Source organism: Phaseolus vulgaris, chromosome 8 (assembly GCF_000499845.2).
Source record: "Phaseolus vulgaris cultivar G19833 chromosome 8, P. vulgaris v2.0, whole genome shotgun sequence".
Classification (NCBI taxonomy): Eukaryota; Viridiplantae; Streptophyta; class Magnoliopsida; order Fabales; family Fabaceae; genus Phaseolus; species Phaseolus vulgaris.
The window spans coordinates 38,371,785-38,442,758 of record NC_023752.2 but is presented as its reverse complement, the minus strand read 5'-3'; the positions used below and the strand labels follow the sequence as shown (position 1 = coordinate 38,442,758).

The window sequence follows — 70,974 nt, the reverse complement described above, 5'->3', positions numbered from 1 at the left end:
AGTTCCAGGTAACAAATAAACTATCAACCATCTTAAAAAAAATACATAAACCAAATACGGGCAAATTGAAATAATAATAAATGAATAATTAAACAAAAATGTTTTTATTTTTATTTTATTTTTTATTTATTTTTTAAATGTTTTTATTTACATTCTTCGTCTTTTTTTGTTTTATAATATTTTTTATTTTTATCAATCTTATTTAACTTTTTTTTCTCTCTGCAGAATATTTTTGTTTGACTTGGTAATTTAATCTTATTCATTTTGTCATTTGATTACCATATTTTCATTTTTCTTGAAAAATATAAGAATCTAAAATGAGACAATTTCCCCCATCATATATTTTTTTTATATGCATAAACTTTTAAATCCAACTTTAACTTGAGACATATTTGCTTACGGATGTCAATATCTAAAAGTCATATTTGTCTATGGATATTAATATTTGGAAGTGTCCGCTCTTTGTCTATGGATATTGTATATGGAAATGTCATGTTTGCCTACGGATATTGTCATCCGAAATTATACTCTTTGACTACAAATATCTTTATCTGGAAGGCATCATCATGCTTCTAGATATACATATCCGTAAGCCAAACATCCTCAGCTTTTATTTTTTGACAGTTTGATGATTTTGGTACTTTTAATGGATTAAAACCCCTAAATTAAATCAATTTAAAGAATATACATAAAATCAACATTAAAAGGTATCTATAATTTCAACTTCTTCTTGTTCAATATAATCTTCAAAGTCCTCATTTGGAACCACAACGCCTTCTTCTCACAAGTGCAGTTCGTCGCACACGGTCCACATTAGAAGATCCTTCTCCTCTAATTCTCACCATGTTTCTAATCATAAAATACCATCAAATCAAAAACCAAAATCGCACATACACTGACTTCTGGATTTCACATCTGGAACGACTTGAAAACACTACCTTCCGGATTTTCTCATCCGAAACTAATACGGATATCCATATCCAGAAGCAATAAATCACAAATAACATTTCAGACATAACCATCCAGAACCCCTCTGGATATACACTTCCAAAACACAAAAAACACTTCCGGACATACATATCCAGAAGTCAAAGAATTTATGAAACTTTCATGTTCTGCACTGCGTATCCTTTACCGTTCTGCACTGCATATCCTCCTCCGTTAACGACACATCCTTCTCGCTACGCTGCCACTCTCCGTCGTTGTCGTGCCTCAAGGAACTCTAGTGTGTGTATAGACTTCCGGATGGATATGTTGAGTTATACCCTAGCCTCAATTATCCAGAAGAATGAATTTCCTACGATAGTGTGGGTGTTGGGTGCATCTTAAATTTAACCTAATTTTTACTTCATTAAGGGTAAGACTGTCATTTCACGTGAACCTATTGAGTGCCAATCTGAAATGATATGGTGCAGGGAGAATTTGCCCTAAAATGATTTCATTTGAACCATTTAACATATAGTATCACTTATGACCAAATGAATTGCTTTTGGCACCTTCAATGCTTTTTTCCGCACCTTTATGGATTTGAAAATTTTCAATCTTTTTCTATCAAATAACGATGTAGATTCATGTAAGCATTGATAGTTTGTGTTATTGTCTTGAGTCTTCATAAAGTAGCTATGGAGAACTACATTTTGACACAACATTCAGGTGGAACGAGATTGATAAATGCTTGAGTTTTACTCTTTCTGTTTTGGTTTTGTGCAATTCCAGACTTCTGGTTTGAAGTTCTTTCTAGATTATGCAAACTAGAGACTTATAAAATCCATAAGTTTTGTGTAATGTGTATTATGTAAGCAAAAAATGACTTCTTTTGAATTATGAAATCTATAACGATAATTTGGTATTCAAAATTGTATTTTAGATTGTGTAATCTAGAATACAATTTTGACTTTCAAAATGTGTAATTCATAATTTAAAATTGTTTTATAAACCGAAAGTTTATTATGGATTCCATAATCTAAAGAATTTTTTTGTATAAAAAAACCTCTCTAATTTGCGCAATGCAGAATAAACTTTTCTGAATTTGGAAGGAGTTTTTAACTAAAAGCCTTATGGATGGTAAGATTCGTAACTAATTCATGAATTGTACAATCTAAAAAATTCTTGGATCAAACAATCCAGAGTATACACCGAACAGAGAACAGAAAAGAAACTAACGATATGAACCTCACACATTCATCTTTCACAACATTAACAACGAGAATGGTGATAGGGGTGGTCGATAACGACAATAACGAGAATGGAAGAGACAATAAGCGTAGTGGTGACAATGGGTGTAGTGGCGGCACTCAAAACTAGTGTGAGAGAGTCTGGGAAAGATGAGAGAACCTCCGTGACAACGAGAATAGGAAACATGAAATGGAGTTAGGTTTTTAATTTTACTTAATGTCTTTTTTTTTTTACACACTCCACATAAGAAAATCATGGGGTGAAAAAAGGAATTCACTTTATCCAAATGCTAACTCCATTTTTTTTTTCACAAAATAGTAACTCTGGAAATCTCATTTAGGCTATTTCTTCTTTCACCTCCATACCTTCTTTTGACACCCCATAACTTATTTAATTCCATAAATACTCTTATGTAAAATAGTTAAATTTTATGGAGTTTTTTGTTGTCAAGGTGAGTGGGGTAAGTGCATGAAGAGCTTGGTAAGGCCTTGGAGGTTGCTTTCGTCGTGAGTTGTAAGGTGGTTCATGGTTGTTTGTCGTGGTGGTAATAGTCGAAGATGTACATTTATGGTAGATTTTTTCATTTTTGGTATAGGTTCTCATGTGGTTTTGATTGAAAAAAACACATTCTAGATTGGAGAATCTGGAACCTATTCCCAAATTTAGAAACGACTTTTGGATTCTTCAATTTGGGATGTAATTGTTAAAAAATGCATTCCTAATTATAGAATTCAAAAGTTATTCCTGAATCAGTAAAAGACTTTCAGATTTTAGAATCCATAATGTATATAGAATTTGGAAGTCTTTTCTGAAATGTATTTGTTAAAAACTATATTTCGAACTCTAGAATCTGAAAGCCTTTTCCAAATCTAGAAAAACTTCCAAAATATGTTTAAAAAATGAAAAAAACGATAGGAAATTGAAAAAACCAATCAAATACTAGTGAAAAATCAATCTTTTCTTACATAAAACTAACACAAATCTCCAATATATAATGATTATACAATGACCTACAAAACGCTCTCATACACTCTAAAAAAATCACCACAAAACTTCAACGAACACAAATGAGGTGATGGGGCGCCTGGGTGCTGCAGGGTGAATGAGGGGAAGAATGTGGGATTAAGGATTTTTTATTTTTTTATTTAAGGAAAAAAATGTCTTTTCATATAACCTATGGCGATGACAAAAAGAATATGAAGGTGCAGGAAGAACCTTCTCATTTAACTTCATAACCTTGGCCCAATACCTATCTATTTTGACTCTTTCTTCCTACACCTCCATACCTTCTTGTGCCACCCCCATACTAAATATGAAAATACCATTTTATCCTTTTTTCACCCCTTGGATTTGAAATAATTAGCCTATGGATTATGTAATCCGGATAAATTCTGGATTACATAATTCGGAAGTCAATTTCATATTCAGAAAAGACTTCCGGTTATGTAATCCGGAAGCTAATAACACATCTGAAAAAAAAACTTCTGGATTACATAATCCAGAAACTAATCTTATGTATAGAAAAGACTTCCGGATTATGTAATCCGGAAGCTAATCACAAAAGACTTCCGGATTACATAATCCGGAAGCTAATTTTGAATCTAAAAAAAGACTTCCGGATTATGTAATCCGGAATATTGAAAAGGGTATTTTTGGAATAAGAAAAATTTATGGGGGTGGCACAAGAAGGTATGGAGGTGCAGGAAGAAGCAGCCTCTATTTTTAGTGAATAATATTTGGATTTAACAAAAATTAATACCCAACCGATTTTAAAACAGGTTTGTATCATATTTTGAGTCGTCATCTAAACCCATTATAATGTTATACACTTTCTTAAAATGTATATTTTTGAAAAATTATGCATCATATTAATAATGAAAGTTCTTGGCATAATAAATAATATTTACGCAACATAATGTTATGTTTATGTTTAATTATAGTTGTATATTTTAAATTTTATAATATACTTATTTACCATGTTATAATTAATATATTAAACCAAAAGGTTGAATTAATTTGGCTTTATCTCAAATATTATTGGATTTTAATTGATTTGATTTTAAACTTATATAATTGACGTATCAAAATTTGACGTAAATAATCCAAATAGGAATGCTCAATAAAAAATGAGGATAGTGTGTAAAAAGCTAAGGATCATATTGAAACAGTCTCACAATATTGTAATAAAAGCTGGTGGTTGAAATGAATAAAAGAGAGAAAAAAACATGTGATCGACTCAATTAATTGGTGGTTGAGTGATGTTGCTTCTAATTATGTCAAAACATTATAATTGATGTAACTACAAAGGAAAAGAGAAATAAAAAAAACTTAAAGTAAATATAAAATTGAAAGTACATTTTATTTATAAATAACCCAGCTTTAATTTTTATTTTTTTTAAATATGGTATAAAAAACCAGGTTTGACAAAAAATATTGAATTTGTCAATTGAAGTAGGGAGTGAGTTTTGCTTTTAAATAAATGGCTATTATACTCTCTTTTTTTTTATTAAATTTAGTTTTCATGAATTTAGTATTTAGTTTTGGTTTGCGTCTAAAGGGGTGGTAAAATTTTGTTCATATTATTTTACCAATAAATGCAAAATATAAAATGTTATATTATTCATAAATATAATTTATGAAAAATAAAAAATTGAACAAATAAACCCAAACTATGCATTAAATTTTATTAAAATAATTTAAATATCTCCTTAACAATCTCAATAAATACCTTTCTTTTCCTTCTTTTTGGTATAGTCATGTAATAGTTGATATATTGTTTTTTGACATGAAAGGAGACTATTGGACCTGGTCATCTACCCGAAGGGGAGATAGATGAACTAAATAGAAAGTGTTTATAATAATGTATTTTTCTGGAATAATTTTTTTAAAAAAAAAATTTAAAAAAGTTTTCCAAAATAAGAACAAATTAGTTGAGATATTTTGATTGTTTTCTCTATTTGATGGAGTGTGAAAAAAAAACACCCTACAAAGAGTTGATTTATTCTAATAGTTTTTAGTACACTCAATACAGTTAGTATATATCATCAATTTCTGTCAAAAACAAAATTCCACTCGGTTCACATTTTACTAAATAAACTAATTTATCAGGTTAAAACTATGAAATTTTGTATCATTTCTTTTACTTATCAATTTCAGTTAAAAACTTACCTTAAGCCCAAAAAGAAATTAACAATTAACAAGTCAGGAACTTTCTTCTTTATCTCCATAGTATCTCCTCTCACTCTCATAATAAACAAAAATGACTAATAAGTCCTTAACATAATTATCTTAAATACATTTTGAATTATACCATCTTATTTGAAATATAATTTTGAATCACGTAATTTAAAATAAAATTCTAAATTAAATAATTAAAAATAAGATTATATAATCCATAATATATTTCTAGATTACATAATTTAAAATAATTTAGAATGTAATTAATCTGAAACAAATTAACCTTATATAATTTCAAATTACATAATCTGGAAATATTTTAAATTATAAATTTCAGAATATATTTTGTAAATGATTAAGGTGTTATAACAATAGTATGTGATCCGATCGGTCATCGGTAGTCGATGACGTCAGCATCAGAGAACCACGTGGACCACTCGCGGGTGACACGTGGACCAGGTGGCAGAGAGGTCGGGGGACGATCGCCAAGAGAGGTGATCGGTGGTCAGTAACCAAGTGACCACCAGCAGATCAGTTCCTATACTCGCGCCTGGAGGCAGAGCGCGATAAGCGAATAAACACTGATCAGTCATCGGGTGTATGTCTCGGGGTCTCGTGTTACACGCAGTTAAACGGGACTAAGGTTCCCAGCGAGAGCGTTACGCATGGACTCGCATGAGCACACCTCAAGGAATCTGCACGAGAGTGGCCTGAGGGAACTAGTAAGCCAGTCGGTGATTGGTGATTCCCTCAACCCATTACGTGCGTGCATCGTGAAGGGTAAGTCGCTACGCAGAGAGTAAGTTTGGTGAGTGTGCCTAGACCAGCCACACCCGACGTTCTCCTAAGAGTATGCAATTTACCCAGATAAGAGAAGCATCCTAAGTTATTCCGCAAGGGCGTAACTTAGGGAGACAAAGAGAGGCGCTAGAGCCCTTCCAGTAAGTGACACGTGTGTGGTTAGATGTGAGTTGCAGGCCTCCACGTGTCATCATCTGAGAGGGGTGCGGTCCAGACAAAAGAGCACTCCGTACCGCTAAAGGTACAGACAGGAGCAGACATGCGCAGACTCTCACGCTCCCCATTGCTGATTCTGAAGGTCGCTTTCTCTGAAAAGCATAACAGGGTTCTGACACATGCCAGAAAAGCATAACAGAATTCTGTTATGCCCTGAAGCAGGGAAAGAGAGATAAAAGGAGAATCAGAGTGAGAGTGTGGGGAGAAAAAAGATAGACGAAAAACAGAGTGCAAGTTTTTTCCACACACATTACTAGTTTCCAGTTTCTGGTGGTTCTGTTGGACTAACTTGATCGTCGGAGTGCAAACGGCCGCTAGAGGCGCCGTCTGTGTGTTTTGCAGGTCACATTTGAAGACATCTGAGAGAAAGTTCGGGGAGTGATTCCGCAGAAGACGCAGTCGCGTAGACGGGGCAGAGAGTACCACGAAGCGATTCCTCCACGTTCGAGTTGCCGGCAGGATCAGTTGGCGCCCACCGTGGGGCACGAGTGAATCGTTGTCCCATATATACCACAGTTTTAAAGCTCACCAGAGTTTTATCAGTTTCTTTGATAGAGAAGATGCCTAGAAACAGACAACCATCACCTGCGCCATCCGCTGACGAAGGAGCTGTGACAATGGCGCAGGTCCTGGATATGGTACGCACGCTGCAGGATAACGCTGCAGCGTCGAAAGTTGAACAAGAAAGGATGCAGACGGAGTTGGCTGCGTCGCAAAGTAGGAACGACGAGCTGAATCGTGTCAACGAAGAGTTGAGGAGGACGCTGCAGGCGCAGAGGGAGCACGTTGTTGACGAAAGGGTGTCTAGGCAGCCCTCACCTCCAAGGGCATTTCCCATGCCATTCTCCCCTGAGATCATGGGAACCATGGTGCCTCCCAACCTGGTGGGGGTAAAAGCGTCGTTCAAGGGGGTAGAAGACCCGGAGGCGCATCTGACGGCATTCCACACCCAGATGATGTTGTCTGGGGGCTCAGACGCTGTGTACTGCAAGATGTTCATGAGCACATTGAGCGGAATCGCCATGGAGTGGTTCGTGAGTTTACCAGAAGGGCATATCACGTCTTTCTCTCAGTTCTCGAAGCTCTTCACTGAACAATACATCGTCAACAAGGCACCTGCAGTGGTGTCCTACGACCTGTTCGACGTGCGCCAATACCAGGGGGAGTCGCTGAAGGACTACCTCAACCGCTTTGGGGCACAAGTGGTTAGACTACCCAGCAAAGATGAAGATATGCTTGTGCACGCGTTTAAGAAGGGAGTGCTGCCTGGCCCTTTCAGCGAGTCTCTCATCAGGAGCCATCCCAGCACCTTTGCAGAGATCCGACGACGTGCGGTGGCGCACATAGTGGCAGAAACAGAGGTTTCTGAGAAGAGGGGAAGTGCTGCACCACCCAGACCGCGTGGAGGGCAAGGAAAACCACAGCAAGCAAGGGTGCATGAGGCCAAAGAGGGGAAGAAGGTGCGGGAAAAACCTCGTCCCTATGCACCAGGCAAAGACCAGAGCAAGGGGCGTGCAAGGGAGAATAACGCACCCCCGAGATACAACTTCATGGTGGGATTGGCGGATCTCATCGCCCTTCCTGCCGTAGCAGCAAGACTACGAGTACCAGAGAAGACAGATAAGGTACTCGGAAGGAAGAATAATGAATGGTGTGAGTTTCATCAGGCCTTTGGCCATACACTTCATTCCTGTTTGGCGCTAGGACACCAACTGGCAGAGTTGGTGAAGTCTGGTTTTCTAGCAGATTACCTGCGTGAGCCGCAGGGTGATCGCGCGTCAGGATCCCAAACTGGAGAGCAACAGCATGAAGTCCCTGTGCATGGGGAAGTGCAGACGATCGCTGGAGGCTTCTCTGGTGGGGGATGCACAGCTTCACAAAGAAGGAGATACACTCGATCGGTGATGGCGGTAGATGCAGTCAATGAGAGTCATTACCCTGAGGTGGACATTATCTTCAGGAAAGCTGACCTACGGGACGTTGTCCCGCACGACAACGACCCTGTGGTCATTTCTCTCATCACAGCAGGAAGACGGGTGCATAGAGTACTCGTAGATCAAGGAAGCTCGGCGGATGTCATGTTCTGGCCAACATTCAACAAGCTACAGTTGTCCCCTGATCAGTTAAGACCGTATACTGGTTGTCTCTACGGTTTTGCAGGGGATCAGGTAGAAGTGCGGGGATACATCGAGCTGAGGACAACGTTCACTGACGGAACGACAGCCCGCACTGAAAAGATAAAGTACCTGGTGGTGAACGCCCCTTCTGCGCACAATGTCCTGTTGGGGAGGCCAACGCTCAATAGACTGGGCGCAATACTATCGACAAGGCATATGAAGTTGAAGCTGTCGTCGATGGAAGGGACCGTGATAACCATCAAGTCGGATCAGGCTGAGGCAAGACGCTGTTATGAGAACAGCTTGAAGCAAAAAAGAAGTGTGTGCCATGTCACCACAAAACCACCAGCAGGCGTGCGCGAAGAGCGATTGGCGGTCAGGGAGACACAAGGCGCTCAGAGGATGGAGAACGCTGCGGTGGGGGGCTCCCAGGTAGCCCAAGTTGAAGAAGAAGAGGAAGGCACGATCACTCCTCGCGGGTCAGGGATCGCGAGAGCGGTCATTGCCAGTGAGAGAAGGCCCCACCCAGCTGAAGGATGGGTCGAAGTGGACATCAGGGGAAGAAAATTCAAGTTGGGGGGATCCCTCATTGAAGAAGAGCGAAGGCTGATCATGGGTGTGATTGAGAAGCACATGCTTTGCATGGTCAGCATCCGACATGCCAGGAATCGACCCCGATTTCCTCTGCCATCGTCTATCGATGGACCCCATGGTTCGGCCGGTGCGACAGAGAAGAAGGAAATTCAACGAGGAGAAGAGGAAGGTGATCCACGACGAAGCGCAGAAGCTCCTTGTCGCAGGGCATATCAGAGAAATCCAGTACCCCGAGTGGCTAGCGAATGTGGTACTGGTGCAGAAGGCAAGCGGCAAGTGGAGAATGTGCGTGGACTTCACTGACCTCAACAAGGCGTGCCCCAAGGATTCTTACCCCCTACCCAGTATAGATGCTCTAGTTGATAGCGCCTCGGGGGGAAAGCTACTCAGCTTCTTGGACGCTTTCTCAGGGTATAACCAGATAAGGATGCACCCAATGGACGAATGCAAGACCGCGTTTATGACGGAATGGTCTTGCTATTGCTACAAGGTCATGCCATTTGGGTTGAAGAATGCGGGGGCTACCTACCAGCGGCTCATGGATAGGGTGCTCTCGCCCATGCTGGGAAGGAACGTACACGCCTATGTAGATGACATGGTGGTTACGTCCCAAGAGAAGAAGCATCATGCAGCTGATCTGGAAGAGCTATTCACCACCATTGCCAAGTATAGGCTGAAGCTCAACCCTGAGAAATGCATATTCGGTGTGGAGGCTGGGAAGTTCTTGGGTTTCCTCTTGACAGAGCGAGGAATCGAAGCTAACCCGGAGAAGTGTGCGGCGATCGTGGCAATGAGGAGCCCAACGACGGTGAAGGAGGTGCAGCAGCTCACCGGTCGCTTGGCAGCACTGTCCCGATTTATGTCTGCTGGTGGGGAGAAAGGTCACCCATACTTCCAGTGTCTCAAACGCAACAGCAGATTTCTCTGGACACAGGAGTGCGAGGAGGCTTTCGTCAAGCTAAAGGGGTACCTGGCGAGCCCACCAGTCCTACGAAAGCCCCAGGTAGGCATCCCTCTTCGTCTATACTTTGCTGTTACGGAGAGGGCAGTCAGTTCAGTCCTGGTGCAAGAGTAGGACCAGGCCCAGAGGCCTGTTTACTTCGTGAGTAAGGTGCTGCAAGGCCCTGAAACAAGGTACCAGGCCCTCGAGAAGGCTGCTCTGGCGGTGGTGTTTTCAGCCAGAAGACTCAGGCATTACTTCCACAGCTTCACAGTGGTCGTGATGACTGACCTGCCTATCCAAAACGTATTGAGGAAACCTGATGTAGCAGGCAGGATGGTCAAATGGGCAGTAGAATTGTCGGAATTCGATATTCAGTACGAGCCCCGAGGACCGATCAAGGGGCAGGTGTTCGCGGACTTCGTAGTCGAGCTATCATCCATCGCGACACCTGCAGAAGGGCTAAATTTCCGATGGGTGTTATCGGTGGATGGCTCCTCTAATCAGCAGGGAAGCGGCGCGGGAGTCATCCTGGAAGGACCAAATGGGGTACTGATCGAGCAGTCCCTCCGCTTCGCCTTCAAAGCTAGCAACAATCAGGCGGAGTATGAGGCCCTGATCGTAGGAATGTTGTTAGCAAGAGAAATGGGAGCAAGAAATCTGCTGGCCAAGAGCAATTCGTTACTGGTCACCGGGCAGGTTACCGGGGAGTTCCAAGCAAAGGACCCCCAGATGGCAGCCTACCTGAAGTATGTGCAGCTCCTGAAGACGTCCTTCGCCGAGTTTGAGTTAGTGCACGTGCCAAGAGAGCAGAATGCCCGAGCAGACCTGCTTGCCAAGCTGGCCAGCTCAGGCAAGGGGGGGAAGCAGAGAACCGTCATTCAGGAGACCCTGAAGGTGCCGCGCGCGTTCGTATCAGACAACCAGGTGCTTCACGTATGCAAGTCAATGGAGCGTCTAACGATCGGTCATCGGTCGTTGACCCAAGAAACGCTAAGAGCACCGAGGGTGAGATCGCGACCCTCAAAGACCGATGAGTCGATGGAGGTTCATGCGGAGAAGGAACCCGACACCTGGATGACGCCATACCAGCTATACTTAGAAGATGGTGTACTCCCGCTCGATCTGGCAGAGGCAAAAAGAATAAAGAGGGGTTCAAGTAAGTTTACTCTCATAGATGGAAGCCTATTTAGATTTGGATTTTCTCACCCTGTGCAGATCTGTGTACACGGCGAGCAATGCACCAGACTCATGTCTGAGCTGCACGAGGGGGTGTGCGGAAGCCATGTAGGTGGTCGCGCTTTGGCAAGTAGAGTACTCCGCGCGGGGTACTACTGGCCAAAGCTGAAGGAAGATTGCATAAGGTTTGCTCAGCGATGCAAACAATGTCAGCTGCATGCAGATTGGCACAAGGCACCCCCTGAGGAGTTGAGGTCCATCCATAGCCCGTGGCCATTCCATACATGGGGGATTGACATCCTAGGACCTTTTCCCCTGGCGACAAGGCAGATGAAGTTCCTCATTGTGGCCATCGAATATTTCACTAAGTGGGTGGAGGCAGAGCCAGTTGCACACATCACCGCACAGAAAGTCGAACACTTCGTCTGGAAGAACATTGTCTGCCGCTTCGGAATACCCAAGAGGCTGGTTTCCGACAATGGCACCCAGTTCACAAGTCATCAGCTGAGGAAGATGTGTGAAGAGTTAAAGATACAACAGGTTTTCGCTTCAGTGGAGCACCCACAAACAAATGGGCAGGTGGAGTCAGCAAATCGAGTGCTGCTCAGGGGGCTGAAGCGAAGACTAGACAAGGCCAAAGGAGGCTGGGCAGAGGAGGTCCCCAGAATTGTATGGTCTTATCACACCACCCCACAGTCCAGCACCCATGAGACACCCTTCAGCCTTGTCTATGGGACAGACGCCATGATTCCTGTGGAAATACAGGAGAGCTCCCCCAGATTCTCGAACTTCGTTGCTGAAGAGTCCAATGAAGAGCGTAAGGTGAATCTGGATCTGCTAGACGAAGTGCGGGAAGAGGCCAGAGTCAGTGCCGAAGCTGTGAAGAGAAGAGTAGAGCGGAGGCACAACTCTAAAGTGAGGCCCAGGCGTTTCCAGGAAGGTGATCTGGTGATGAGAAAGGCGCATCAAAATGACATGCAGAACAAGTTATCCCCAAAGTGGACAGGCCCATACAGAGTGGTGGAGACATTAGAGAACGGAGCCTATCGCCTAGAGACTTTGGAAGGAGGAGCACTCCCCAGAACATGGAACGCCACCCATTTAAAATTTTATTTCAGTTAAAGTTGTACAGTAATAGGCGTTCTCGCGCTAAAAGATGCATGTTTGTATGTGGTGGAAACAGTTGAACAGACAAGGGGGCACTCTTTTCCCTAAGGAGGGTTTTTAACGAGGCCGCCCAATTAAAGAAAAAATTCCAGCATATAAAGCGTGCTCAAGTATTAAAGTTAAAATCCTCCTTGCCCCAGGTGCAAGTGCAGGTGATTGGTTAGGCCCTACTTGCCCTAGGCGCAAGTACTGGCACCGATCTAAGTCTTCCTCACCCCAGGTGTGAGCGCAAACAGTTAAAGGTTTGAAAAGCCAGGGGTGCTAGTAAGACCAAGGGGGGGAAAGGAAAGGTTTTGACAAAACGTCCTTACCCACTTGGCATACACCAATATTGGCCCAGTAAGACTCTTAGTCAGAAACCTTTCTCACCCCAGGAGTGAGACAGGGAATGAGCGACTCAACCCGCCAAAGGGTGATGACCTTGGGGAAAGTAAAAGGGGTTAGCGAGAAACACTTTTCTTTCCCCAAGACGAGGCATCACTTTGAGCGATCGATGTCAAAGTCCTTTATGCACTTAGCGCTAGAGCGACAGAGAAAGCTAAGTAAAGACTAAAGAGCGATCACTGATGAGTTGTCGGTAATTGGCTAGTAGTGCAAAGCAGCGCACGAGGACTGTTAAACACCAAGCTGAGGGAATAGCCAGTCGTGATCAAGCAGAAGCAAAAGAGTAAGAGAAGCAGATCGCGCTAAGCCTAAGCTGGTTAACACTCAGTCGCGCGCAAAGAGTAAGAGAAGCAGATCGCGCTAAGCCTAAGCTGGTTAACACTTAGTCGTGCGCAAAGTAAAAGACGAAGCTCAAGATCGCGCTAAGCCTAAGCTGGTTAACACTTAGTCGTGTGCGAAAGGAAAGGTAAAGCCCAAGATCGCGCTGAACCTAAACTAGCTAACAATTAGTCGCGCACACAAAGATAAGTGAAGTTCAAAGAAAATACAAAGAGAAATTGAGCAGTTAAAATCAAGGTATATCACCAGAGATATTCATACAATTGTCAGTTACAATGAGTTGAATGGTGCAGAAACGTAAGGTTACAGAATGAAGCTTTGTACAGAGAAGTCAAATTTACAAAAGGGAAGAGATTCAGGGAGTAGGAGGCCTAAGTTTTCCATCTACCACTGAGTGATGAATGCTGAATTGTGAAAGGTCCAGTTCTGGGAGGACGCAGCGGACTTGCTCGAGCGCCAGCTCGAATCCATCAATGAGGGAATCAGCGCCCACGTTCATCAAGTCCTCTTTCTCCGCCTCCAGACTTTGCCTCGAAGCCTCCACAGCATCCCTCTGCGTGGTGAGGGCAGCAAGGGAGGAGGCAGCTTCAGATAGCTTGCCCACTGCCTCCTCAAGCTTCCTTTCAGCAGCAGCAGTTGCCTCTTTGGCGGACTTGAGCATCTCCACCCGCTGAGAATCCTGTTGACGTAGGGAGGCGTTCTCAACCTGTAACTCCTCCACCAGCTGAGTATTCCGTTCGCGCAAGGAAGAGTTCTCAGCCTGTAGCTCTACCACCTTACAGTCCAGAGGACCAACAGTCTGCCCCATCAAGATCTCCATCTTGATGGTCTCTTGGACCTGCACCAAATACTCCTTCCTGGCCTTCTCCACCATGCCTCGCATAAGCTCAACAGACCCCTGAGCGGCTTCAAGGTCACTTTGCAGCGACTCCTTGTCGTGCTCAAGTTCCTTCACCCTTTTCTTTAGGGCTTTCTGCTTGCGATGCTGGGTGGAGAACTCCAGCGAGAGCACCACCTGCTTGGCAAGGTGTGCATCCATCTCCTCCCCGCTCCAGTCGACGAGCTCCCCGTTGCTGATGTGCTGTCGCACCATGGAGATAACTTTGCTGAAGTTCTCATGGTTGGCCCCAGAGTTGCTTGGGCGCGAGCCGAACCCACCATGTTCAGCATTTGCGGTGGAGATTGGTAGTGGAGGCGGGGCACCCTCGTTTTGAGCAGAAGCACCCCCAGCAGGGTGAGCGGATGGACCAGGTGATTGGCCTGCTGGGGGGGAAGTTGGCGGTTGAGAGATTGGGGGCAATTGTTGGCAAGGAGAAGGTGGGCATGCGGGCTCTGGGGCAGGTCGAGTAGAGGGATGGGGAGGTGGTGAACCTTCCTCTACCTCCACCACCTCGATCTCTCCAGGCTGAAGAGACGAGACCCCCTCGACCACTGGCCTCTTCCTTTGGCGGTGAATGAGGGGGGAGCCAGAGCTTTCCTCTTCCACTGAGGCAGCAGCAGCAACAGGTACAAGCGAAGAAGCCTTCACCAGTCTTTTCCTTTTCTTCCCTTGCTCGGGGCCTTCAGCTGGCGCGACCGAGAGTGGAGGGGCTTCAATTGGCTCAGTGGTGGAAGAGGAGGAGCCAATCCCTTTGGTCGCTCGACGTTTAGCAAGCTCTAACACCGCCAACCTCCTATCTTTCCCTGACATTGAATCTGCATAGGCAAGAAAGGGGAAAATTAGACAGCTAAGAGACGCAAGCAAGGTGAAACGTATAAGAGCATGCATGAGGAGGTATAAGTGTCCTAAGGGGCGGCAGAGAAAGAACTACCTATATATTTTTTCAGAGAAGCCACATCAAACTCATCCTTGATGAGGCGAGCGGAGTCAAACTTAGCCCCCAGGAGCAGCCCACACAGCTCGCGCTCGTAGGGGGCCATGGTCTCGAGGTCCTTGGGTTTTTTAAATTCAACCTGGGGAACCCAGTAGAGGGGGTACCCCTCGAGCAGATGAGGACTTTGTGGGGTGGCGGATATCATGTAAAATCTGCCCTTCCAGTCTTTGAAGGACTGCTGGTACAGGCCCAGAAGCACCCGTCCAGCAACCCCGTTCAGGCTGACCCAAAACCTATCCCCTGGTTTCTTCGCCTCAAAGAAGTAAAGGAACACCTCCACCGAGGCGTTGTGCCCAAAATGGTTACACAGGATCTGAAACGCCCGTATGAAGGCCCAGGCGTTGGGGTGGAGTTGGCAGGGCGCGACGTTCAACTCCATCATCAGCTCTTTCTCGAAGAAGGTGAAGGGGAGTCGCAGCTTCAACCTTTTGAAGATCGCGGAGTAAACAAAAACGAAGGGCACCCCATTGGTGGCCCTGTCGTCAGCGCAAATGGGCATCCCTCGGGGAGGGATGCGGACTCGGATGTGGAAGTCGTTTTCCCTGTCTATGGAACACGAGGGTTCGTCCGGGTCGTGGCTCAGGAGTGAGTTAAGATGGTCCTCAGGTAGCAAGATGGACGTTTCAGATAGCAACGCCAGAGGGGCCCAGTCATAGACCTTGGCGTTGTCATGGAATGAGGTGACAACAGGCGGTGGCGAAGCTGGTGCACTCGCGGAGGGCTGTGCACCAGAAGAAGAGGCAATGACACGAGCGGTCTGCTTCAAGCGAGCCATCGAGAGATAGCTGCAATGGAGGAAAACGAAGGGTCAGAAATAGAAAGGGAGGGAGTGATGGATGGTTCGGTGAAAAACAGGGAGAGGAAATGAGAAAGAAATGCCCAGGTAAAGGAGAAAGAAGGGGAGGCAGAAGTCAAGGCGGAAACACGAGAAAAACCCTAGTGCGGGTTGAGAAGAAGAAAAACAGGGAAGATGGATGCATGATAACTAGAATGATAAATGCAATCGGTAAAGATGACCAAAAAGGGGCCAGGGAAAAGAAAAACCATACCTCTGAATGATCGCAAGAGATTGGGAAGCAGAGAATTTGAAGAAAGATGGGTGCGCAGAAGAGAAGTTCGCAGAGAGTCTGGGAGTCGAATGAAGAAGATGAAGGAACAGTGGAAGGGCGCGCCAATTTGAATAAAAGAAGCGCTAGCGACGCACAACGCTGGCCGTTGATGGCGCCACGTGTCGCGAGATTAAGAGAGGGAGTCCAAACGTTAAAGAAGCAGCACGTGAGGTGGCACGTGAGGCGGCCCCACTTGCCACGTGGACTGAAGGCACGACCACTTAGTCTCTTCGCGGAGAACGAGTTCTCGACTCGAGACTGGGGGGCTTGTGATCCGATCGGTCATCGGTAGTCGATGACGTCAGCATCAGAGAACCACGTGGACCACTCGCAGGGTGACACGTGGACCAGGTGGCAGAGAGGTCGGGGGACGATCGCCAAGAGAGGTGATCGGTGGTCAGTAACCAAGTTACCACCGACTGATCAGGCGGCAGAGAGGTCGGGGGATAGATCACCCAGAATGGTGATCGGTGGTCAGTAGCCAAGTGACCACCAGCAGATCAGTTCCTAGACTCGCGCCTGGAGGCAGAGCGCGATAAGCGAATAAACACTGATCAGTCATCGGGTGTACTGTCGTCGGGGTCTCGTGTTACACGCAGTTAAACGGGGACTAAGGTTCCCAGCGAGAGCGCTACGCATGGACCTCGCATGAGCACACCTCAAGGAATCGTGCACGAGAGTGGCCTGAGGGAACTAGTAAGCCAGTCGGTGATTGGTGATTCCCTCAACCCATTACGTGCGTGGCATCGTGAAGGGTAAGTCGCCTACGCAGAGAGTAACGTTTGGAGAGTGTGCCTAGACCAGCCACACCCGACGTTCTCCTAAGAGTATGCAATTTACCCAGATAAGAGAAACATCCTAAGTTATTCCGCAAGGGCGTAACTTAGGCAGACAAAGAGAGGCGCTAGAGCCCTTCCAGTAAGTGACACGTGTGTGGTTAGATGTGAGTTGCAGGCCTCCACGTGTCATCATCTGAGAGGGGTGCGGTCCAGACAAAAGAGCACTCCGTACCGCTAAAGGTACAGACAGGCGCAGCCAAGCGCAGAATCTCACGCTCCCCATTGCAGATTCTGAAGGTACGCTTTCTCTGAAAAGCATAACAGGGTTCTGACACATGCCAGAAAAGCATAACAGAATTCTGTTATGCCCAGAAGCAGGGAAAGAGAGATAAAAGGGAGAATCAGAGTGAGAGTGTGGGGGAGAAAAAAGATAGACGAAAAACAGAGTGCAAGTTTTTTCTCACACACACATTACTAGTTTCCAGTTTCTGGTGGTTCTGTTGGACTAACTTGATCGTCGGAGTGCAAACGGCCGCTAGAGGCGCCGTCTGTGTGTTTTGCAGGTCACATTTGAAGACATCTGAGAGAAAGTTCGGGGAGTGATTCTGCAGAAGACGCAGTCGCGTAGACGGGGCAGAGAGTACCACGAAGCGATTCCTCCACGTTCGAGTTGCCGGCAGGATCACCAACCATTCTCTTTTCTATATGTATTGCATCTATGTTCTCCTTCCTTAAACATGTTAAAGGGTAGGAAATTATATCATTAAAGGTTAAGGTGCAATGTTAACAAAAAAATTCTTGGCCCAAAGGGGATATATAAAAAATGGAATTCTAATAAGATAAAGGTTGGCTATTTGCCCCTGGGTTCCTAATTAACACAAACAAATGCCTCAATCATCTTCATGTTCTTTTATGATGCAACAAAAATAAAAATTAACCAACCACAACTATTAATTCATTAGTAAAACTCTAAAAATTGTTTAAGGTTCAAACACTCACTTGGTTTAATTGGCCTCATTCCGTTTTGTCTTGTCATTCTATGTCCTAATCAATTATCCTGTTAAATTTTCAGGTATCATAATTTCAACTACATTTGAATGGGGATTGTACCGTCCCGTATCCGGGCGTTGACAAAGTCAAGGTCAAAGTCAACGTCGGAGGTCAAAGTCAACATATGGCGTCGCCTAAGTGAAGAGACGTCAAGTGCCAGCGTCGCCAAGAGGAAGAGTCGCCAAGGTCAAGGCGTCGCCTAGTTAAGGCATCGCCCAGTTAAGGCGTCGCCCAACCAGGGCGTCGCCAAGGTCAAATATCACCAAGGCAAGGCGATCACGGTGTGGCTCCCCGATACCTATGGGTAGGAAAGACCATGGAGGGAGCGACGCCGTGGGAAGGCCTCAAATCCCGATAATCCGGGGTAGTAATAAAGAGAAGAGAAAGGTGGCTTCAAGGCCATAGTAATAGCGCCAGTGTAGAGCAACCTGACTTGTGAAGTGCCCCTGCCGCCCCAGAGATGCCCTTGGGATAGATACGACTCCTGAGAAGGGTCACGCCCAGGGTAGCCGGGTGCAGGGCACGAGAGGAAGGTAGATACGCTCTCAAAGTGAGTGACTAGATGTTTGGGGGCCTGAGTTGGCGCCCAAAAAGTCACCCCTTGCGCATATGCACTCCCAGGTAGGAGGACTCACACGAGGAGATACCCCCAGGTGGGGTCACGCCGCTGTGAGGCCCTTCACGTGTACAGCAGCCAAGTCAGAATAGAAACGCCATTTTGTCAGGTACAAGGTGATTAAAGTTATTTAATACAGTTTCCGTTTCTAGCGTTTGAGGTACTATAAATGCTCCCAGGCGATTTAAACGTCTTAAATGCGCTACGTTTTATAATTAAATGCGCTTTAAGGCGCTTTGAATGCTGGAGTAGTTTAAATAGCGCCTCGAATGTTGGGAACGGGGTTCGAACTTTTGGCAAATTTTCCAGAAACACTCTAGTTGCTTGCTCGAGCCTTGAGGTTACGCACAAGGGACTAGGGAAATATTTTTGCCAGAACGAGAAAATATACACTAGACACAGTTCATTTAACCACCTTCAGAGTACCCTTCATGGTGCTCCGATACGGAGGTGCCGAGTTTTTGGTGTTTCTTGCTGGCTGACTTGAGAGTCGGAGTGCAAACGGCCGCTAGGGCGCCCTTTTGTCCTTCTTTGCAGGAATCCACAGGTAACCAGTGGGAAGGAGTCCCTAGCAGACGGGTGAGGTCGCGCACAAAGACGTCCCAGGTCAACCGGACGGAACATTTGACGCCCACCGTGGGGCCGATATAAAACATTGGTCCCATCGCAAGTTTGAAAAGATCCATCAAGTCATGATAACGTCTGAGAAAACAGTGAGGAATGGCCACCACTAGACGAGGTACCGCACGCGCTGCGGGTGAAGAAATGTCCATGCAGCAGGTCCTGGAGATAATGCGGGGGCTGCAGGATGATATGGCGGATTCAAAGATAGAACAAGAACGCATGCAGGCGGATCTCGACACCTCGCATGTGAGGAACGAAGAGCTCCGTCGCGTTAATGAGGAGTTGCGCCGGGGTCTGAGGAACAACCAGGGGTAACGCGAGCACGAGGAGATGGAGCATCTCACCCCACCAAGGGAGTTTTCCACTCCCTTCTCGCAGGAGATCCTAGATGCGGCGATCCCCAACACCTTCGCAGGGCCCAAGGCGATTTTCACCGGGATGGAGGACCCTGAGGCGCATCTCACGGCGTTCCACACACAAATGGTGTTAGTAGGCGGCTCTGACGCCGCAAGATGCAAGCTCTTCATGAGCACTTTGACAGGAATGGCCATGGATTGGTTTATCAGCCTTCCTAACGGCCATATCACCTCTTTTCAGCAGCTGTCACAGTTGTTCAGAGAGCAATACCCGGCGAACAGGGCCCCGCCGCCAGTCTCTTACAATCTGTTTGATGTGAAGCAATACCAAGGGGAGAGTTTGAAGGAGTATATCAACCGTTTCGGGGCCCAAGTGGTGAAAGTGGGCATGTCGGAGGAGCCTATGATTGTGTATGCCTTCAGGAAAGGCGTGTGTCCCGGCCCTTTTTGCGAATCTATTATTCGCAATCGCCCAAGAACTTTTGCTGAAATACAGCGTCGGGCAGTGGAACATATCGCCTCCGAAGGAGAGGTGTGCGAGAAGCGAACCAGCGTTGTGCCCTCACGCCCGAGGGCGCACACGCGGGCTCAGCCCGTCAGGGTCAACGAGACGACGACGGGAAGGAAGAAGTCAGAGGGGAGACGCCCCTATGAAGCCAGAAAACCCCAGCCCCGGGGCCCAGCAGGGGGCGATCGCCCGGCTAGGGAGAGGGCAAGGCCGACGAGATACAACTTTGCAGTGGAGTTGTAGGACCTGATCGCCGTGCCTAATATAGCTGAGAGGTTCAGGCGACCGGCGAAAACTGACAAGGTGTTAGGGCCACGGAAAGACTCTTGGTGCGAGTTCCACGAGGCCTTTGGTCATCACATTGACAACTACCTCTCGTTGGGTTACCAGCTTGACGAGCTGGTGAGAGGCGGGTTTCTGAAGGATTACGTCGCAGAATCCGCCGCGACCGCCGCCCTGCCGGCGCCAACAGCAGAGCAAGCGCACGAGATGCTCGTTCTCGGTGAGGTGCACACCATTGCTGGAGGTTTTTCCGTCGGAGGACCCACCGCCTCCCAGCAAAAGAAATACGCGAGGGGGGTCAACTTGATCAAAGAAAGGATCTCGGGTGAGCCGTGGGAATCGGACCTGGTGTTCACGAGAGGGGATCTCCGAGACGTGGTGCCGCATGGCAATGACCCCGTGGTCATTTCGGTTGTCACGGCTGGAAGAAAGGTGCACAGGGTTCTTGTCGACCAGGGAAGCTCAGCAGACGTCATGTTCTGGTCGACATTCAACAAGTTACGTTTGTCTCCCGACCTTTTGAGGCCCTACACAGGGTGCCTATATGGGTTTGCGGATAACCAGGTGGAAGTCCGAGGCTACCTGGAGTTGAGGACTACGTTCACGGATGGAGAGGCCTCGCGTACCGAAAGCATCCGGTACTTGGTCGTAAACGCCAACTCTGCCTACAACATTTTGTTGGGCAGACCGGCGTTGAATAGGCTGAACGCAGTAGCCTCCACGCGCCACATGAAGATGAAGCTGTCGGACCTCAGCGGCAAGGTGATAGTTATCAAATCGGACCAGGAGGAGGCGCGTAAGTGTTATGAAAACAGCCTGAAAACGAAGAAAAGCGTGTTCATGGTGTTTGAGCGTCCGCCCAGTAAGGACATATCGATGATTGAGGCGACGCCCGCCGGGACAACGCCCGACGAGGCCACACCCGTGAGGGCGACGCCCGAGGTAGATACAGTCATGGAGGAGGGACCTGACGATACGGCGCCCGTGAAAGAGGGGGCGCCCATTCAGGATAATAGCAGGGATCAACAGGCGGCTAACGCCGTGGAGAGGGAGATTGGCGGCAAAATGTTTAAGTTTGGGCGTTTGCTGAGCCAAGAGGAGCAGGAGGGGGTGGCAGAGGTGATTTCACGCCACTTGGATGCTTTCGCATGGTCTGCCTTGGATATGCCCGGCATCGACCCGGATTTCCTATGTCATCACCTCAGCATGGACGCCACGGTCCGCCCCGTGCGCCAAAGAAGGAGAAAGTTTAACGAAGAGAGGCAGCTGGTGGTAAAGGAGGAAACGCAGAAGCTGCTGAGTGCTGGCCACATCAGAGAGATTCAATACCCTGAGTGGTTAGCCAACGTTGTCCTGGTGAAGAAGGCGAATGGGAAGTGGAGGATGTGCGTGGACTTCACGGACTTAAATAAGGCGTGCCCGAAGGACTCGTACCCACTACCCAGCAACGACGCGTTGGTGGATAGTGCATCCGGTTGCAAGGTGCTAAGCTTCCTGGACGCATTCTCGGGATACAACCAGATCAAAATGCACCCGAGAGATGAGAGCAAAACTGCATTCATGACAGAGACTTGCAGTTACTGTTACAAGGTGATGCCTTTTGGGCTAAAAAACGCGGGCGCCACCTACCAAAGGCTGATGGACAAGGTCCTAGCGCCCATGTTAGGAAGGAATGTATACGCCTACGTGGATGACATGGTAGTGGCGTCGCAGGATAGGGCACAGCACGTGGCAGACCTAGAGGAGCTGTTCGTCACTATATCCAAATATCGCCTCAAACTAAACCCTGAGAAGTGTGTCTTCGGGGTAGAGGCCGGTAAGTTCCTAGGTTTCATGCTCACGGAGAGGGGAATAGAGGCGAACCCCGACAAATGCGCAGCGATTATCGCCATGCGAAGCCCGACGTCAGTAAAGGAAGTGCAGCAGCTGACGGGCGGATGGCGGCGCTCTCAAGGTTTGTTTCTGCCGGGGGAGAGAAGGGGCACCCATATTTCCAGGAGGCTCCGTCATTACTTCCACAACTTTACGGTGGTAGTGATGACGAACCTCCCTATACAAAAAGTGCTGCAGAAGCCTGACGTAGCTGGAAGGATGGTGCGCTGGGCGGTGGAGTTATCAGAATTCGACATCCAGTATGAGCCCAGAGGATCCATCAAAGGGCAAGTATACGCGGATTTTGTGGCAGAACTCTCGTCCGGAGGTGAACAAGAGGTGGAGGCGGGCTCACGGTGGTTACTCTCGGTTGATGGCTCCTCCAATCAGCAGGGAAGTGGTGCGGGAATAGTCTTGGAGGGACCCAATGGCGTGTTGATCGAGCAAGCTCTGCGCTTCGCCTCAGGGCAAGTAATAATCAGGCTGAATATGAAGCCCTGATTGCAGGAATGCTCCTAGCTAAAGAAATGGGCGCGCAGAACCTCTTGGTAAAAAGTGATTCCCAACTGATTACAGGGCAAGTGTCGGGTGAGTTTCAGGCGAAAGACCCACAGATGGCGGCATATCTGCAATATGTTCAACTGTTGAGAGGAGCATTTAGCGCTCTTGAGCTAGTACATGTCCCAAGGGAACAGAATGCCAGAGCTGACCTGCTTGCCAAGCTGGCCAGCTCAGGCAAGGGGGTAGACAGAGGACGGTGATCCAAGAGACGCTCAAAGCTCCGCGTAAGTTTGTGGAAGATAACAGGGTGGATGTCCTCCAGATTTGTACAGCAAGAGGGAGGCCAAGGAGTCATCGTTCTTTGACCCAAGATACGCTGAAGACGCCCCGCATCAGCACATACGCGGACACGCCCGGAGAAGGAAGGCAAATGCAGATATGTGCCTTAGCCGAAGGAGACACCTGGATAACGCCATACAGACGGTACCTGGCGGATGGGGCTCTCCCAGTGGAGCCTGAAGAGGGTAAGAAGGTTAAGAGAAATGCCGCAAGGTACACTCTGGTGGACGGAGTGTTGTTCAGGCACGGGTTCACTCACCCTATCTTAACGTGCGTGAGCGGCAACGAGTGTACCCGAATAATGGCGGAGCTCCACGAAGGCATTTGTGGGAGCCACGTAGGGGGAAGGTCCTTAGCCTCTAAGGTGGTACGCGCAGGTTTCTATTGGCCAACAGTAAAGGAAAATTGCGTGCGACACGCCCAGCATTGCAAGCAATGTCAAAAACACGCTGACTGGCACAAGGCGCCACCAGAAGAGCTTCGATCCATATACAGCCCGTGGCCTTTCCATACCTGGGGGATTGACATCCTAGGTCCGTTCCCACTGGCGATAAGGCAGATGAAGTACTTGATCGTTGCCATCGAGTACTTCACCAAGTGGATAGAGGTGGAGCCCGTGGCCCAGATCACTGTGCACAAGGTGCAACACTTTGTGTGGAGGAACATTGTGTATCGTTTTGGCGTACCCAGGCGGCTGATATCCGATAATGGAACCCAGTTCGCCAATCAGCAGTTGAGAAACTTGTGTGCTGATGTAGGAATCAAGCAAGTGTTCGCATCAGTCGAACACCCCCAGACTAACGGGCAAGTAGAGTCAGCAAACAGAGTTTTGCTGAGGGGGCTAAAGAGAAGGCTAGAGAAGGCCAAAGGGGAGTGGGCGGAGGAAGTACCAAGGATCGTGTGGGCATACCACACCACGCCCCAATCTTCTACCATGGAGACGCCTTTCAGCTTAGTGTATGGGTCGGATGCGATGATCCCGGTAGAAATACACAAAAGCTCGCCACGTTTCCAAAACTTTGTGGTGGAGGAATCCAATGAAGAAAGGCGGGTGAACCTGGACCTACTAGAAGAAGCCAGGGAGGAGGCCAGAATAAAGGCTGAAGCAGTAAAGAGGAGAGTGGAGCGACAATACAGCTCTAAGGTGAAGCCATGACAGTTTCAGATTGGCGACCTAGTTATGAGAAGGCTCATCCATACGAGCTGGAGAATAAGCTGTCTCCCAAGTGGACCGGGCCTTTCAAAATTACCGAGGCTAAAGGCAACGGTTCATACAACCTAGAGACCTTGGAGGGGGGTCCCATCCCGCGTAGCTGGAATGCAGCCAACTTGAAGTTTTATTTTAGTTGACTTATGTAAGCAGCCATGTAACGATCTTATTGAAGGGGACACTCTTTTTCCCTTTCGGGGGTTTTTTAATGAGGTCACCCGAATAAAAGAAAAAAGAAGATTCGAGAAAAACCTTACCTTGGTTTTTAGTCTTTATCCTTTTTCGTTCGAAGCGGCGACAGGCGTCGCCAAGAAGAAAGCGTCGCCAAGGGAAGGCGTCGCCAAGAAGAAGGCGTCGCCAAGAAGAAGGCGTCGCCAAGAGAAGGCGTCGCCAAGAAGAAGGCGTCGCCAAGAAGAAAGCGTCGCCAAGAGAAGGCGTCGCCAAGAAAGGAAGCGTCGCCAAGGTAGAAGGCGTCGCCCAAGCGCAGGCACCGCCAAGAAACGTGACGGAGGAAAAACGCGCAATATATGAGGTGTGTGCAAAAGTCAAGCGGCATTACGGAAACCAAGCATGGTATAACAGAGTTAAATTTACAAGTAGTGTTCGAGATAAATGGGAGTAATGCGAATAGGGCAAACATTACAAGCCCTGTGCTCATACAAAAGACACAAACGAACCACTCTTCAGTGGCCGCTGGAGTCGGCACGGGAGGAAGATGAAGCCCCGCTCTCAGTCCGCAGGGCCTGGGTAAGTTGTGACCTCCGCTCTTGGTTTATCTTCGAACCTGCACCAAGGGAGATGAATGTGTCAGAGACACCATGAAGCAAAACACACACAGTTAGAAAGCACCAAAGGCGGAAGTTTCTAGGGCAGTAACTCATACATATATACTTCTCTAGGGTTCCGGCGTTGAACTCCAAACTAATCAAGGTGGCGGAGTCGAAACCTCCCGCCTCAACAAGGATCCGGCAAACCACCTGGTCATTCGGGGCTAGCTTCTTGAAGGGTTTGGATTTGAGGGCCCTCGTCTCCCTCACCCAGTACAGTGGTAAACCATCTAGGGCGGAGGGAACGAGATCAGAGCAACAAATTTTGAAGAACCTGCCCTTCCACCCAGTGAAGGAGTTTTGGAAAGGGGTCAGGAGAACCCTGCCAGGAACGTTACTGAGGGTCACCCAGAGGTTATTCCTTTGCCTCTTCACCTCAAAGAAGTGAAGAAAGATATCAACCGAGGGTGCACAACCCAGAAAACCAAAAAGGATGTCAAAAGCCTTGACGAAAGCCCAGCTATTAGGATATAACTGGGCCGAAGCAGCATTGATCTCTGTCAGCAGTTCCCTCTCAAACCTGGAGAAGGGCAGGCGCACGCCGATGGTCTTGAAAACCACCTGATAGAAATAAAAGAAGGGGACCCCGTCGTTGGCCCGTTCGTCTCCGCATACTGGCTCCCTTAAAGTGCAAGGGAGCACAGCAATATCGTCGTCGTGCCTCTTCGCGAAGGCATGGTGATCATAGGAGCATGAATCCCCTTTGTGTTCCCTTATGGCTCGGGTAGAAAGCAAGCACGAGCACTCGTCAAGGAGCTCGCTCGAGGCCCAAGTATACAGGTCCTTGGGGTTAACCCTGGGGGGAGGAACACGAGAAGACATGCCTGAACAAAATCTGGGAGGTTTAGAGGAGAGTGGCCTGCTGGTAACGCAAGGGTAAAACGCTGGTTGGAACGAACACTAGAAGAACTCTTCGCGAGAAGAGAAAGGGTGCAAGTAGGTTACGAAAAGCGCAGAAATGATGAGGACAGGTTCAAGATTTTGAAGAACTAAATATTGCAGTTAGAGCGCCAAACGACGCAAATGGAAGCGTTGCAGTTATAGCGCCAAACGACGCAAATGGATGCACCGTGCGATCGAGCCACGTGGCAGAGGATGGGAGGATGACCCTGGCACCACTGGTTAACACTCAGAAAACGTCGTATCGACAGAATGCCCGAGGGTACGATACGCCGTCGAGAGTGGGTCAGAGGCACAGAAAATGTCAGGACCAAGTCAAGTGGCTGAACGTCCCATTAGCCATACGAGAAGCACCACGTGGATAGCACAGGCGAAACCTTGAGCTCTTCGCTATCCCCAGGCGTCGACCAGGGCCAAGGTTAAAGCCAATGCCAAGGTAAAGTTGACGCCCAAGGCGTGACCAGGGAAGGCGCAGAAGGCGACGCTAGCATGAGACGCCCAAGGCGTCGCCAGGGAAGGCGCAGAAGGCGATGCCAGCATAAGGCGTTGCGGGCGTCGCCAATCCAAGTATCAGCAGTGTCAACTCCCCGATACCCACAGGTAGGAAAGACTGTGGAGGGAGATGAAATTGAAGAAGTCGAAACTAATTACTAGCGGCGTCGCCTCCCTGATACCCACAGGTAGGAAAGACTGTGGAGGGAGACGAGATCGCGAAACGCCAGGGAACCCCTGGCAGGGTTGTTCCCCGACACCCATGGGAAGGAAAGACCATGGAGGGAACGACCCCCTGCAGGGCTCCGAGCTTTCCCAACACTCGGCGTTTTTAGACACCCTGAGGACGATACGGCGCTGCTGTAGCAGGCCTCTCCTTAGGCGTGGGCGCCGGGCACCAGGAATCAAGGGACAGATCGCTTTGGTGTCTGAGACACCCCATGAACGATACGGCTCCGTTAGGCAAGCCTCTCCGTGGGCGTGGGCACCGACGCGTGACCTCATCCCAAGTGTTTAGGACCCAGAGTAGGTCTCAACTTTTGCGTTGCGGCAATGGTAAAGCCACGGACGCCTTCACGAGGCAGAGACCTCATAGATACGAAGGCGGGACAGTTTCCAAGGAACACGATAGGAGCAAGGCACCGGGCATACAGGGTCGCCCAACGGAGCGAAAGAAACGGGTAGAGTACAGGCAAAGCAATCAAAGCACGTGAAGGCGAAAAATGAAGGTAAAATCATACAGGCGGAATTCGATAACTTAAAGGTGCAAAAATTGTCAGCCATGGTTGTGACGAAAGGACCGATAGTTCAAAGAAGTTACAAGTTCATCAAAGGGGGACAAAAACAAGTATAAAGCGCAAAGAGTAAGGTGGCGGTTGAGGGCGGCGGTTCAGTCATCCAGCTCCAAGGGCACGACCTTCCCGTCAACGATGTGATGGGTGGAATCGCAGTTGGAAACGTCAATTCCCGGGTTCTCACAGACGGCCTGGGCCAGAGCCTCTTTGAACCCCTCCTCGAAGGTGCCCGCCATGTCATGGATAAGGGTTTTCTTGTCCTTCTCCAACTCCTCAATGGTGGCGTCCCCAGAAGCTACCAGTTTCTCCAAAGCCTCCTTCTCCACACGGAGCCGGCTGACCTCGATTTGCAGTTTGTTGTGGTCAACCTGGAGAAGGCCCAAAGCCTTGGCCTGAGTAGTCATCTCCCCCTCCATTCGCTCCAGCTTGTCAGCCTGCTCACAGCATCTCTCCTTCAAGTCCTTTTGAACTTCTTCGTAAGCTTCGACTATGTCTTGGAGGCTTGTTACCTGAACTTGGAGGGGGACTTCCCGAGCGTAGAAGTCGGTTTGTAGCTCCATCGCCTCATCCAGCTGCTTTTCAGCCTCCTCCTTGGCCTCTTGCGCCAACTTCAGAGAGGCTTGGTGGGCCTCGTTTTGGCGTCCCAGAGTCTTATTTTCCTCCTCCAGAGCAGCCACCCTTGCTTCCAGAGCCTGGAGGGTTTGTGTCTGTAAGACAGCATTTCTAGCTTGGGCACGCCAGTCAAGGGCCACGGCCAAGAAGGCTCCCAAGTAGAAGGGCATTCCCTCCCTCCTATCGGAACCTTCTGGCATTGATCCCCCGCTGAAGCCCCTCATCAGGTGCATAATTGGAGGAGGGATGGCAATAAGATCTGGGGCGGCGGCGACGGAAGCAGGAGAAATAGAGACCTCTGCCGGTGGCGGGGGTGGAGCAGATTCGGCCCCTTCGCCTGTTTCCTCTTGGACCATTGTGGGAAGAATAAAAGTAGCACTTGGAGGGTTATCCCTGAAGGAATCCCCTCCCTGGGGCGACGCCGCAACTAGGGTGGGAACCCTCGCAGCTTCCTCCTCTTGAAGGGCGCCACGCCATCAGAGTCCTCATCATCAGATATGATCTCCAAGACCCGTTTTCCTTTGTCAAGGGGGGTTGGAGCCGGTGATGAAGCCACAGCCAGAGGGACGGCGGCGATGGGCGGAGGAGAGCTGGGTGTTTGAAGCGCCTCGGGGCTATGTGAGGATGGTGAAGATGAGCCTAGTGGGGCTTCGGTAGTGGTTGGTGGCGGTAAGGGCAAGGTTACTGAAGGGTTTGGGTCAGCAGCAGGGACGGAAGAGGCGCCAGCCTTGGCGGCACGAGCAACCTTCATCGCTTTCGCCAAAACCATCCTCTTGGAAGCGTCCATCACTGATCCTACATTCAGACAAACCCAATAGCAGAAGTTAGGGCCAAAGCAGTTATAGAAACTCACAAAGCCCGCAGATGAACGAGACGTAAGGCACTTAGCACAAGAGAAAACAGGTGGAAGGGACCAATGGAGCAAGCATGATGCACTAAAATACAGATAACAGAAAACAATACGAGAGGAGTCTCCCTACCAAAGTAGGTGGTCAGGGAATGGGCGTTGTATTCGCTCGCGATGAGTTTCAGCGTGTCGAAGATGATCCCCAGGCCAGCCAAGGCCTTGCATACCTCCCTATCAGCAGGGGATAGTTCACCCAGGGCCTTGGCCTTGAGCAGCTTGGGGTGCTCTGTCCAATACAGAGGGAAGTCGTCCAAGGCTGTGGGGTCGTGCTTGGCACAGCACACCCTGAAGAATTTTCCCTTCCAGCCTTTGTACGAGTTCTGCAAGAGAGAAAGGAGGATCCTACCCGCGATCCTGGAGAAGCTCACCCAAAAGCTTTTCCCCTGTTTCTTCACCTCGAAGAAATGCAAGAAGACACCCACAGAGGGGAGGATGCCTAGATATCCGCAAAGAATTTGGAAGGCCCGAACGAATGCCCAGCTGTTGGGGTGTAGCTGGGCCGGGGCTGTGTTGATCTCTGTAAGAAGTTCCCTCTCGAAGGGCGTGAACGGAAGGCGCACCCCGATGCGTTTAAATACCGTTTGATACATGAAGAAGAAAGGGTTCCCCTTCCTGGGTCTGTCATCCACGCAAACAGGTTCCCCAGGCCTGTCGGGACGAACGGAAATATGTGCATCATGGGTGCGGCAGAAGGCGTTAAAATTGTACAGGTGGGGATCACCGTGATGGTTCTCCAAGTCCTGCATGGTAGTCAGAGTGGTGCATTCGTTTAAAAGCTCGTCAGGAGCCCATGTGTAGAAGGCTTTATAGTTGGTCCTTGGGGGAGAACCGGACTTTGGTTCCGGGCGCACCATGATGCGGATAAATAACTGGAGAAAGAAGAAAGGAAAAGGGTTTTAACAAGCGATGCCAAGGCAGAAAAGGGGACAAAACCCTTGAAAAATGCCATCCACGCGAGGAAACCCAGAAAGGAGGGGAAGAGAACGGAGAAGAACGGAGGAGCAGAAGAACACAGAAATGCAGAAACATAAACAGTCCCAGGCAGTTCAATACGCAGCGAAGCAGTGTAGCGAAGAAGAAGAGTCATGGAGATGGAAAAATCATACCTTTGATGTTGAGGTGTGGAGGGAAGCAAAGCGCGAAGGAAAGAGCAGTGACTGCAGTGAAAGGGCTCGAAGGCGATGAACAGTGCAGAAATGCAGAGAGAATGGATGGAACAGTGGTGTGAGCGCGGGGTTTTGGGTAACTTGAACGTTACATTTGCAACCCAAGAGGCGCTAATTGGGGACCGTGTGATCGTGCCGCGTGTCAAAGGATTAAGCGCTCAAGGGGAGCGCAAGGGACTCTAGAGGCTGGCCGTGTGATGAGCCACGTGGCACGCGATCAAGCGTGGCCCCAAAAGGTGTTACTTTCCCCGCTTTAGAGGATGTCCAATCAGCCATTAAGGGCACCCCTATGGTTCAGAGAGTGTCACGTCAATAATTCGAGAAGTGTTGAGTCAGCAGGGAATGACACGTCATCAGGGGGACACGTGGACGGCGTGGGCGAGGCCTTAGTCTTTGCGCTGAAGACAAGTCTTCAGCTTAAGACTGGGGGGCTTGTGTACCGTCCCGTATCCGGGCGTTGACAAAGTCAAGGTCAAAGTCGGAGGTCAAAGTCAACATAAGGCGTCGCCTAAGTGAAGAGATGCCAAGTGACAGCGTCGCCAAGAGGAAGCGTCGCCAAGGTCAAGGCGTCGCCTAGTTAAGGCATCGCCCAGTTAAGGCGTCGCCCAACCAGGGCGTCGCCAAGGTCAAACATCACCAAGGCAAGGCGATCACGGTGTGGCTCCCCGATACCCATGGGTAGGAAAGACCATGGAGGGAGCGACGCTGTGGGAAGGCCTCAAATCCCGATAATCCGGGGTAGTAATAAAGAGAAGAGAAAGGTGGCTTCAAGGCCATAGTAATAGCGCCAGTGTAGAGCAACCTGACTTGTGAAGTGCCCCTGCCGCCCCAGAGATGCCCTTGGGATAGATACGACTCCTGAGGAGGGTCACGCCCAGGGTAGCCGGGTGCAGGGCACGAGAGGAAGGTAGATACGCTCTCAAAGTGAGTGACTAGATGTTTGGGGGCATGAGTTGGCGCCCAAAAAGTCACCCCTTGCGCAGATGCACTCCCAGGTAGGAGGACTCACACGAGGAGATACCCCCAGGTGGGGTCACGCCGCTGTGAGGCCCTCCACGTGTACAACATCCAAGTCAGAATAGAAACGCCATTTTGTCAGGTACAAGGTGATTAAAGTTATTTAATACAGTTTCCGTTTCGAGCGTTTGAGGTACTATAAATGCTCCCAGGCGACTTAAACGTCTTAAATGCGCTACGTTTTATAATTAAATGCGCTTTAAGGCGCTTTGAATGCTGGAGTAGTTTAAATAGCGCCTCGAATGTTGGGAACGGGGTTCGAACTTTTGGCAAATTTTCCAGAAACACTCTTGTTGCTTGCTTGAGCCTTGAGGTTACGCACAAGGGACTAGGGAAAGATTTTTGCCAGAACGAGAAAATATACACTAGACACAGTTCATTTAACCACCTTCAGAGTACCCTTCACGGTGCTCCGATATGGAGGTGCAGAGTTTTTGGTGTTTCTTGCTGGCTGACTTCAGCGTCGAAGTGCAAACGGCCGCTAGGGCGCCCTTTTGTCCTTCTTTGCAGGAATCCACAGGTAACCAATGGGAAGGAGTCCCTAGCAGACGGGTGAGGTCGCGCACAAAGACGTCCCAGGTCAACCGGACGGAAAAGGGATTCAATCATATTTTCTTTTCTAACCTGTGTCTAAGTCATCTCACTATGAAACATTTAAACACATTCCTTTTTTCTCTCCAATTCAAAATTAATATTCTAGTTCCTTTTATTTGCGAAAAATAAACTAGAAAACAAAAAAAAATTAAAACATAAATTTATTCAAGACATAAAACTAACAAAACAACAAATTTAGTCAAACTATAAAATAAGCAAATAAACCAAGTAACCGAAAAATAAAAAATGAAAACATAAACAGAAAAATAAAACAAAATTCAAATAACTAAAAAGAAAAGAGAATTAGAAAGATAAAACCATATTTTTGCTCAATCCTCTCTTCCTAAGAAGTCATCCAGCTTTTTGTTAAAATCTTCCTCTATAGAGTTTCTTCATTTGCTGGATCTGCCCTCTTGAATAATAGAACATGTCCCCAAGCCAAAATATATAACCTACAAAATAATTAGGAGACATATAGGAATCAGGGTGCCTTTCAATTTTTTTTTTTAATTATATATATTTAATAAAAATAAATAAATCATAAAACTAAAAATTTTGAGAAAGGAAAGGAAAAGGAAAAAAAACATATTTTTTTTAAATTTTCATTGCAAAAAATTTCTGGCTTGAGCAAGAATTCCCTCGTTTGAGCAAGAACTCCCTCGCTTAAGCAAGAATCCGTCGCCAGACTCGCTTTAGCGAGATTTGTCTCGCTTGCTTGAGAATCCCTATAGAAAAATCAAAGTTTTCGTCGAAGAACTTGCTTAAGCGCCATTTATCTCACTTGAGTGAGATTCCCTACACGAAGACTCTATTTTTCGATGTGAAACTTGCCTAAACCCTAAAGAGTTGACTCGCCTGGGCGAAAATCCCTACAAGAAAACATGATTTTTAAAAGGTAAAATCAAAACAAAAATAACAAAACAACATAAAACTAAAATGTGCACTAGGTTGCCTCCTAGTAAGCGCTCGTTTAACGTCATCTAGCTAGACGCCTGTTTATTTCAAGGTGGAAATCTCTCTTTGATCCATCCTTCTATACACATTCTTTCCCTGCATTAAAATTTTTTAGCCATAAAAAAGATTTAAAGTGACCTCCTCATTTTGAGTTATAACTTGAAATTCTCCTTTGTCAACATCAACTATGATTCTAACAGTCTTCATGAAAGGTCTTCCAAGTATCAAGGGAACCTCCTCATCTTCTTTCATGTCCATTACAAAAAAATCCACATGGAATGTGAATTTATCCACCTTGATGAGAACATCTTCAACCACACCATTTGGATACTTGGTTACTCGATCAACTAACATTAAAGTCATCTTGGTAGTTTTAATCTCCAAATTACTTATTTTCTTTAGCATTGCCAAAGGAATTATATTTACGCTTGCCCCTAAATTCAATAAAGCATTGTCCACAAATAAAGTACCTATAGACATGGGAAGGTTAAAACTCCCTAGGTCCTTGGATTTTTTAGGCAAGCCGTTTTGCATAATGGCATTGTATCTATCCTCCAGCTCTATATTTCTCTCTTCAATATAGCTTTCGTTCTTTTGAAATCTCTTAAGTGTTGAATCTTGCTTCAAATTTCCTACAAAAAAATTTAGGGAGCAAATTGTCAAAAAAAAAAAATTGTTCTTCTATTTTTTTGAAGTAGCATGAGGATATGATAAATCTTTTTCAAGAACACCTCTCTCCTTATTTTCACTTTTTTTCTTTTTTTTTCCTCCTAATTTATTTTCTTTTCTCTTTCTTTCTCATCTTTCTCCCCCTCCGTCTCATGTTTTTCTTCTTTTTCAATCACTACATTAATGCAATGCTCTTTTGGGTTGGTGATGGTGTTGGCTGAGAAATTTTCACTTAGTGTCTTTGCAATTTGTTTGGCCATTAGTCCCGTATGGATCTCTAGATTCTGAATCGTGGGCATGCTCTTTTCCTACTCGATCACAATATTTGCTAGGGCGTCTTCAGCTTTACTTATTCTCTCAAGAAGAAATGGATCCTCAGCTTCAGGTGAATTGTTCTGATAAAAATAATGACCATTAGGATGATCACCTCCACAAAAATCACACCTAATTGGTTGACTCTGGCTTTGAGATGAATGAACAACATATAATTGTTGGGGTAATTTAGCCATTTGTGCGGTTAGTTTCTCAATCTATTGTGTCAAAATTTTAATTTTAGCTAAGAGTGCATCTTCTAACAACCCTTTATTCTGAAGACCTTGTCCATCATGTTGGGCTTGATAATCATTTGATGCCAATGCATCAGTAATCCTTGTCGCTTGTTCTACATCAAGAGCCATCATTGTGCTGCCAGCTGCAGCATCTAAGAGCATCTTTGTGTCAAATCTGAGACAACTGAAAAATATGCTCAGTTGAGCAATATCCTGAAACCCATGATTTGGGCATTTTCTCAATATCATCTTAAGTCTTTCCCATGTCTCACAAAAGACTTCATCTGCCCCTTGTATGAACATAGATATTTCAGACCTTGCTTTGATGTAGCGAGAGATTGGAAAAAATCTTTGCAGAAATTTTCCCTCTACCCCTTTCCAGCTATTGAGACTCTGATTTGGAAGTGATTTGAGCCACTCTTTACCTTTACCTGCCAATGAAAAAGGAAACAAGCGCATACAAACATTATCAACATCTTCTGATTTAAAGCTCATTACTCCCACCAATTCATAAAATGTATCCAAATTTGAATATGGATCCTCATGTTCTATTGCTGTGAATTGATGGGCATTGATAAGAATGAGAAAATCAGGATCTATTTCCAAGGCCTTGGCGGTAGCAGGTATTGCAATACTAGAAAAATGCTTTGGCCCTTCGTACATGACATAATCTCCAAGTGTCCTCCTAAGAGTGGTGCTAATTTATATTTTTTTTAAATAAAATAAATTCAAAATAATTTGAAGACAAAATAAAAAAATATTCAAAAAAAATAAAAAATACAGTAAAAAATACTTGCTTAAGATAAAAAGTACTAAGAAAACTAACACAAAAATAAAACATAAACTAGTAATGGTAAAAAATAATAATTAAAAGAAATAAATAAAACTATGTAAACTCTAAAAAAACTACGTAAACTAAACCTAAAAACAAAAAAACTAAAATAAAATAAAAACATAAAAAAAGAATTCAAAATCAAAATAAATTAAAAATAAAAACAAAAACAAAATAAAATAAATACCGTAACAAAAAAACAAAAAATTTCTTTTTAAAACAACAAATCTACAAATTAAAATCAAATAAAATCTAAAGTAAAATAAAATAAACAAAAAAAAAATTGTAAATAAAACAAAATAAAAACAATAATAAATATAAACATAATAAAAACAAATCAAAACAATAAAAATATTCACAATATTTAGGAAAGGAAACTATATTCAACAATCAAGTTGTTCCCAAGCAACGGTGCTAAAAACTTTATGACTTTCTACGGCAAGTGCACCGCGTTTGTCAGAAGTAATAATTATCTCTAAGGAGGGATATCGATCCCGCAAGGAACAATGAATTATCAAGTACAATAATTGCTAAATATGAAACAAAACAATTAAAAAGAATGTTAAAGTGATTGTGTTGACAATGATTAATAAGAAAACAAACAAAGAATTAATTGCTTCAAGTTGGAAAAATAAGGATTAGGTTTCATCTCTCTCACTATCAAGTATTTTGATTAGCAACGCATACTTCTAGCACCTTCCATTCTCCCAATTTGGTTACAATTCACTCAATGGTGTTTTCCTCTCAATCTTGCACACTAAGTGATATGATTCCAATAACATGATGGAGATATGATATGAACATTTTATGGAGTCAACTTGAGTTGGAATATGAATAGGCACTTTTCTAGAATTGGATCAATGTTCTTTCATTCAAGAACTCACCAAAACTTAAGCCACCAAACCAAAACTCATGTATAAATCCATTTCTTGTCAAATGAACCGATTGAAATGAACAAGAATGTAAAAGCACCGATTAAAACTACCTAAGAATTAAAAGAACCGAACACAAGCAAGAAAGAAAGCTAATGAACCGATTAAATTGGCTAACAAATGAAATGAACCGAACAAAACAAAAAATAAAACAAATGAACCGAACAAAAGTGCAAGAAAAGCTTAAGACATGTTTCTAGAGTTTAAGTGAACATGGAAATGGATGAATAGGATGGAAGGAACAAGAGAACTTATGTGGTTGGAGTCCTTGGAGAGGAACACGCCACTTGAAGGATGCAAAGCTCCAAGATGAGTGTAGATGCCACCACTTGAGGCTCCAAGATTGCTCTCAAGATAAGACTAGGTAAGAGAAGACACAAGTCTCTCAAGCACTCACCAATTTGGGAGAATTTCGGTACTCAAAATATTAATTCTGTATTTAGAAGGACTCAAGCCTACCTTATATAGGAAGAGGACCGGTCATGAAGTACAAGAAGCTTACACAAGGAGCTATCCAAAAGGTCCCTTGCAAATCTCCCACTTTCTAGCGCCTAAAGTGAGTGACGAAGGGTCAACTACTAGAATGTTCTAAAACTAATATCTAAAGATGCTTTATATAAGAGGTATCTTTAGGTTTCCCTCTTAGCACCTTTCCTAAAGACTATATTTAAGCATTTTAAAGTTTATACAAAAGACACTACAAAAAGAGAAAACATGCACTACTTCCTAATTCTTTCAATTTGCTCCTAGTGATCCTTTGAGGTGAAAAGGATGATGAGCGAATATCCTTTTGAGCATCTTCATCTTCGGCTTCTTCTTCTTGAGCTTGATCTCCATCATACTCCCCGAGTTGGAGAGAATTCGACCACGAATTCTGGAGACCTACAGAAAAATGAGTTAGATCACTGATATTAAATGTATGACTCCCAAGGAATGTATCAGGCATATCTAACTCATAAGCATTAATATTAATCCTCTTTAGGACTTGAAAAGGTCCATCTCCACGAGGCATAAGTTTGGACTTCCTTTGAGTAGGAAAACAATCTTTCCTAGTGAAGCCAAACCCAATGACCCACATCAAACAATAATGTTTTCCTCCTTTTGTTGGCAAGTTCAACATACTTGCCAACCTTATTCTCAATTTGTAACTTGATGTCATTATGCAATTCTTTTATAAAAGAAGCCTTTTCATCCCCATCTTTGCATAATACATCATCAAGTATTGGAATAGGAAGAAGATCAAGAGGTGTTACGGGATTAAACCCATAAACAACCTCAAAAGGAGAATTTACTACACGATTATAAGCAGATTCAACATGTGGTAGTAGATCCTCCCAAACCCTTGGATTCCCGGAAATAAAGCATCTTAACATTTGATGGAGATCAAGCTCAAGACAAAATGGAGGCCAATAATCAAGGATAAGAAGAGGTAGAGGCTCAAGTGTTAGACGCTCAAGGAGTCATTAGCCCACCTCATAGGCTTACAAGGAGCAAGTTCAAAGCATTAGGAAATAGTGGGAGGTTGTTTTCTCTTTTTATATTTTCTTGTGTAATAAAAGGTGCTTAGAGGGAAACATTAGACACCTCTTTTGTAAAAGCTTCTCTAGGCCTTAGTTTAGGAAAATATAGAAGCTTGGGGGGTGTGAGCTTAGTAGGAGCGTGAGCTTGAGGAGTGAGCTTAGTAGGGGGCGTGTTTGTAGAAGTAGGCAGCTTCTAGAATAAGTGTAATGACCGGCCCTTGCTCCTATAAAAGGAGGGCTTAGGTCCTTGACAATGCAGATTGGAATTTGGCTATAGAGAAACTCTACTCAAATTGAGAGAGAATTGTGAGAACTTTGTCTTCTCCTACACCTTGTCTTATCTTGAGTGCCTTGGTTCTCTCAAGTGGCGGCATTTGCTCACTTATCTTGGAGCCTTCACAATCCAAGTGGCGTGACCACCAAACCAAGCTCTTCATCTTCATAAGTTCTTCTCTTCTTCATCTTCCATTTCATTTTCCATGCTTTACGAATCATTAAACATGTTTTGGCTTCTTTCTATTCGGTGCTTTGTTTCCTTTTCTCTTTACGTTCGGTTCATTTCTGTTCTAGCTTGATTTGTTCGGTTCAATTCTGTATTTGAAGCTTTGTATTCGGTTCATTTGTTTTTATACACTTTTTAATCGGTTCAATTGGCAATAGATGGATCTTCCATATGAGTTTGGTGTTTGGTGCAAGTTTTGGTGAGTTCTTGAAACATAGAACATTGATCCAATTCTATTAAAAGTGCCTATTCTTTCTCCAACTCAAGTTGATTCCATAAAATGTTAAAGAATCATCTCTACTTTGCTAGTGGAATCATATCAACATTTGTCCCAAGGTTCGATTGACCACTTCTGATGGCAAATTCATGAAGCTCTTCTTAGAATCATGTGAAAGATGGTGCGGAAGCCATGGATGTGTATGTGCAAGATCCTCCTAGGAGCTATGGTGATCTTGAAGGTGCATGATATGTATGGGATTAGGGAGGTTCGGCCAGCCCTATGGTAAGTGAAGGAAGATGAAGATTAGAGCCTAGAAACTAGGTAGAAGCAAAGCTTGGCACAATGTTGGCAGCATAACTTTACTCACAATAATCTTGAAAAATACAAGAGATGGCCTTCCCTTTTATAGGCTAATGGGCCGTGAAAGCTAAGCTAATTACACATGAAATTGGAGTAAAATGAAATGCAAATGACAAGGCACAGGGCACATGGCACATGGCCGGTCATGTGTGCTAAGGTTCTAGAAAGTGCACAAATCTAGGGTAAATCACATATAAGACAAACTTGTGCTTTCTAACACTACCCTAATTACTAAGCCACCCCTAATGGGCTTCCATGTAACATATACAAGGTCTTCTCTCTTCCATCCGTGGCTAGGTCCATGTGGGCGTGAATATGCTTAGCCATTGACCTTGTAATAGGGCCTAGACGGTCTAGGCCTCCTCCTAGACGCTCCATGTGTAGCCTTCCCTCATCACGTCCTAGACGCTCTCTCCTTGAGTCTAGACGCTCATCACGTTCTAGTCTTGGGTCTTGGCCTCCATGGTGAGGTGTGCTTGGCCCTCGTCCATCAACTTCGGTTTGACCAACAGTTTGGGGGTGACAAGTAGTAGAAAATAAAAGTTTAGTACCAAGTTTCCCCCACAAGGTCTTCCAAAATTGACTCAAGAACTTGTAATCTCTATCGGATACTATACTTCTAGGAAGTCCATGTAAACGAACCACTTCCTTGAAGAAGAGATTTGCAATGTGACATGCATCATCCACTTTGTGGCAAGGAATAAAGTGTGCCATTTTGGAAAAACGATCCACTACCACAAAGATGGAATCCTTACCCTTTGATGTCTTGGGTAATCCTAAGATGAAATCCATAGATATATCAACCCAAGGCATTGAAGGGATAGGAAGAGGGGCATATAATCCATGGGGTTGCACCCTAGATTTTGCCTTACGGCAAGCTATACATTTATCACACAAACTATGAACATATTTTTGCACATGAGGCCAAAAGAAATGCTCGTGTAATACATCCAAAGTTTTTGCAACCCCAAAATGTCCCATTAATCCTCCCTCGTGTGCTTCTCTAACAATAGATAGTCTAATAGAGCTTTGGGGCACACAAAGGCGTTTTCCTTTGAAAAGAAAGCCATCTTGTATAAAAAAATCTTTGTGTCCACCCTTAGCACACTCTTGATAGATAAGAGAAAAATCAAGGTCATTATTATAAAGATCCTTAATATGATCAAACCCAAGAAATTAGGAACCTAAAAGATTAAGCAAGGCATAGCGTCTAGAAAGAGCATCAACCACAACATTAATTTTGCCTTGCTTAGGTTTGATCATATAAGGAAATTGCTCAAGGAATTCCACCCACTTAGCATGCCTCTTATTGAGCTTGTTTTGGCTTTTTAAAATATTTAAGAGATTCATGATCACTATGAATCACAAATTCTTTAGGAAAAAGGTAATGTTGCCAAGTAAACAAAGCTCGAACAAGTGCATATAATTCTTTATCATAAGTGGAATAGTTGAGATGACTACCTTTCAATTTCTCACTAAAATAAGCTATGGGGTGGCCCTCTTGAAGGAGAACAGCCCCAATGCCTATACTTGAAGCATCACATTCTATCTCAAATGTTTTAGCAAAATTAGGAAGAGCTAAAATGGGAGCATTAGTCAATTTTTCTTTTAAAACATCAAAAGCGTGTTGTTGTGCTTCTCCCCATTTAAAAACCACATCCTTTTTCACTATATCATTGAGAGGTGCGGCTATTGTACCAAAGTTAGGCATAAATCTTCTATAAAAAGAAGCAAGGCCAAGAAAACTTCGGACATCATTCACATTGGTAGGTATTGGCCAATTTTGAATGGCTACCACCTTAGATTGACCTACATGCACCCCTCTAATACTAACAATAAACCCTAGGAATTCTATATGATCAAGTGCAAACATACATTTAGCAAGGTTAGCATACAAATGTTCTTTCCTAAGGGTTTCTAAAACTTGTCTAACATGCATCTTATGGTCAAACAAAGACAAGCTATAAATGAGGATATCATCAAAATAAACAACAACAAACTTGCCAATGAATGGTCTTAAAACATGATGCATGAGGCGCATGAATGTACTTAGTGCATTAGTTAAACCAAATGGCATAACTAACCACTCATATAAGCCAAAGTTGGTCTTAAAAGCGGTCTTCCATTCATCACCCGGTTTTATACGGATTTGATTATACCCACTTTTGAGATCAATTTTGGTAAAAATTTGGGAACCATGCAATTCATCCAACAAATTATCAAGCCTAGGGATGGGATGCCTATACTTAATTGTAATATTGTTTATAGCCCTACAATCGGAACACATCCTCCATGTCCCATCTTTTTTACGGACAAGTATAATAGGCATGGCACAAGGGCTCATACTATCTTGAACCCACCCTTTAGCAATCAACTCTTCTACTTGTTGGCGAATTTCAGTTTCAATTGGGTTGGTCCTATAGGCGGGACGATTTGGTAAAGAAGATCCCGGAATTAAATCAATTTGGTGCTCAATCCCTCTTAAAGGTGGAAGTCCCTTAGGAGGATCTTGAAACACATCATGAAATTCCTTTACCAAATTATCCAAACAATGGGGACTATCCTCAAGTCTTTCTAACATAAGAGGTCTAGGAAGAGCTAAAAAAATAGGAGTGTGAGAAACTATTTCCTTTTGGACCTCATGTCTAGAAATAAGAAGAGTTTTCTTAGAACTCTTTTTGGTTTCACTCTCCCTCTTTTTTTTCATAAGAATTTGGTCCTCATGGACTTCCCATGGAGAGAGAGATTTTAATATGACCTTGTGACCATGGAAATCAAAAGAAATTTTATTGGTAAAGCCATCATGAAAAACTTTTCTATCAAATTGCCATGACCTTCCCAAAAGAACATGTGTAGCTTCCATGGGCACAACATCACACAAGACCTCATCTTTGTATTTTCCTATAGAGAAATTTATGAGGACTTGTTTGTTAACTATGATTATGCCCACCTCACTTAGCCATTGTAACTTGTAAGGCTTTGTATGAGAGATAGTAGGCAAACCAAGCTTCTCTACTACTCTTGTACTAGCTACATTGGCACAACTACCTCCATCCACAATTAAAGAACAAATGTTGTTGTCAATGAGACATCTTGTATGAAAAATATTTTCCCTTTGACTTTCATCAAAGGGTTGTAAAACTTGACCAAGAAGTCGTCTCACAACCAACAAATCTCCTTCAAGGGGACTTTCGCTTTCATGCTCACTTGATGCCCTAGAATGAGAAGAATGCCTAGATGAATCGGAATCATGCTCACTAACTACAATGCCATTATGCACAAACATATTCCTTTTAGAAGGACATTTAGAAGCAATGTGACCATAACCCAAATATTTAAAGCATTTCTTTCTAGACGATTTGATTGGAGATTTAGGAGTAGAAGTGGAAGGCCTAGACTCCTTAGGTCTGAAAGAAGAATCCTTAGAAGGAAGTTTTGAAAAAGACTTTTTATTTTTCCAAGAGTTGTTGTAGTAACCATCATTGGGAGAGTTTTTAAAAGCATTTCTTTTAGCAATTTGGGCTTCCACCTTCATTGCAAGATGAACCAAAGATCCCAAAGATGAATACTATTGAAGTTCAACAACATCTTGAATATCCCTTCTTAGGCCACTTACAAACCTAGCTATCATAGCTTCCTCACTCTCTTTCAAATTAACTTGAAGTAAAAGGGTTTTGTAACTCTTTAAAATAGGCATCCACACTTAGCAAGCCTTGTTGAAACCGTTGGAGCTTCAACATGAGGTCTTTCCTAAAGTGTGGTGGCACAAATCTAAAACGCATACACTCTATCAAATCGTTCCAAGAGACCACGGGAGGTCTCTTGTTATAGCAAACGTCCGTTACAAGGCTATGCCACCATTTCATGGCATAATCTACAAATTCTAGGGTGGCTATCTTCACCTTTTGGTCCTCCTCAACCTCATAGGTGTTAAAAATTTGTTCACATTTAGCCTCCCATTCTAAATACAAATTAGGATCACTATCACCACTAAAACTAGGGACTTTTACAAAAGGAACTTGAGGCTTGGTCTCTTGGTGATGTCTTTGTTCACGGTGGTGGCTTCCCCCATTGGAATGATGACGATGCCTCCTTCTTCTAGTATCCTCTTCATGGCCGTGAGCAGTTGAAGAATCCTTGGAAGAATGCCTAGGAGAAGTTTGTCTACCATGAAAAGAATGGGAAACTCTTTCTTGCTTCAATTCAACCTTTGCCATTCGTTCTTCCAATCTTTGCAATGCCTCATCTTTTTTAGCAAGAGCCTTCTTTGCTTCTTTTAACTCATTAAGAATATAAGCCTTATGAGTTGAACGTGGTTTTGAAGATTCAGCACATGAATATGTATCCATTAGAAAAGGAAAACAGCAAACACAAGAGCAACCAATGTTAAGAAAACAATGTTAGCAAAAACAAATATAACAAAGTGCCGAAAGGTAAAAGGCACTCAAATCACTCTAAGAAAGAATACTTCCCTTAACCAATCTGCTCTTAAGGCCTTAGTAACCTCAAATGAAAGATGTCAAAGCAAAAGCACTCAATTTCAAAGCTAAGCACCACAAAACCAAAGAACAAACAAAGACAAACAAGAAAAGGTGTAAACAAGAAAGGCTGCACAAAAGGAGTACAAGAGTTATGACAAACACAAACAATAGTAAAGAAAAGACAAGCAAAAAAAATAAGGTACTCAATGAAAAGGAAGGTACACAAAAGAAACCTAGAGAAAGGCACTAGAATAGATGAAGAAAAAAAAAACAGAACTACTGAAAAAATATTTTTGTGCAAACTGTGTGTGACTTCACAAATTTATCTGGAATTATATAAAGCGAACTGGATTATGAAATTGTAACCACAGAAAGTTCAAGATCTTATCTCAACAAGGGCACTGGAATTACACAAAAACAGTAAGCCAAATAATTGCGATAAATTTTGCAAAATCACTGCCAGATTACCGTATTTTTTCGGCAGAATTACACACTGAACGTATTTCATTTATCTTTTTTTTTGTACTTGGAATTTTGATGTACTTCTTTTTTCTACTTTTTAATAACACTTTGAAGAACTCAAATCCAGAATTTCAGAAATTTCCAGTAAGCAAATTAATTGCAATAAATCGAAACAGTCAGCACGTTTTCAAGAAAACAGAGGAAACCTAACAGGAATGAAAAACAAAATGAAGAACTAGCAAAGACATAATAGAAATGATGTTTAAGAACTTGTATAGGTCTATTACACAAGTATGAACTCAATACTAAAAAGAAAAGACACCAAAGGATCAAGAAACAATCATATAAAATTGTACTTAACACCAAATCAAGAAACAAAAATTACAACAAAAGGACCACAAAGAATTGATAACATTTTTTTGGAGAAACATGACTTGGACAAAACTTATAAGGATTCAAAAATCAAAAGGACACAAACACAATGTTATAAAAACAAGAAAACAGCAAGAAATACCCAAAATAAACCTAAAACAGAAAGGTAACAACAAGAATGTAAAGTTCTTGAATTAAAAGTGCCAAAACAACTTACACACAAACAAGAACAAACCTAAGACTCATGATACCACATGATATGTGTACTGGCTTGGGCGAGGCCGAGGTCCACCTGGCTGACCGAGGCCGAACCCACTTGGCCGAGACCTTAAAAGACTTGGCCGAGACCTTAAAAGACTTCACCGAGACCTTAGAAGACCTGGCCGACCCATACCATGAAAACTTGGCCGACGCCCGACCCCGACTACAGTTAACGCTCAAACCAAGATCAGTGAAGTTAACCCATCATCAAGAATTAGGTAATATAACCTTAAGCGGTATCCACCTCGATAAACGGGCCCAACAAGGTAGGCCCACTAGAATAATATAAATAGCACGTATTCCAAGGAGCAAGGTATGCCATTTATTACTATTCACCTACCTGAGAGCTGACCACCCGCTTTACTGACTTGAGCGTCGGAGTGCCTTCGCAGGTACCCCCACCATCCGGTGTTGGCCGAGACCGAGTGCCGAAGGAGAAGGAGGAGGACGAGAAGAATCCCAGCTCATCACCCAGTCACCTGACCGACCGACCGAGGGAAGGAGAAGAAGACTTCAATAGTTCTCTAGGTCCCATCTCCCTAGTAGGAACAATTGGCGCCCACCGTGGGGCCGAGAGAAACTAGCTGAAGGAAAAAAGTAGATGGTCTCAACCAGAAGCATGGAGAGAATGACCGAAGCTGATCAGATGATGTTGCTGCTATCTCTCTAGAGAGAGATGGCCGAGATGAGAAGGAAGACCGAGGAGGCGGCTCAGAAAAACGAGCAAGAGCTGCAAGTTCTCCGTAGGGAGAACGAAGACATGAAAAAGAAGCTGGAGGAGGGAGGACCCTCCGTCATACCGACAAATGTTGTCGGCAGGTCATACACCTCTCCCCCCGACCCAGATGTGGCCGAGGGGACGAAAGGTCGACCCCCTCCCCGGGAAACCGAGATGGGCGACGAGTCGTGCCTGATGAGGTCCACCCGGACGACCTTGACGGCCGACCCGAACCGCCGACACCCCTTTACCAACACCATCATCGAAGTCCCACTGCCTGAGAAGTGGAAGGGTTTCAACCGAGACCGATACGACGGGTCGACCGACCCGGACGAGCATATGGACGCCTACACCACCCATATGAGTCTCTACACCTCAGACGACGCCGTGTTATGCCGGGTGTTGATGACATTTCATGAAGTTCTTCTTGAATCAATGTAGAGTAATGGAGCGGAAGCAATGAATGAAGGTGAGCAAGATCCTCCTAGGAGTGGTGTTGATCTTGTAGGTGCATGCTATGTGTGGTTATTGGGTGGTTCGGCCAGCCCAAGGGAAAAGATGAAGGAATTGAAGTTTAGAGCCTAGGATTCTAGGGAGAAGCAAAGTTGAGCACAAATGGGCAGCATAACTTTACTCACAATAAACTTGAAAATACAAGGTGTAGGCTCCTCCTTTTATAGGCTAAGGAGGACCATAATGCAACCCTAATGCTACCAAAATGAAATGCAAATTACATCCAAAGACTAAAGGCACATGGCAGGCTCTAGCCTAAAGATTCCTTCTAGAAAACGCACCAAATCTTAACAAATCTAGGTTAAGTCCTTATGAAACCATGTGTGCTATTTACACCACAATTAATACCATGCTACCCTTAATGGGCTGTCCATGTATCTTACACAAATCTTTCTTGGATTCACATTGGTCTAGACGCTTCCTCCATTGGCCTAGACGCTTCCTCTATTGGCTTAGACGCTCCTCCCATGGCCTAGACGCTTCCTCCATTGGCCTAGACGCTCTTGGTTTGGCTTTGGATGCTTATGTCTTGGCTCTTGTCTTTCTTGTGAGGTTGTGCTTGGCCCTCTTCCATCATCCCCTCCCTCTTGAAAAGGATTTGTCCTCAAATCCAATGCTTTTGTTGCTTAGGGAAATGGTTGTGGCTGGATGGTGTCCATCATCTCCTCCTTCTTGAGAAGATCTATCCTCAGATTTGCAGACTTGATCTCGGATAGCAGCCTCTTGCTTCATCAAGGTGTGTCCTCCCGGATCAAATATCAATCAATGGGAATCTTTAAACAAAGCAAAGGAGTTAGTGTGAACATTTGGAGAAATTTTAATTGTGTGAAGTTGCCATTTTTGTTTTTCTCTTGTTTTGGCCAACTTCTCACAATACCTCCCTTTTGATGGTTGTAGGTGCCCTCTAATCCTCTTATGTTTTCGAAAATTTCCAAAAGTAGTTACTTTTCCCTTAGGCATAATCCCTTTAAGAAATGGTAGCAACTTTAAAAAGGTAAGAGGACAATGTGCACATACAACTTTAAATGGAGAAATATGACTAATCTTGTAGACTACTCCATTGTATGCATGATTATAAGGAAAAGGATTCTTATCCCAAGAATTGTGAATGTCCCTCATGATTTCGTGAAGCATAGAAGGAAGAGCTATGTTTTCAAATTTTGGAGCTCTATCCATTATTTTTGAAAATAAATCATGGAGGCTTGTCACGTTTCTTAGGAAGAGTTTATCCACATCCATGAAGAAAGAATCAAGACCTTTTGTTGTCCTAGGAAGCTCTAATATGAAATGTGTGATGTGATTCCACTAGCCATATAGAGAAAGGTTCTTGACCTTCTTAGGAATCACCTTGAGTTGGACATTATAGAGGCACTTTTCTTAGAGTTGGATCATTGTTCTAAGACAAGAACTCAACAAAAACTTGTACCAAATCCGAAACTCATTTGGATGAACCAATTATAGTCAAATTGAACCGAAAAAATGAACAAGAAAAGCAAAGGAACAAGATGAATGGACAGAATTATAAAACTGCTGAACCAAAAACTCATAAAAACAGCAAGAACATCTAACCAAAACTCAAGAACACAAGCTAACACAAACAATAGAAAGAGGAGAAAGGAAGGAGAGAAGAAATGCTCATGAAGATGGAAGGAGGATGGATGATCTCGCCACTAGAAGTGTGGAATGCTCCTAGATGAGAGTGATGCCGCCACTTGAGGACTCCATTGATCCATCAAGATAAGACTAGAGAAGAAGGCTCAAAGCTCTCCAAAGTTCACTCAAAATTTGAGTAGAGTTTTCTTAGATTAATTCCAATCTGAATTTTACAAAGGAAGCACCTCTATTTATAGCCTAAGGTGCTGAAAAAATAGGTGGGAAATTTCAAATAAACTCATTTGAAATTCCCACAAAAAACAAGTCACATGGGAGGTGTGACCTTTTTCTACTATGACACCTCCCAAAAACTACACCCACACCTATCTACTAATACACCCCCCTCCTAAAGCTCCTAACTAAAGCCTAAAAGATGCTAAAACAAAAGAGGTTTCTAATGTTTCCCTCTAAGCACCTTCAACTAAAGAAATTACAAAAAGAGAAAATAAATGTCCTCTAGCTCCCAAAGCTTTGAACATGCTTCTTGTAATCCTTTGAGGTGGACTTTGACCTCCATGGGCGTCCTCCATTTGTGCCTCCACCTCTTCTTGATCTTCTTGATCTTGTCCTCTTGAGCTTGATCTCCATCATACTCCCCGAGTTGGAGAGAATTCGACCACGAATTTTGGAGACCTACAGAAAAGGGAGTTAGATCGCTGACATTAAAAGTATGACTACCTAAGAATGTATCAGGCATATCTAACTCATAAGCATTGTCATTAATCCTCTTGAGGACTTGGAAAGGTCCATCCCTTCGAGGCATTAGTTTGGACTTCCTTTGAGTAGGAAAACGATCCTTCCTCAAGTGAAGCCAAACCCAATCGCCCTCATCAAACAACAATGCTTTTCTCCTTTTATAGGCTAAGGAGGACCATAATGCAACCCTAATGCTACCAAAATGAAATGCAAATTACATCCAAAGACTAAAGGCACATGGCAGGCTCTAGCCTAAAGATTCCTTCTAGAAAACGCACCAAATCTTAACAAATCTAGGTTAAGTCCTTATGAAACCATGTGTGCTATTTACACCACAATTAATACCATGCTACCCTTAATGGGCCGTCCATGTATCTTACACAAATCTTTCTTGGATTCACATTGGTCTAGACGCTTCCTCCATTGGCCTAGACGCTTCCTCTATTGGCTTAGACGCTCCTCCCATGGCCTAGACGCTTCCTCCATTGGCCTAGACGCTCTTGGTTTGGCTTTGGATGCTTATGTCTTGGCTCTTGTCTTTCTTGTGAGGTTGTGCTTGGCCCTCTTCCATCAGGTGTTCCCCACATCCTTGAAGGGAGTAGCCCTTAGTTGGTTCACCAAGCTCTCACCCAACTCCATCGATAGCTTTGCCACACTCGTAGCAATGTTTGAAACCCAGTTTGCGACCAGCCGGCCGCACCATCTGACCTCCATCGCTCTGGTAGGCATCCGCTAGGAGAAGGGAGAGTCGCTGAGAACCTTTGTGGATAGGTTCAGTAAAGTAGCAATGAGCATCCGGAATCTGAGCCCGGACGTTGCCATGCACCACATGCTGACGGCCCTGCGTCCGGGGCCCTTTGCCGACAACCTGTGCATGCAGCCGGCCGACAGCCTGGAAGAGCTGAGAAAGAGAGCTGCTAAGCACATGCAGCTGGAAGAGCTAAGAGAATTCCGCAATCAGGCCCGTGTCGAGGCTGGTGGGGAGAGAAGCAAGGAAGAAAAGGACTGCCAGGCGCGACCGAATCAAAGAAATGACCGACGCCGGGACAACCGAGACCGGCCAATCCGGTTCTCAAGGTACACATCCCTGACGACCGAGAGGGGGATATTTCTGGACGAGGCCCTCAACGCAGAGTTGATCCCTCCTCCAAGGAAGGTGGCCAGCCCAAGTAATGCCGACCGGAGGAAACAGTGTCGGTACCACCAAAACGTCGGACACTCGACCGAGGAGTGTCAAGCCCTAAAGGATAAGATCGAGGAACTTATCCAAGCTGGGCACCTTCGCCGTTTCGTCAGGAATGGCCGAGACCCACCCCGCCGGGCGGATCCACCCAGGCGGACGAGGTCACCCCAACGTGGCCGAAATGACCAAGATAACAGGGGCGACCGGCAACCTGCAAGGGACGACCCCCCCTCCCCCCGTCGAAGGGACGACCCCCCCAGGGAGGCCGATAGGAGAGGTAACCGAGAGGTTATCAACACTATAGCCGGCGGCTTCGCCGGAGGAGGAAGCATGAACAACGCTCGGAAGAAACACCTCCGGGCGGTACATCAGGTGAACGCGGTGGCATTCTGGCCGAGGATGCCACCCATCACTTTCACGGACGAGGACTTCAAGGGCGTAGACTACTGCCAGCAAGACGACCCGATGGTGATAGCGGTCGACATAGACCGATTCACCATACGGAAGACCCTCGTGGACCAAGGAAGTTCGGTAGATATCCTCTACAGGAAAACTTTCAAGGCTATGAGGATGGCCGAGGCAGAGATGATGCCATACGACGACCACGTGGTAGGATTCTCGGGCGAGAGGGTGGGTACCAAGGGGTATATCGACTTGTACACCACCTTCGGAGAGGGGAAGAGCACCAGGACCATCAAAATCCGATACCTGGTCATCGACGCCAACACCTCCTACAACATCCTCTTCAGCCGACCCTCCATCAACCGGCTGATGGCCATAGTATCAACCCCTCACCTCGCAATGAAATTCCCTTCAAGATCAGGGGACATTCTCACAGTCCATGTAGACCAGAAAGAAGCACGAGAATGCTACGCCGAAATCCTCCGGGTGGAGCCTTTAAGGGCCGACATCTCTCCTCTCAAGGCGAGAAAATCCTCCCGCAAGGACTGCTCCCCAGGAAGGACCGACTGAGGAAGATCGAGCCAACCGTGGCGTTGGTGGACCTCGATCCCCGGGCGACCGAGGATAGGCTGGAGGCAAGAGAAGAGTTGAGGAGAGTCCCCCTCATTGACAAAGAACACAGCACGGTTGTAGGAACAGCCTTGGCAGCGGTCGAGGCCGAGATCATGCACGCCGCACTAAAAAAGAATATCGACATGTTCGCGTGGACGCCGACCGACATGCCGGGGTTGAGCCCGGATGTCATTACCCACCGACTGTCAATTTTCAAAGAGGCCCGTCCGATCTCCCAAAAGAAAAGAGACTTGGGCGACGAAAAGCGACTCGCGGCTAAGGAGGAGGCCGACAAGCTCCTGTCGGCCGGGTTCATAACGAAGGCCCGATACACGACATGGCTGGCCAACGTCGTCATGGTCACCAAACCGAACGGTAACTGGAGGATGTGCGTCGACTACAAAAACATCAACAGCGCATGTCCGAAGGATACCTACCCCCTCCCGAACATTGACCGACTGGTGGACGGGGCGTCCAGCCACAAAATTATGAGCTTCTTGGACGCTTACTCTGGCTATAACCAAATAAGCATGCACCTGAGGGACAAGGAGAAAACGCCTTCATGACGGCCGACGCCAATTACTATTACGAGGTCATGCCATTCGGCCGCAAGAACGCAGCGGTGACCTACCAGCGCCTCATGGACAAAATCTTCAAAGGCCTAATCGGCCGGGCGGTAGAAGTGTACGTGGACGACATAGTTGTGAAGTCCGACTCGTTTGATCAACATCTGAAGGATCTGGACGAGGTCTTCAAGGCCTTAAGGGGAGTCAACATGAAGCTCAACCCCGAAAAATGTACCTTCGGGGTTGAGGGAGGGAAGTTCCTAGGCTTCATGCTCACCCACCGGGGGATAGAGGCCAACCCCGACAAATGTCAGGCCATACTCAACATGAGAAGTCCGAAAAGTGGGAAGGAGGTACAACAGCTCCTAGGGCGGCTGACCGCCCTCTCTCGGTTCGTCCCCCGTTTGGCCGAGAGGACGAGGCCGATGGTCCAAGTGCTCCGAAAGGGCAAAAAATTCGTCTGGGACGACCAATGCGAGAAAATCTTCAAACAGTTCAAAGAGTTCCTCACATCTCCGGCCGTCATCCAGAAGCCGAGACCCGACCACCCGATCCTTGTATATCTAGCGGTCTCGGAGGAAGCAGTCAGCGCTGCCCTGGTACAAGAGACCGAGGGCGAGGAACGACCGGTGTACTTTGTCAACTGAACCCTCCACTCGGCCGAAACCAGGTACCAGATGATAGAGAAGGTGGCCCTCGCCCTAGTCCTCACAGCAAGAAGGATGCGCCCCTACTTCCAAAATCACTCCATAACTGTAAGAACCGACTACCCTATTTTTAAAATTTTGTCTAAACCGAACCTTGCAGGGAGGATGATAGGATGGTCAGTCGAACTCTCCAAATTCGACATACGCTACGAGCCGAGGGGCGCCATCAAGTCTCAATGCCTGGTCGACTTCTCGGCCGAGCTGACACCACTACCCACCCTCTCGGGTGGGTGGACGCTCTATGTGAACGACTCCTCAAACAAAACAGCCTGTGTTGCGGGAGTCGTCCTGGAGGGGCCGGGCGACCTCTTCCTGGAACAAGCCCTCCAATTTGGATTCCAGGCGACCAATAACCAGGCCGAGTACGAGGCCTTGCTCGCTGGGCTGAACCTAGCCTACAACATGGGAGCACGCGAAGTGACATGCAAAAGCGACTCTCGGGTGATGGTCGGCCAAGTCAATGGGGAGTTCGAAGTTAAAGAACCTCTACTGCAGCGATACTACCACGCGGCCAAAAACAGCATCGCCCGCTTCAGCAAAGCACCCTTGGAACACATACCGATGGAGGACAACAAAAGGGCCGACATCCTGTCCAAGCTATCGGTCACCAAGAAGAAGAGCCTCTACTGCAGCGATACTACCACGCGGCCAAAAACAGCATCGCCCGCTTCAGCAAAGCACCCTTGGAACACATACCGATGGAGGACAACAAAAGGGCCGACATCCTGTTCAAGCTATCGGTCACCAAGAAGAAGAGCCATCAGAGGTCAGTCATACAAATATGGCTGAGACACCCTACTGTGACGGAGGCCGAGGCCGAGTGTCTGGCTATAAAAGAGGAAGAGGCCGAGGCCGACAACTGGATGACACCCATCATCCAATACCTAACGGACGGCACATGCAAGGCCGACCAAGAGAAGGCGATGAAGCAACAATGCGCCCGATACACCATGATCAATGAAGATTTGTACCGGAGAGGTTACTCGACCCCACTGCTAAAATGCATCACCAACAAACGGGCCGAGTACATTCTGGCCGAGATCCATGAGGGAATCTGCGGAAATCACGTCGGGGCGAGGACGATGGCCGCCAAGGTCTTGAGAGCCGGCTACTACTGGCCGACCATACAGGGCGACTGTGCCGAATACGTGAAGAAATGCGCCAAGTGCCAAGAGTTCGGCCCCCTCCACCACACCAGGCCGGAAGAACTGCACAGCATCATCTCCCCATGGCCGTTCGCCATATAGGAGTTGGACATTATTGGTCCATTTTCCCCAGGGAAAGGACAAACCAAGTTCCTTCTGGTGGGAGTCGACTACTTCACGAAATGGATCGAGGTCGAACCACTCGCCTCCATCTCGGCAAAGAATGTGCAAAACTTTGTATGGAGGAGCATTGTCTGCCGATTCGGCGTCCCGCACACGATAATAACTAACAATGGCCGACAGTTCATTGATCGAGGCCTACAGTCCTTCTATGACGACCTGGGCATCAAGTCCATCACGACCTCGGTGGAACACCGGCAAACCAATGGGCAGGCCGAGGCCGCCAACAAGGTCATACTCAACAAACTGAAGAAGCGGCTGGGCAAAGCAAAGGGCCGATAGACCGAGGAGCTGATCGAGGTACTTTTGGCATACAGGTGCACCCCCCAAACTACCACACAAGAGACATCCTACAGCCTGACATACGGGACTGAGGCCATGATCCCGGTCGAAGTGGTCGAGCCCACCATAAGACGGCAGATGTTCGATCTCACCCTAAACGAGGAAAGCCTACCGGTTAACCTCGACCTGGTAAGTGAGTTTCGTGACAAAAGCAGGATTCGGGAGGCCGCCTGCAAAGTCCGGGCGTCCAGGCGATACAACACGAAGGTTCGGCCGAGAAGTTTTCAGAAGGGCGACCTCGTCTGGAAAATGCGCAGCGACGCAAGAAAAAATGAAGGAAATTCTCATCCAACTGGGAGGGACCTTTCCGAGTCCAAGAAGTCGCACAGGGAGGAGCTTATCATTTAGAATGGCTTTCAGGAAAAATTGTACCGAGGACGTGGAATGCCACGCACCTCAAGTTCTATTACAGCTTGATCCTGCCGGCAACTCGAACGTGGAGGAATCGCTGTGTAGCACTCTCTGTCCCGTCTACGCGACTGCGTCTCCTGCACAATCACCCTTAGAACCTTCTATTGGATCTCCGAACGTGACCTGCAAAACACACAGACGGCGCCTCTAGCGGCTGTTTGCACTCCGACGATCAAGTTAGTCCACAGAACCACCAAAGATGAGAAAACTAGCAATGTGTGTGAAAAACTCTTGCTCTCTTTTTTCTCGTATCCCCCCTCTCTCCCTGATTCCCTCTTTTATGTCTCTCCCTCTGTTTCTGGGCATAACAGAATTCTGTTATGCTTTTCTGGCATGTGTCAGAACCCTGTTATGCTTTTCAGAGACAGTGTACCTGCAGAATCAGTAGTTAGAGCGTGAGAGTCTGTGCATGTCTGCGCGTCTCTGCGCTTGGCTGCGCCTGTCTGTACCCTTAGTGGTACGGAGTGCACTTTTGTCTGGACCGCACCCCTCTCAGATGATGACACGTGGAGGCCTGCAACTCACATCTAACCACACACGTGTCACTTACTGGAAGGGCTCTAGCGCTTCTCTTTGTGTGCCTAAGTTACGCCCTTGCGGAGTAACTTAGGATATTTCTCTCATCTGGGTAAATCGCATACTCTTAGGAGAACATCAGGTGTGGCTGGTCTAGGCACACTCACCAAACGTTGCTCTCTGTGTATACAGCTTACCCTTCACGGTGCCACGCACGTAATGGGTTGAGGGAATCACCAATCATTGACTGGTTTACTAGTTCCCTCAGGCCACCCTCGTGCATGATTCCCTGAGATGTGCCCATGCGAGGTCCATGCGTAACGCTCTCGCTGGGAACCTCAGTCCCAGTTTAACTGCGTGTAACACGAGACCCCGATGACAATGCACCCGATGACTGATCAGTGCTTATTTGTTTCTCGCGTTCTGCCCCAGGCGTTAGTCTGAGAACTGGTCTGTTGGTGGCCACTTGGCTGCTGCCCACCGATCACCATTCTGGGTGATCTGTCCCCTGACCTCTCTGCCGCCTGATCTGTCGGTGGTCACTGACCCCCGATCACCGCTCTTGGCGATCGCCTCCCTGGTCTCTCTGTCACCTGGTCCACGTGTCACCCTGCGAGTGGTCCACGTGGTCCTCTGCTGCTGACGTCATCAACTACCGATGACCGATCGGATCACAAGCCCCCCAGTCTCGAGTCGTGAACTCGTTCTCGGCGAAGAGACTAAGTGGTCGTGCCCTCAGTCCACGTGGCAAGTGGGACCGCCTCACGTGCCACCTCACGTGCTGCTTTTTTAACGTTTGGACTTTCTTCCTTAATCTCGCGACACGTGGCCCCATCGACGGCCAACGTTGTGCGTCGCTAGCGCTTCTCTTATTCAAATTGGCGCGCTCTTTCACTGTTCCTTCATCTTCTTCAATCGACTCTCAGACCTTCTGCGAGCTCTTTCTCTGCGCACCCATCTTTCTTCAAGTTTTCTACTTCCAAACCTCTCGCGATCATTCAAAGGTATGGTTTTTCTTCTTCCTGGGTTTATTTGGGTCATCTTTACCGATTGCATTTGTCTTTCTCGTTGTCATGCATTCATCTTCTCTATTTTCCCTCTCTCGACCCGCGCTAGAGTTTTTTCACGTTCTCGCTCTGACTTCTGTTTCTTCTTGTTCCTCTTTTCACCTGGGCATCCCTCTCTCCTTCGCCCTCTCTGTTTTCACTGAAACATTCATCATTCCCTCTTCTTCCATTCATTCTGACTTTTCGTTTTTCCTCCATTTGCAGCTATCTCGTGATGGCTCGCTTGAAACAAACCGCGCGTATAATTGCCCCATCTTCTGGTGCACAGCCTTCCACGAGTGCGCCAGCTCCACCACCGCCTGTGGCTACCTCCTTCCACGACAACGCCAAGGTCTACGACTGGGCCACCCTGGCGTTGCTGGCTAAAACATCCACCCTGCTACCACAGGGTCATCTCACCTCTCTCCTGAGCCATGACCCGGATGAACCCTCGTGCGCCATAGACAGGGAAAATGACTTCAATATCCACGTCCGCATCCCTCCTCGAGGGATGCCCATCTGTGCGGACGATAGGGCCACCAATGGGGTGCCCTTCGTCTTCGTCTACTCGGCCATTTTCAAAAGGTTGAAGCTGCGCCTCCCCTTCACCTTTTTCGAAAAGGAGCTGCTGATGGAGTTGAACGTCGCGCCCTGCCAACTCCATCCCAATGCCTGGGCCTTCATCCGGGCATTTCAGATCCTCTGCAATTACTTTGGGCACAACGCCTCCGTGGATGTGTTCCTCTACTTCTTCGAGGCGAAGAATCCTGGGGACAGGTCCTGGGTTAGCCTGAACGGGGTTGCTGGACGGGTGCTCCTGGGCCTATACCAGCAATCCTTCAAAGACTGGAAGGGCAGATTCTACATGATATCTGCCACCCAACAAAGTCCAAATCTACTCGAGGGGTACCCCCTCTACTGGGTTCCTGGGGTTGAATTCAAGAAATCCAGGGACCTCGAAACCATGGCCCCCTACGAGCGGGAGCTATGTGGGCTGCTCCTGGGGGCCAAGTACAACTCCGCTCGCCTCATCAAGGATGAATTTGATGTGGTGGCTCTGAAAAAATATATAGGTAGCTCTTCTTGCACCTCTTAGGATACTTGCCTCTTCTCATGCATGCTTTTATGTGTTTTTGACTTACTTGCATAACTTGGCCAACTAACCCTTCCTTTTCTCGTCTATGTAGACTCAATGTCGGGGAAAGACAGGAGGCTAGCCTTGCTGGAGCTTGCCAAGCGTCGGGGAGCCAAGGGAACTGGCTCCTCTTCCTCTACTACAGAGCCCATTGCAGCCCCTCCTCTCTCGGTCGCGCCAGCTGAAGGCCCCGAGCAAGGAAAGAAAAGGAAAAGACTGGTGAAGGCTTCCACTTCACTTGCTGCTGTTGCTGCTGCTTCAACTGAAGAGGAGAGCTTTAGCTCTCCTCTTATACACCGCCAGAGGAAGATGCCAGCGGTCGAGGGGGCTTCGTCTCTCCAGCCTGGGGAGATCGAGGTTGTGGAGGTAGAGGAAGGTTCACCCCCTCCTCCCTCTACTCAACCTGCCCCAGAGCCCACATGCCTTCCTTCTCCATGCCAGCAGCTGCCTCCAACTTCCCAACTGCCATCTTCCCCCCAGCAGGCCAATCACCTGGTCCATCTGCTCATCCTGCTGGGGGTGCTTCTGCTCAACCTGGGGGTCCCCCACCACCACTGCCAGTCTCCGCTGCCACTGCTGAATGTGGTGGATCCAGCTCGCACCCAAGTGCCTCTGGAGCTAGCCACAAGAACTTTAGCAGGGTCATCACCCTGGTCCGACAGCTCATTAGCAACCGGGAGCTCGTCGAATGGAATGGTGATGAGGTGGACATGCACCTGGCCAGGCAGATGGTGCTCTCCCTGGAGTTTTCCACCCAGCATCGCAAGCAAATAGCCCTAGAGAAGAGGGTGAAAGAGCTTGAGCACGACAAGGAGTCACTGCGAAGTGACTTCGAAGCTGCTCAAGGGTCTGTGGAGATAATGCGAGGTATGGTGGAGAAAGCTAGGAGGGAGTACCTAGCGCAGGTCAAAGAGACCATCAAGATGGAGATCTTGATGGGGAAGACTGTGAGCTCTCTGGACTGCGCGGTGGTGGAACTACGGGCCGAGACCTCCTCCCTGCGCCAACTGAACACTCAGCTAGTGGGGGAGCTCGAGTCCACCAAAGAAGCGGCTGCTGCTGGAGAGAAAAAACTTGAGGAGGTGGCGGGCAAACTTTCTGAAGCCAAGGGCCAACTAGCAGAAGCTGCCTCCTCCCTTGCTGCCCTTACCATTGAAAGAGATGCTGCGGAGGCCTCAAAGCAAAAACTGGAGGCGGAGAAGGCTGATTTGATGAACGTGGGTGCTGATGCCCTTACCGGTGGATTCGAGCTAGCACTCGAGCAAATCAGATGCGTTCTCCCAGACCTGGACCTCTCGCAGTTCAGCATCTATCATGAAGTGGTAGATGGAAAGCTCATCCCTCCTGCCCCTTAATCTCTTCTCTTCCTTGTAAATTTAACTTCTGCACAACTTTTCTTTGTACTTCAAAATTTGTATAAGACTTGGCTGTGAATATAAACTCTCGAATTGTATGAGCTTCTTCTCTTGTGTTTTTCTCGAGCTTCACTTTTCTTTATGCGCGCGATTAACTGTTAGCTAGTTTAGGTTCAACGCGATCTTAAGCGTTGTCTTTCCCTTCGCACACGACTAAGTGTTAACCAGCTTAGGCCTAGCGTGATCTGCTTCTCTTGTTCTTGGGCTCTACTTGATCGCGACTAGCTATTCCCTTAGCTTGGTGTTTGACAGTCCTTGTGCGCTGCTTTGCACCACTAGCCAATCACTGACGACTCATCAGTGATCGTTCTTTAGTCTTCTCTTAGCTTCTCTGCCGCTTTAGCGCTAAGTGCATAGAAGACTTTGACATCATTCGCTCGAGGTGATGCCTCGTTTTGGGGAAAGAAAAGTGTTTCTCGCTAACCCCTCTTACTTTCCCCAAGGTCATCACCCTTCGGCGGATTGAGTCGTTCCATCCCTGCCTCACTCCTGGGGTGAAGAGGGTTTCGGACTAAGAGCCTTACTGGGCCAACATTGGTGTATGCCAAGTGGGCAAGGACATTTTCTCAAAATCTTTCCTTTCCCTCCCTTGGTCTTATTAGCACCCCTGGCTTTTCAAACCCTTAACTGCTTGCGCTCACACCTGGGGTGAGGAAGACTTAGATCGGTGCCAGTACTTGCGCCTAGGGCAAGTAGGGCCTAACCAATCACCTGCACTTGCACCTGGGGCAAGGAGGATTTTAACTTATATACTTGAGCGCACTTGATATGCTGGAAATTTTTTCTTTAATTGGGTGGCCTCGTTAAAAACCCTCGTTAGGGAAAAGAGTACCCCCTTGTCTGTTCAACTGTTTCCACCACATACAAAGCATGTATCTTTTAGCGCGAGAACGCAATTACTGTACAACTTTAACAGAAATAAAATTTTAAATGGGTGGCGTTCCACGTTCTGGGGATTGCTCCTCCCTCCAAAGTCTCTAGGCGATAGGCTCCGTTCTCCAACGTCTCCACCACTCTGTACGGGCCTGTCCACTTTGGAGACAACTTGTTCTGCATGTCATTCTGATGCGCCTTTCTCAACACCAGATCACCTTCTTGGAAGCGCCTGGGCCTCACTTTAGAGTTGTGCCTCCGCTCTACTCTTCTCTTTACGACTTCAGCACTGACTCTGGCTTCTTCTCGCACTTCGTCCAGCAGGTCTAGATTCACCTTACGTTCTTCATTGGACTCTTCAGCAATGAAGTTCAAGAATCTGGGGGAGCTCTCCTGTATCTCCACGGGAATCATGGCGTCTGTCCCATAGACAAGGCTGAAGGGTGTCTCATGGGTGCTGGACTGCGGGGTGGTATGATAAGACCATACAATTATGGGGACCTCCTCTGCCCAGCCTCCTTTGGCCTTGTCTAGTCTTCGCTTCAGCCCCCTGAACAGTACTCGATTTGCTGCCTCCACCTGCCCATTGGTTTGTGGGTGTTCCACTGAAGCAAAAACCTGTTGTATTTTTAACTCCTCACACATCTTCCTCAGCTGATGACTCGTGAACTGGGTGCCATTGTCGGAGACCAACCTCTTGGGTATTCCGAAACGGCAGACGATGTTCTTCCAGACGAAATGCTCGACTTTCTGTGCGATGATGTGTGCGACTGGTTCTGCCTCCACCCACTTGGTGAACTATTCGATGGCCACGATGAGAAACTTCATCTGCCTTATCGCCAGGGGAAAAGGTCCTAGGATGTCAATCCCCCATGTGTGGAATGGCCACGGGCTATGGATGGACCTCAACTCCTCAGGGGGTGCCTTGTGCCAGTCTGCGTGCAGTTGACATTGTTTGCATCGCTGAGCAAACCTTATGCAGTCTTCCTTCAGCTTTGGCCAGTAGTACCCCGCGCGAAGTACTCTGCTTGCCAAAGCGCGACCACCTACGTGGCTTCCGCACACCCCCTTCGTGCAGCTCAGACATGAGTCTGGTGCATTGCTCGCCGTGCACACAGATCTGCACAGGGTGAGAAAATCCAAATCTAAAGAGGTTTCCATCTATTAGAGTAAACTTACTTGAACTCCTCTGTACCGCCCTGATGGTCGGATGCGATGACGTGGCTGAGGAGGTACCCCGAATAGTTTGGGCGTACCACACCACCGAGCAGTTAGGAACCCATGAGACCCCGTTTAGCTTGGTCTATGGGTGTGATGCCATGATTCCAGTCGAGATTCAGGAGAGCTCGCCGAGATTCCAGAACTTTGTAGAGGAAGACTCGAATGAAGAGAGAAGACTGAACCTGGATCTGCTGGACGAAGTCAGGGAGGAGGCAAGGCTGAAGGCTGAGGCGGTGAAGAGAAGGGTCGAGCGAAGGTACAACTCAAAGGTGATGCCAAGGCAGTTTAGAGAAGGCAATCTGGTGATGAGAAAGGCCCACCAGTACGAGATGGAGAATAAGCTATCACCCAAGTGGACTGGACCGTTCAGAATAACCGAGGCACTCGGGAACGGAGCCTATCGCTTGGAGACGTTGGAAGGGGGGGCGATCCCTCGTACCTGGAACGCCACACACCTGAAGTTGTACTATAGCTAAGAGCTTTGTAAGTAAAGACAAACACAAATATTACATTGCAATGTCTCTGTTAAAACAGTTTCAAGGGGGCACTCTTTTTTCCCTAAGGAGGGTTTTTAATGAGGCCACCCAATAAAAGAAGAGTTTTCGAAAGTATAAGGTGTTTTCAGATTGCATATGTGTTATTTCCAAAAGTTTCGAAGAAAGACCTTGTCATTCGTACATGATTTAAGGCACGAAAAGATATGTCGCGTGTTTTCTAAAGTTTTAAAGTCCTCATCGTTTTTCGGCGATTAGAGGCACCAGTTAAGTTTTTAAAGTCCTCATCGTTTTTCGGCGATTAGAGGCACCAGTTAAGTTGTTAAGTCCTCATCGTTTATCGGCGATCGGAGGCACCAGATGAAAGACCTCCTCGCCGTCGAGCGAGTGCAGGCGAGAAAGAGGAAAGGTCCTCCGTGTTTCTGGGAGCGAGAAGATGTAACTCCCGGGGCAACGTAGAGGCAAGTTAAAGACCTCCTCGCCGTTGTGCGGGCGCAGGCGAGAAAGGTCCTCAGTGCATCCAGGGGGGAGGAGATGTACGCCCTGGGCAAGTTGAGGCACCGGATAAAGTCCTTATCACCGTTGTGCGAACTAAGGCCCATCAAAGACCTCCTCGCCGTCGAGCGAGTGCAGGCGTGAGAAAGAAAAGGTCCTCAGTGCATCCAGGGGGGAGGAGATGTACACCCTGGGCAAGTTGAGGCACTAGACAAAGTCCTTCTCGCCGTCGAGCGAGTTAAGGCCGTTTAAAGTCCTTCTCGCCGATGAGCGAGTTCAGGCGAGTAAAAGTCCTTCTCGCCGATGAGCAAGTTCAGGCGAGTAAAAGTCCTTCTCGCCGATGAGCGAGTTCAGGCGAGTTAAAAGACCTTCTCGCTTGTGTGCGGGTATAGGCAGGATAAAATCCTTCTCGTCTTGAACGAGTTCAGGTATGGCGAAGAGGGTGGAAGAAGCTTGGAAGGTGGCTAAGGTAGGTTCGAAGAGAACGCCTAGCCAGCCAGTCTCTAGCTCTGGGGTTCAGGGAGGTAAAGGAAGATCCCAAAGGGCATTTCTGCCTCAGATAAAGAAATGACTGCCAAAGCCTGAGGCTAAGGAAAGCTGGTGTTACCAAGAGGTCTAGGTGATCGCGAAAAGTTCAAACACGGCGAGAAGGTTGAAAGACTTGTTTGATAAAGCGGGTCGAGTGGGACGTTGTTTGAACCGATGTTTGGATCACAGTTCGTTGCTTGGAACTTTTCTTACGATCAGGTTAGTGCCTCAGGGGTACAAGTTGTTTAAAGCGATTATTGCTTAAGTTTGAATCGGCTCGAAGCAGTTACGCCAAAGGTCATGTTTGCAAAATCGCTAAGTTAAACGCAGCAGAGTTAAACATACAAAGAAAGTAAAGCGCTCAAAAGGAGTCAGAAGAAATGTCCAAGTCTCGCCATTGAAATAAGAAGCTGTTCAAAATACGTGTGCAAGAGTTTTTTACAAGGCAAATACAGGTGAATTTATAAAGAAGCAGATGGGGTGGAATTGGTTGAGCCTTCGGCGGGAACGACCTTTCCATCTACTACTTCATTGTTTAATGACACCATGCTGAGGTCGAGATCAGGGAATAGGCATGCGAACTGTTCTCGAGCGGCATCAAACCCGGCAACCAGAATCTGAGCGGAGCTTAGCTTAAGTTCTTCAATTTGCTTTTGAAATCCTTCAACCTGCTGCTTAAGCTCCTTGTTCTGCTGCTCCAGCTCTTCGACCTGTTTTCGGAGTTGTTTGTTGGTCTCTTGAGCTTCAAGAAGGTCGTCAGCCACCTTCATGGATTCTGTTTGAGCTTGGGCCAACTCGGCAGCCATCTTCACCTTCTCTTTGTTTGCCTCGGAGAGATCAGCCATGGCGTCGTCTCTTGCTTTCTCTACTTGCCCAAGTAGCTTCTCGCGGTCGATCGACCTTTGCTCCAGCTTCTGTACCTTATCGGCATTGGCTTGAATTTGAGCCTCCAGGTCGCTCGCCTTGGTACGTAGAGGCACGATTCTGCTTTCAAGTTCGACTTTTTCTTGGGCAAGTTCATGGACTTTGCGGCGAAGGTCAACAGCTTCCTTGCGCGCAAGCCTAAGCTCGGTGTTTAGGGCATCCTCCACTCGAGAATGTTCCATTTCCGCGAGCGTTAGGCTGAATGACACCTTCTCCACCTCGACCTTCATTGTGCTGTTCTCGGTCTTGAGGTTGTAGATATCATCCTGTAGCCGCCTGGTGGAGCTCTCCACAGCTCTCGTTATGATTGATGGGATATCCTCTGCAATGGTTTTGAGTTTAGCAGTCAGAGGTTCCCACATCCTCGTGACCTCGAGGGAAAGATTTGCAGCTTGGAGAGGCGCCAGGGGGGCTTGTTGAGGGTTCTCGTCGCCGCCTTCCTTAACAATATTTTCGGTGGTTGCTTCTTGGCGTGGCGACGCAATCGGGGACTCGGTGATTAGGATTGGAGAGGTGTGAGCGACCTCATCCCCGATTGGAACGATTCCTGCAGCTGAAGTGTTGGAAGGAGGGCCCCCTCCTGCTGATATATGTGGTGTAGAGGCGCTCGGGGGGTCCTCTAAGAAGTTTGGCTCTTGGGCCCCAGTTGCAGGTGGCGCAGTGGCCAATGGAACTGCTTGGACTGGTGGTGAAGGGGCTTGTGGTGCTGGTGGTGAAGGAGGAGGAGCGGGTGTTGATGGTGGTGTTGAAGCCGGAAGAGGGGGCGGGGCAGGTGGAGAAGATGGTGCCACCCTCTTCCTTTTCGTGACAAGGCCATCCTCTGTGACCTCGTCGTCCTCTTCCTCATCCTCTTGGACAACTTGGGGGGCCTTCCGCTTTGGCCTCTTAAGGACCAGTTTCTTTCGTTGGGTGGGCGCCTTAGGCGGTGATCGCCCCTGGATGATGGCCTTCTCGACCGCTGAGTTGGGAACCGTCTGGGAGCCGGTCGCCAACCCGTGGTTGCGGGCGAGCGCCTTTAAATCGGCGAGCATGTTCTTACCCAACATGGTGTCCACATGAAATGAAAGTGCATAAGTTAGCTCAATGGAGAAAGGGGTAAGTGTACAAGACAATAAGACAGCAAAAGCAGGCATATGCAGAAAAGATAAAACCAAAGTCTTGTGTGTATCGCACAAGACGCCCAGAAACAATATCAGAAGCAATGTCAAGACAAAGATGTAGCGTCCTAACCTATTTGAAATTCCAACTGGTCCTCAAAGAACTCGAAGGAAATCAGGGTGGGGGTCAAGAATGTTATGTGGGCATCTGCCACCCTCTTCCAGAAGAGACAAAGGTCTCTGTCCAAAGCTCCCATGCTATCAGGACTTCTGGGCCTCCTGAAGCAGCTCTTGGACTCCTTTTTCCCCTTGTCCACCCAGTACAAGGGGAAACCGTCGAGAAGGGAAGGGTCTTTGTCGTTTGCGCGAACCTGGATGAACTTCCCCTTCCAATCCTTGTACGACTGCTGGAAGATGGTGAAAATGGATCTCCCAGCAATGGCGTTCAGGCTGACCCACAGGCGATCTCCTGGGTGCTTGGCCTCAAACAGGAATAAAAACACGTCCACTGACGCGGGCAACCCCAGGTGGGCGCACGTTACCTCAAAAGCTCGGACAAACGCCCAGCTGTTGGGGTGAAGCTGGGCGGCAGCGATGTTGAGCTCGGGTAAGAGTTCCCTCTCAAATCGAGTGAGAGGGAACCTGAGTTTAACCTTCTTGAAGAGAGTGGTGTAGACGAAGCAGAAGGGCCCGTCGGCGCTCACTTTATCATCGGCGCACACTGGCAGAGTGGCTGGGCAAGGCAGCACCATCATTCTCTCATCGTGCTCCTTGTGGAATGATTGGTGGGCCTCGTCCCCATTGGTCAATCGCAGAACCGCTCCCGCGGTGTTCACCGACGACGTTTCCTTTAAGAGGGTTGAGTTAGCCCATGAGTATAACGTCTTGAAGTCTGGCAGTGGGGTGGGGGCTCCTCCAGCGTTTGGTGGAGTCGCCTGGGCCAGAGTGGTTTGAGAAGACGCGGGCCTCACAGCCTGCGAAGAGGGGGCACCACGAACTTGCGTAGAGTCGTGTGCTTGTGAAGGAGGGTTTCGCGCTGACGGAGGGGGGTTCGGGGTGATCTTCGTGCGAGTCATGGTAGCAACTGCAAACGAAGGAGGAAGGAAAAATAATCAGGAGGGTTACAAAGGCTGACTCGATCATGAAAGGAAGGTGAAAGACGAACGAATGTGAGTTCGTTGCGACAATCGGCAAAGCCCTAAGTCACGCAGAAGGAGAAATGGAAAAACAGCCCACAGCGTATGCACCAGACAGTTACAGGATGATGCAAATCGGTGAAAATGCAAGAAAACCCAGCAGATGAAGGAAAGTAGTTACCTTTCGATGATCGGGAGAATGTTAAAGGGAGGTGGTGATCTAGAGCGTCGAGGAACGTCGAGAGCTTTCGCAGAAAGAAATGAGAGCGTATGCAAGTGTGAAGAAAGTGATGGAACAGTAGGAGCGTAAGGGGTTTAAGGGTCTTCGAACGGTTTTGGGAAGCGCTAACGGCAGATGAAGATGGCCGTTGATGAGAGCCACGTGTCGAACGATGCGCGAAGAGTTTGGTGGAGCGTCAGAGCAGCAGAAGGTACTACCGCTTGGAATTCTGCGCCCATGCCACGTAGACCGGTGTTAACGAAGGCTTTTTCAGTCTTTTCGCTAGACAAGTCTTCGCTTAAGACTGGGGGGCTTGTGTACCGCCCTGATGGTCGGATGCGATGACGTGGCATCCTGTTACAGTGTAGGCGTGTTGACAAGGCGCCAGGTTGACAGTTGGGAAGGAAGTCGGGAGGCACGTGTAGTCGCCGATAGTTAAGTTGGCGTGTTCCGATCTCCAGCTTACCAGAATAGGCGATCGCCAGGTTGAGGACGAAGTCGCCAGATGCAGACTCAGGCGACCAGGCAGTCGGAGATCGCCAGAACAAGCACATCGCCGAAGTTAAAGGAGAAGCAGATTATGAAGGCGGCCGGCGAGACCACAGGGAAGGTGTATGAAGGCCCTACCTCGCCAGTTTCAGTAGAGATCGCACTCCTGAGTTAGCTATGCACTGGGCAGCACCATGCATAGGTAACTTAGCCAAAATGAGAGTAGAAGTAGCGCCAAGTCAGGGAGCCTCCAGATGATGGCACGTGTACAGTTGGATACGAGCCACGTGTCCAAATCTGTAACTGCCAGGGGAGAGAAAACCACCAGGTATATAAGAGTTCCTAACAGATTTTCTAAGGTACGCACGTTCAGTTCATACACTTTACGCTTGCGAGTGACAGAGCTGTTTGTGAGAGAGATTTGCACGGTTCCAGTTCTTAGTATTTGGTGATACCATCACTGACTTGAGCGTCGGAGTGCGATCGGCCGCAGCGGCGCCGTATCGTTTCTTTGCAGGTTCTTGAGATAGATCCAGAGGAGGAACGGAGGTGGGAAGCGGCGCGCACGTCGATCCTTTGACGAGGCATTCTCCAGCGCTTCGGTCAACAGGCAGGATCATCCTCTTTATCCTTTTTGCCTCTGCCACGTCGAGCGGGAGTACACCATCTTCTAAGTACAACTGGTATGGCGTTATCCAGGTGTCGGGCTCCTTCTCCGCGTGGACTTCCATCGACTCATCGGTCTTCGACGGTCGCGATCTCACCCTCGGTGTTCTCAGCGTTTCTTGGGTCAACGACCGATGACCGATCGTCAGACGCTCCATTGATTTGCACACGTGGAATACCTGGTTGTCCGACACGAATGCTCGCGGTACCTTCAAGGTCTCCTGAATGACGGTCCTCTGCTTCCCCCCTTTGCCTGAGTTGGCCAGCTTGGCAAGCAGGTCTGCTCTGGCATTTTGCTCTCTTGGCACGTGTACCAATTCGAATTTGGTGAAGGACATCTTCAGGAGCAGTACGTACTCCAGGTAGGCTGCCATCTGAGGATCGTTTGCTTGGAACTCCCCTGTAACCAGCAGAGAGTCGCTTTTGGCCAGCAGATTTCTTGATCCCATTTCTCTTGCCAGCAACATTCCTGCGATCAGGGCTTCGTACTCCGCCTGATTGTTGCTAGCTTTGAAGGCAAAGCGGAGGGACTGCTTGATCAGTACCCCGTTTGGGCCTTCCAGAATGACTCCAGCGCCGCTCCCCTGCTGATTAGAGGAGCCATCCACCGATAACACCCATCGGAAATCTAATCCTTCTGCAGGTGTCGCGATCGACGACAGCTCGACTACAAAGTCCGCGAACACCTGCCCCTTGATCGGTCCTTGGGGCTCATACTGAATGTCAAACTCTGACAATTCCACCGCCCACTTGACCATCCTGCCTGCTACATCAGGTTTCTTCAGCACGTTTTGGATAGGCAGATCAGTCATCACCACCACTGTGAAGCTGTGGAAGTAATGCCTAAGTCTTCTGGCTGAAAACACCACCGCCAGGGCAGCCTTCTCGAGGGCCTGGTACCTTGTTTCAGGGCCTTGCAAGACCTTACTCACGAAGTAAACAGGCCTCTGGGTCTGGTCTTGCTCTTGCACCAGGACTGAGCTGACTGCTCTCTCCGTCACAGCGAAATATAGACGCAGAGGGATGCCTACCTGAGGTTTTCGCAAGACTGGTGGGCTCGCCAGATACTCCTTCAGTTTGATGAAGGCCTCCTCACACTCCTGTGTCCAAAGGAATCTCCTGTTGCGTTTGAGACACTGGAAGTATGGATGACCTTTCTCCCCTCCAGCGGACATAAACCGGGACAAGGCTGCCAAGCGACCGGTGAGCTACTGCACCTCCTTCACCGTCGTTGGGCTCCTCATTGCCACGATTGCTGCACACTTCTCTGGGTTAGCTTCGATTCCCCGTTCTGTTAAGAGGAAACCCAAAAACTTCCCAGCCTCCACACCAAAAATACACTTCTCTGGGTTGAGCTTCAGCCTGTACTTGGCAATGGTGGTGAACAGTTCCTCCAGATCAGCTGCATGATGCTTCTTCTCTCGGGATGTAACCACCATGTCATCTACGTACGCGTGTACGTTCCTTCCCAGCATGGGCGAGAATACCCTATCCATGAGCCGCTGGTAGGTGGCCCCCGCGTTCTTTAACCCGAATGGCATGACCTTGTAGCAATAGCAAGACCGTTCTGTCATAAACGCGGTTTTGCACTCATCCATGGGGTGCATCCTGATCTGGTTATACCCTGAGAAAGCGTCCAAGAAGCTGAGCATCTTTCCCCCTGATGCGCTATCAACTAGGGCGTCTATACTGGGTAGGGGGTAAGAATCTTTTGGGCATGCCTTGTTGAGATCAGTGAAATCCACGCACATTCTCCACTTGCTGCTCGCCTTCTGAACCAGCACCACATTCGCCAGCCACTCGGGGTACTGGATTTCTCTGATGTGCCCTGCAGCAAGGAGCTTCTGTGCTTCATCGTGGATCACCTTCCTCTTCTCCTCGTTGAATTTCCTTCGCCTTTGTCGCACAGGTCGAACCTTGGGATCCATCGACAGACGATGGCAAAGGAAATCGGGGTCGATCCCTGACATGTCGGATGCTGACCATGCAAAGGCACCCATGTGCTTTTCGATCACACCAACGATCAGCTTTCGCTCTTCCTCAACGAGGGATCCCCCTAACTTGAAATTTTTCCCCCCGATGTCCACTTCGACCCATCCTTCAGCTGGGTGGGGCCTTCTCTCGCTGGCGATGACCGCCCTCGCGATCCCTGACTCGCGAGGAGCGATCGCGCCTTCCTCTTCTTCTTCAACTTGGGCTACCTGGAAGCCCCCCACCGCAGCGTTCTCCATCCTCTGAGCTTCCTGTGTCTCCCTAACCACTGATCGCTCTTCGCGCACGCCTGGTGGTGGTTTAGTGGTGACATGACATACACTTCTCTTCTGCTTCAGGCTGTTCTCATAACAGCGTCTTGCCTCAGCCTGATCTGACTTGATGGTTATCACGGTTCCCTCCATCGACGGCAGTTTCAACTTCATGTGCCTCGTCGAAGGTATTGCGCCCAACCTATTAAGTGTTGGCCTCCCCAACAAGACGTTGTACGCAGAAGGGGCGTTCACCACCAAGTACTTTATCCTTTCAGTGCGGGCTGTCGTTCCGTCAGTGAACGTTGTCCTCAGCTCAATGTATCCCCGCACCTCTACCTGATCTCCTGCAAAACCGTAGAGACACCCGGTATATGGCCTCAGCTGATCAGGGGACAACTGTAACTTGTTGAAGGTTGGCCAGAACATGACGTCTGCCGAGCTTCCTTGATCTACGAGTACTCTGTGTACTCGTCTTCCCGCTGTGATGAGGGAAATGACCACAGGGTCGTTGTCGTGCGGGATTACATCCCGTAGATCAGCTTTCCTGAAGATAATGTCTACTTCGGGGTAATGACTCTCATTTACCGTATCTACTGCCATCACCGATCGAGCGTATCTCCTTCTCTGTGACGCTGTGCATCCCCCACCAGAGAAGCCTCCCGCGATTGTCTGCACTTCCCCATGTACAGGGACTTCGTGCTGCTGTTCTCCGGTCTGGGACCCCGATGCGCGATCACCCTGCGGCTCACGCAGGTAATCTGCTAGGAAACCAGACTTCACCAACTCTGTCAGTTGGTGCCCCAACGCCAAACAGGAGTGAAGTGTGTGGCCAAAGGCCTGGTGAAACTCACACCACTCATTCTTCTTTCTACCGAGTACCTTATCAGTCTTCTCTGGTACGCGTAGTCTTGCTGCTACAGCAGGAAGAGCGATGAGATCCGCCAATCCCACCATGAAATTATATCTTGGGGGTGCGTTACTCTCCCTCGCACGCCCCCTGCTCTGCTCTTTGCCTGGCGCATAGGGACGAGGTTTTTCCCGCACCTTTTTCCCCTCCTTGGCCTCGTGCACCCTTGCTTGCTGTGGTTTTCCCTGCCCACCGTGCGGTCTTGGTGGTGCGGCACTTCCTCTCTTCTCAGAAACCTCTGTTTCTGCCACTATGTGCGCCACCGCACGTCGTCGGATCTCTGCAAAGGTGCTGGGATGGCTCCTGATGAGAGACTCGCTGAAGGGGCCAGGCAGCACTCCCTTCTTAAATGCGTGCACCAGCATATCTTCATCTTTGCTGGGCAGTCTGACCACTTGTGCTCCAAAGCGGTTGAGGTAGTCTTTCAGCGACTCACTTTGGTACTGACGCACGTCGAACAAGTCGTAAGACACCACTGCTGGTGCTTTGTTGACGATATATTGCTCAGTGAAGAGCTTTGAAAACTGAGAGAAGGACGTGATATGTCCTTCTGGTAAACTCACGAACCACTCCATGGCGGTTCCGCTCAGTGTGCTCATGAACATTTTGCAATACACCGCGTCTGAGCCCCCAGACAACATCATCTGGGTGTGGAACGCCGTCAGATGCGCCTCCGGGTCTTCTACCCCCTTGAACGACGCCTTCACCCCCACCAGGTTGGGAGGCACCATGGTTCCCATGATCTCAGGGGAGAATGGCATGGGGAACGCTCTTGGTGGTGACGGCTGCCTAGCCATCCTTTCGTCAACCACGTGTTCCCTCTACGCCTGCAGCGTCCTTCTCAACTCTTCGTTGACGCGATTCAGCTCGTCGTTCCTACTTTGCGACGCGGCCAACTCCGTCTGCATCCTTTCTTGTTCAGCCTTTGACGCCGCGGCGTTATCCTGCAGCGTGCGCACCATCTCCAGGACCTGCGCCATTGTCACAGCTCCTTCGTCAGCGGATGGCGCAGGTGATGGTTGTCTGTTCCTTGGCATCTTTCCTTATCAAAGAAGTTGGTAAAACTCTGGTAAGCTTCAAAACTGTGGTGTATATGGGACCACGATTCACTAAGGCCCCACGGTGGGCGCCAAATGATCCTGCCGGCAACTCGAACGTGGAGGAATCGCTGTGTAGCACTCTCTGTCCCGTCTACGCGACTGCATCTCCTGCACAATCACCCTCAGAACCTTCTATTGGATCTCCGAACGTGACCTGCAAAACACACAGACGACGCCTCTAGCGGCCGTTTGCACTCCGACGATCAAGTTAGTCCACAGAACCACCAAAGATGAGAAAACTAGCAATGTGTGTGAAAAACTCTTGCTCTCTCTTTTCTCGTATCCCCCCTCTCTCCCTGATTCCCTCTTTTATGTCCCTCCCTCTGTTTCTGGGCATAACAGAATTCTGTTATGCTTTTCTGGCATGTGTCAGAACCCTGTTATGCTTTTCAGAGACAGTGTACCTGCAGAATCAGTAGTGAGAGCGTGAGAGTCTGTGCATGTCTGCGCGTCTCTGCGCTTGGCTGCGCCTGTCTGTACCCTTAGTGGTACGGAGTGCACTTTTGTCTGGACCGCACCCCTCTCAGATGATGACACGTGGAGGCCTGCAACTCACATCTAACCACACACGTGTCACTTACTGGAAGGGCTCTAGCGCTTCTCTTTGTGTGCCTAAGTTACGCCCTTGCGGAGTAACTTAGGATATTTCTCTCATCTGGGTAAATCGCATACTCTTAGGAGAACGTCAGGTGTGGTTGGTCTAGGCACACTCACCAAACGTTGCTCTTTGCGTATACAGCTTACCCTTCACGGTGCCACGCACGTACTGGGTTGAGGGAATCACCAATCACCGACTGGTTTACTAGTTCCCTCAGGCCACCCTCATGCATGATTCCCTGAGATGTGCTCATGCGAGGTCCATGCGTAACGCTCTCGCTGGGAACCTCAGTCCCAGTTTAACTGCGTGTAACACGAGACCCCGATGACAATGCACCCGATGACTGATCAGTGCTTATTTGTTTCTCGCGTTCTGCCCTAGGCGTTAGTCTGAGAACTGGTCTGTTGGTGGCCACTTGGCTGCTGACCACCGATCACCATTCTGGGTGATCTGTCCCCTGACCTCTCCGCCGCCTGATCTGTCGGTGGTCACTGACCCCCGATCACCGCTCTTGGCGATCGCCTCCCTGGTCTCTCTGTCACCTGGTCCACGTGTCACCCTGCGAGTGGTCCACGTGGTCCTCTGCTGCTGACGTCATCAACTACCGATGACCGATCGGATCACAGCTAAATTCAATAAAATCACGCACTCTTTCCTCACCCAACCAGGAAGGTTTTAACGAGGCGTTTTCATCAAAGTGTTGAAATATTCTGCTACAACCTCTCGGCTACGTACACCCGGCCGAGACCGAACAAGTATTGGCCGACCGCCACCTACACTTGCTCGATCACCATCGCAAGTAACAGCCGGCCGCCAACCAAACTTGTTCGATTAACATCACAAGTATTGGCCGACCGCCCACCAAACTTGCTCGATTAACATCGCAAGTATTAGCCGACCGCCCACCAAACTTGCTCGATTAACATCGCAAGTAACGGCCGGCCGCCAACCACACTTGTACGATTAACATCACAAGTAATGGCCTACCGCCACCCACACTTGCTCGATTAACATCGAAAGTAATGGTCGACCGCCATCCACACTTGCTCAGTTAACATCGCAAGTAATGGCCTACCGCCATCCAGACTTGCTCGATTAACATCCCAAGA

The 70,974-nt window shown here is 47.5% G+C and overlaps 4 protein-coding genes and 1 pseudogene across 4 annotated transcripts; 3 read left to right on the top strand and 2 right to left on the bottom strand.

Annotated features, from left to right (window-relative positions):
* Window positions 1-32,583: 32,583 nt before the first annotated feature.
* LOC137825076 (uncharacterized) lies at window positions 32,584-33,650 on the bottom strand. Its single transcript, XM_068630752.1, has 2 exons — window positions 33,491-33,650; window positions 32,584-33,104 (listed from the first exon to the last, which is right to left on the bottom strand). The coding sequence occupies exons 1-2, from the start codon at window positions 33,648-33,650 to the stop codon at window positions 32,584-32,586; spliced, it is 681 nt and encodes a 226-aa protein (XP_068486853.1).
* Window positions 33,651-33,906: 256 nt separating this feature from the next.
* On the top strand, window positions 33,907-34,012 carry LOC137827363 (small nucleolar RNA R71; annotated as a pseudogene).
* Window positions 34,013-36,150: 2,138 nt separating this feature from the next.
* Window positions 36,151-42,404, bottom strand: LOC137825075 (uncharacterized). The gene is made up of 5 exons (XM_068630751.1): window positions 41,865-42,404; window positions 41,006-41,584; window positions 39,754-40,585; window positions 36,576-36,744; window positions 36,151-36,502 (listed from the first exon to the last, which is right to left on the bottom strand). The coding sequence occupies exons 1-5, from the start codon at window positions 42,402-42,404 to the stop codon at window positions 36,151-36,153; spliced, it is 2,472 nt and encodes an 823-aa protein (XP_068486852.1).
* Window positions 42,405-47,998: 5,594 nt separating this feature from the next.
* Window positions 47,999-49,366, top strand: LOC137825074 (uncharacterized). The gene has a single exon (XM_068630750.1). It carries the CDS (start codon window positions 47,999-48,001, stop codon window positions 49,364-49,366), a length of 1,368 nt encoding a protein of 455 aa, XP_068486851.1.
* Window positions 49,367-51,379: 2,013 nt separating this feature from the next.
* On the top strand, window positions 51,380-51,928 carry LOC137825073 (uncharacterized). The gene has a single exon (XM_068630748.1). It carries the CDS (start codon window positions 51,380-51,382, stop codon window positions 51,926-51,928), a length of 549 nt encoding a protein of 182 aa, XP_068486849.1.
* Window positions 51,929-70,974: the final 19,046 nt, after the last annotated feature.

Bases quoted from the DNA above. Each gene is read 5' to 3' on its own strand.
- LOC137825075 (XM_068630751.1), bottom strand. From the start codon at position 42,404: ATGGATACATATTCATGTGCTGAATCTTCAAAACCACGTTCAACTCAT. The intron at 36,745-39,753 runs GTACAATAGCCG...ATAATCGTGTAG, and splicing joins AAGATTTATGCCTAACTTTG to TAAATTCTCCTTTTGAGGTT. The intron at 36,503-36,575 runs GTATGTTGAACT...TGGCTTCACTAG, and splicing joins ATTGAGAATAAGGTTGGCAA to GAAAGATTGTTTTCCTACTC.
- LOC137825074 (XM_068630750.1), top strand. From the start codon at position 47,999: ATGAGCATCCGGAATCTGAGCCCGGACGTTGCCATGCACCACATGCTG.
- LOC137825073 (XM_068630748.1), top strand. From the start codon at position 51,380: ATGGAGGACAACAAAAGGGCCGACATCCTGTTCAAGCTATCGGTCACC.
- LOC137825076 (XM_068630752.1), bottom strand. From the start codon at position 33,650: ATGGCTAAATTACCCCAACAATTATATGTTGTTCATTCATCTCAAAGC. The intron at 33,105-33,490 runs GTAAAGCTGAAG...ATTTTTTTGTAG, and splicing joins ATTTCTTCTTGAGAGAATAA to GAAATTTGAAGCAAGATTCA.